We start from the raw sequence: 72,089 nt of genomic DNA on the forward strand, positions 1-72,089 counted from the left end.
CACTATCCCTAACTCCCTCAACCCCTCATCATCAACTCCAAACACTACATCTTCCTTAGTGACCTCAATTTCCACCTGGACGACCTCAACGACACCAACACAGCCAACCTCCTGGAAAGTATGAGCAAAATCGGCCTCACCCAACTGGTAACCAAACCCACACATAGCGCAGAACCTATGCTCACTCCCATCTTCCTGCCAGTGACAGAATCAAGTACAGTTGTGTCACTGAACGCACCAGAATCGATCATGCCATCTTCCAGTTCACCATCACAGGATCCCCTGTCACCACCCCAAGCATCCCATCTCCTCCCACTACAGTTGGAGCAAAATATCAGAGAACCTGTGGACTGAAGGCCTCCATATCACCCAGCCTTAGCCATCACCAATGTCAAATAGGCTGTCAAGAATCTCTCCAGGATCACCAACTGTGCCAAGTCACCCCTATCAAACTGTCCACACTCAGGAGATCCACCATACAGGCAAGCTGGTATACTCTAGATCTCAGACCATTGAAACGCAAATGTACACATCTGGAAAGGAGATGGCACACCAACAAGGACCCTACAGACTGAGCCACCCTCAAGATATTCCTCAACAATTACCACCAACCTCATGAAGGACACAAAAATATGCACACTGGCTCACCGCATTGAAACCCGCGCCACTCACAGGAAAGACCTCTTCAACATCGTTAGAGAGTTCTCCAGCCCGTCTGCCACTGAGAGCACCATCACCCCATCCCAAGAACTCTGCCACACCCTGGGGAACTTCTTCCACAATAAGATATCCACTATCAACAAAAACTTCTAGCCCCAACCTACCGACCTCCACAGCCTCCTCCCTTCCATTACTGCCATTTCTGACCACCAGCTCACCACATGGGAACGGCTCACCACTCAAAACACCAAGGCCACCTACTGGAACACCCAAAAACACCTAGCCCCATCAGTTCTCCAACCTTGGAAGCGAGAAAATATCTCAACGTATCTATTACCATGGCCACCTTCCCCAAAGAATGGAAATAGGCAGAAGTCAAACTCCTCTTCAAGAAACCCTCTGCTGACCTCAGCGAGCCCAACGACTACTGCCCCATCTCTCTGCTCCTCTTTCCCCACATTGTCTTTGAGAAGGCCATCAATGCATGTTGGACAGGCCTCGTGAAGGGGCCGCTCCCTCCCTGCCTAATAAAGACCGAACACCGGCTCTCCCGGTGTCACCAGAAGAACCACCCCGGCAACCCACAGAAGCAACCCGCAACCCGTCCCCAACGGGACGCCTGCTCCCGAACACACCGACATCGGCCGGCCCGGGCCACCGTCAGCAGCATTGCCCCGGCCCAGCCGCCATCTTGGACACTGCACCACGAGGCCGCGTGGCCGCAGCTCGATCCCAACCCTGGGCCTGGCCAGGCCCCGACATCGAGGCACCACCATCCACCCAGGAGGTGAAGAGACCACTTGGCAGGTCAATGGGAGAGAGGAGTGTCGATGGCTCTCCCCCGCCAGGTGCCGATCGCCCCCAGCCTCCCCGGGCGCTGGCTCCACCCCCCTGCTGGGTGTCTGGACTCCCTCATCCCGGACCTCCCGACCTCCAAGAGCGAGGGCCCGGACATCAAGAGAGGCCAGACCTATAACTGGGGCAGCTCCAGAGCAGGAAGGCAGTTGTATCCTGGAGTCGAGAGACACCTTGAAGAACTCATCCTTGACGGACTGCTGGCGCTGCCACAGCCCTGCCTTGTGAATCATCGTTCCTGCCTGCTGGCGCTGCCGCGGCCCTATGCAACCTACCTCGTCGTCGGGACCTGCTGGCGCTGCCGCGGCCCATCCTTGTGAAACATCGTTCCTGCCTGCTGGCGCTGCCGCGGCCCTCTGCAACCTACATCGTCGTCGGGACCTGCTGGCGCTGCCGCGGCCCATCCTTGTGAACCATCGCTCCTGCCTGCTGGCGCTGCCGCGGCCCTTCTCAAACGAGACTTACCATCCTAGCCTGCCGGCGCTGCCGCGGCCCGACCTTCCAGAACTCCGAGCTCGAGAATTGTGAGCTACCCATCTTGCCACCCCGTATCAGACCGGTACCAAGACTGTCCCGCTACCTTTTCCCCCTCAGAGACTAGAAGTGAGAGGACCCTCGTGTCCCGACCTCACTGTACCGTTGATAACCTTGCTTCAAGAATCGTATATAAAGAGTGTTGACCTCATCCTTGTGTGGTGTCCATCTGTGGGGGGGGGAAGTTACTTGTCTGTACGATCGCTGGAGACGGTCCTCACCGGAGGCCTCTCCCCCTGTCCTCAGCCGACCCTTCGGGTCCCCGTCTAACATTGGTGGCCAGCGGCGCGATCCGAACCAACGCGTAATCGTACAGAGAGTAACTCACCCCACGACTCAACCACAATGACAACAAAAGAGAGCGGATCCACAGAAAAATTCCAGATGGAGAAACTAGAAGAGTACAACCACAGAGAGCTAAAACAATTTTGCATAGAACTAGGCATTGCTACCACAGGACTGAGCACGAAAGAAGACTTCAAAAAGGCCCTAGAATCTTGGGCAGAGACGGGTACGACCGTACCCCAAACCAAAACCTCGAGGCGCCAGAAACGAGCACCACTCCGACAGAAGGAAGGAGATCGGGTCTCTCCCCGGAGGAGATCCGAGAACGAGAGAAAAGCAGACTCCATGAATTAGAGCTGGCACGACTTCGGTTAGACGGAGAACTGAAGTTGGCGGAACAAAAGATAACATTGGAACACTTGCGGCTCCGAGAGGAGCGGGAAGAGAAGCAAAAACAGAGGGAGTTCGAAGAGAAAAAACTGGCCTACGGAAATGAGCGCAATCTAGCAGAAATAGAGCCCCGGAAACAGAATAAAGATCTCGGCGTGCCCGAGCGCCCGAACACTCCTGGCACCACAGACCCTAAAGTCCACATCCCCAAGGATGTCGTCAGAGAATATTATCGGAACGACGATATCCAGGTTCAAAGCCTACGAGATAGCCATGACCTCCCACCGGATTGCTCGAAGTGACTGGGGAGCCGGGTTATGGGGGAGGTTCGTCAACGAAGGGCGCGACGCCCTGCTGCAACTCCCGGACCATCAGATGACCTCCTACGACCACATGAAGGCTGCCCTCCTCACTCGATACGGCCTCACGCCCGAGATGTACCGCCAGCGGTTCCGCGACTGCAAACGGATCCCGGGTACAACTTCGGTGGAGTACGTGAACTTTTTCAGCAGAGCATTCGAGGGGTGGATCAAGGGCAGCCAGGTAACCACCTACGAACAACTCTTTAACCTCATTGTGTGGGAGCACCTCTCCAACAATTGCTTCGTCGAGCTCAGGCAGCACCTCCTCGACAGTAAACTGACTGAACCTCGGCAACTCGCCGCCGAAGCTGACCGATGGGAAAGCACTCGAGTTGCCCGAAGCGGGCCCAGCGAGCCAAACAGAACCAACCAAGGTCCCCATCGCCCCGAGGAGGAGGAGGCCAGGGTCGGGGCAGAGACGCCGTCCCGGCGGCTCCCGCCAGCAACACCCCGCCCCCGGCCGGCAGGGGAAACCCCCCGATGCGTCCAGGGTTCCGAGCCAACGTTACTTGCCACCGGTGCCAGTGGACCGGCCACTATGCAAACGACCCTAATTGCCCGAAGAGCCAGAGTCCTATACCCCGCCAGGTCGCTGCCGCCGCCCTGGGAGAAGAGCAAGCCCCAGAGGATTATGAAGAATACGAACAGGAACAGCCCGAGTGGGAACCAGCCGCCATGTCCCTGGTTTGCCTCGGGGAAAGAGACATGATTCCGCGGGCTCCCCTACCCGCCAACACGAGAAAATACAGCCAGTGGGTAAACATAAATGGGCGCAAGGCTGAAGCCCTACGCGACACCGGGGCCAGTGTGACGGCAGTCCGCCGTCATCTGGTAACCACGGAGCAGATCTTGCCAAACGTTCTTTGCCCCGTCCGATCAGCCGACAACTCCGAGAGCCTGTGTCGGATGGCCTGCGTCCCCTTCGAGTGGGGAGGAGTGTCCGGTATGCTGAAGGTGACTGTCCGCGATGATGCCCCAGTGGACTGCCTCCTGGGAAACGACCTCGAAAGTTCCCCCTGGGCAGCCGTTGAAAGAAGAGAGCACCTGGGGATGCTGGGCCTCCCTGAATGGGCCTGCGTAACGACCCGGTCCATGGCCGCCCGCGCCATCTCCAGTCCCGAAGAACCCGAGTGGCCAGAACCTCCTCCCCCGATCGTCCCGGAGGGAGCCGCCCTAAGCACCAATCCCCCAGAACGAAACGACGAAGGTCCCGTTCAACTCCAGGACCTTCCCGAACTGGCCCAGTGGCGTCAAGAGGGTGGTCCCACCCAGGAACAATTCCGACAGGAACAGAAGACCTGTCCCTCCCTCGAGGGACTCCGGCAGCAAGCCCTCGCCCAGAGCGCAGGAGACACCGCAGGGGCCCACTGGATTTATTGGGACAATGACCTGCTCTACAGCGAACAAATAATTGCTGAGCTGGGGGCCAGTCGGGTGCTGGTGGTGCCCCTCCGCTTCAGAGACTTCCTTTTGAACTTAGCGCACGATGTCCCCCTTGCTGGACACTTGGGACAAGACAAAACATACAACCGCCTGGTAACACACTTTTACTGGCCCAAAATGCGAAATGATGTCTCCAACCACTGCCGGGCCTGCCCCACCTGCCAGGCCAGCGGGAAGAGCGGCCGAAAGATCAAAGCACCCTTGCAACCCTTTCCCGTCGTCACCACCCCGTTCGAACGGGTGGGAATAGACATTGTGGGGCCCCTAGACCCCTGAACGGCCCAGGGGCACCGGTTCATCCTAGTCCTGGTGGACCACGCCACCCGGTATCCCGAGGCCATTCCTCTTCGGGCCGTGACAGCCCCCGTTGTAGGCCGAGCCCTAATGGGGGTCTTCTCTCGAGTGGGCTTCCCCCGGGAGGTCGTCAGCGACAGGGGCACGAACTTTATCTCAAAGTACATGAGGTCTCTCTGGCAGCAGTGCGGGGTCACCTACCGGTTCACAACCCCTTATCACCCGCAAGGAAACGGACTGGTCGAGCGGTTTAACCGCACTCTCAAGGGGATGATCATGGGCCTGGAAGAACCCCTACGCCGCCAATGGGACGTGCTGCTCCCGTGCCTCCTCTTCGCCTATCGAGAAGTTCCCCAGAAATCCCTCGGCTTCAGCCCCTTCGAGCTCCTGTACGGACACCCCGTCCGGGGCCCCCTCAGCCTGGTCAAGGAAGGATGGGAGATGGCCCCCCAAAAGACCCCTCCGGACGTCTATAAGTACCTCCTGACCCTCCGCAACCAGACCCGGCGATTCAGGGAACTCGCCAAAGCCAACCTTGAGGCCAGTCAGGAGGACATGAAGAAATGGTATGATCAACATGCCTCCTCCATCGAGTTCGAACCAGGCCAGCAAGTATGGGTGATGTCTCCAGTCGAACCTTGTGCCCTGCAGGACAAATGGACCCTTCAAGGTGATAGAGCGCAAGAGCCCTGTCACCTACCTAATAGACATGGAATCCCCCCGGAACCCACTCCGAGTCCTCCACGCCAACAGACTCAAACCCCACTTCGTACGCTCGGAGCTCAGCCTACTAATGGCAACAGATAGTGGAACAGAAGAAGACTCCGAGCCCCTCCCTGACCTGCTGAGGACCCGTGAGAAAGATGGCTCAGTGGAAGGGGTCAGACTCTCCGAGGCCTTGTCCCCGGAACAACGCCAAGACTGTCGGGCTCTCCTGCTACAATTTGCGAACCTGTTGTCCCTCATCCCCGGGGTCACCCCCTGGTGCCTTCACGACGTGGACACTGGGGATAGTCCACCTATTCGACACAGGGCATACCGAGTGCCAGATCGGGTGCGCACCTGCATCCAGGACGAAGTCTCTAAAATGCTGGCCCTAGGAGTGATCGAGCCATCCGACAGCCCCTGGGCCAGCCCAGTCATACTGGTCCCCAAGGCTGCCGCCTCGGGCGTCGCTCCCGAGCTCCGGTTCTGTGTAGACTATCGGGGCCTGAACGCTGTTACCCGAACCGACGCTCACCCCATCCCCCGGGCGGATGAGCTGGTTGACCGCATGGGGGCTGCCCGCTATCTGAGCATCTTCGATCTAACAGCAGGCTACTGGCAGATCGGCCTCACCCCCAGGGCCCAAGAACGATCCGCCTTCTCTACCCCGGATGGCCACTACCACTTCAAAGTGATGCCATTCGGCATGAAAAACGCTCCAGCGACCTTCCAACGCCTCGTGAACCAGGTACTGGCGGGCCTTGAAGAATTCAGCGCCGCCTACCTGGACGATATCGCTGTGTACAGTCGTCACTGGGCAGACCACCTTCACAACCTCCGAGAAGTCCTGCACGCCCTCCAGCAGGCCGGCCTCACCATCAAAGCCAGCAAATGTCAGGTTGGCCAGGGGTCTGTGACCTATCTCGGACACCAAGTGGGGAGCGGACTGGTGCCCCCCCTTCAGCTCAAGATCGCTGCCATCCAGTCCTGGCAACCTCCTGTCACCCAAATCGAGGTCCGAGCCTTCCTAGGGCTCACCGGATACTACCGGCGGTTTGTAAAAGACTATGGCAGCATTGTGGGGCCCCTCACGGAGCTCACATCCAAGAAAAACCCCAAAACCGTCAACTGGACTCCGGACTGTCAAGCGGCCTTCGAGAAGTTGAAGGCCGCCATGTGCACCGCCCCCGTGCTCCAGGCCCCCGACTACAGCTGAGAATTCATCGTCCAGACGGACGCCTCGGATCATGGCGTTGGGGCAGTACTCTCTCAACTCAACGCCGAGGGAGTCGATCAACCAGTGGCCTTCATCAGCCGACAGTATGAATAAGACTATCCCTTGGCTCAGTTAGATAGTTATTGAAGCCCAAATACTAGTCTTGGACACAAGCAGCTACAAGTAAAATCATAAACATAGCAACAATATTTGTATGAAAATATAAAATATATTTTATTAAAACAATTGACAATCCAGGTTTGTATAAGCGCAATACTTGATAAAAATAGAGTTAAACAACTATATGCAGAAATGATAAAAACAACATCACATAAATGTATTAAAAAGCATCAATGAAACATGTATATGCAAAATTACTAACCAATTAATTGAAAAACAGACCTATTCAAGTTGTATAAAGACGTATAGGACAGACATTTGGTGGGAGAGAAAATAAAAAACACAGACAGTCACAATTTGTCATTGAAGTATGCACATTAACTATCCAATCTAACTCAAACCAAAACCCGACTTCTTCTCGATGTTTTTGGGGCGAGTTTGGTAGTTTAATTATGCACTAGTATGCGTCGACGCGTTTCGATGGCCTTTTTAGATGATTGCCATCTTTATCAAGACTTGTAATCTTGTTTATGACTCTCCTACAATGGCACTGGATGGTTGCCTTTATGTATGGATCCTGTTGGTAAATACATTTCAGTAAGTATATGGCATAGAGTAACATATTATTGTCACTGTAAAGATTGCTTTAGGCATAATCAGCTTACGTTGGACACAAATCGAGGTCCGAGCCTTCCTAGGGCTCACCGGATACTACCGGCGGTTTGTAAAAGACTATGGCAGCATTGTGGGGCCCCTCACGGAGCTCACATCCAAGAAAAACCCCAAAACCGTCAACTGGACTCTGGACTGTCAAGCGGCCTTCGAGAAGTTGAAGGCCGCCATGTGCACCGCCCCCGTGCTCCAGGCCCCCGACTACAGCCGAGAATTCATCGTCCAGACGGACGCCTCGGATCATGGCGTTGGGGCAGTACTCTCTCAACTCAACGCCGAGGGAGTCGATCAACCAGTGGCCTTCATCAGCCGACGCCTGCTGGCCCGAGAGCAGCGCTGGAGCACCATCGAACGGGAGGCCTTCGCAGTGGTATGGGCCCTCAAGAAACTCCGGCCCTACCTCTTCGGTACCCATTTCAGGATACAAACAGACCACAGACCCCTGCAATGGCTGATGCAGATGCGGGGGGAGAACCCAAAACTGTTGCGATGGTCCATCTCCTTGCAGGGGATGGACTTCACTGTGGAGCATCGCCCTGACCAAGACCACGCCAACGCGGACGGCCTGTCACGCTTTTTCCGCCTCGGCGAAGAGAGTACCCAAGAAGATGGGTGACTCTCCCTGCCTTCAGCTGGGGGGGACGCATGTTGGACAGGCCTCGTGAAGGGGCCGCTCCCTCCCTGCCTAATAAAGACCGAACACCGGCTCTCCCGGTGTCACCAGAAGAACCACCCCGGCAACCCACAGAAGAAACCCGCAACCCGTCACCAACGGGACGCCTGCTCCCGAACACACCAACATCGGCCGGCCCGGGCCACCGTCAGCAGCATTGCCCCGGCCCAGCCGCCATCTTGGACACTGCACCACGAGGCCGCGTGGCCGCAGCTCGACCCCAACCCTGGGCCTGGCCAGGCCCCGACATCGAGGCACCACCATCCACCCAGGAGGTGAAGAGACCACTTGGCAGGTCAATGGGAGAGAGGAGTGTCGATGGCTCTCCCCCGCCAGGTGCCGATCGCCCCCAGCCTCCCCGGGCGCTGGCTCCACCCCCCTGCTGGGTGTCTGGACTCCCTCATCCCGGACCTCCCGACCTCCAAGAGCGAGGGCCCGGACATCAAAGGAGGCCAGACCTATAACTGGGGCAGCTCCAGAGCAGGAAGGCAGTTGTATCCTGGAGTCGAGAGACACCTTGAAGAACTCATCCTTGACGGACTGCTGGGGCTGCCACAGCCCTGCCTTGTGAATCATCGTTCCTGCCTGCTGGCGCTGTCGCGGCCCTCTGCAACCTACCTCGTCGTCGGGACCTGCTGGCGCTGCCGCGGCCCATCCTTGTGAAACATCGTTCCTGCCTGCTGGCGCTGCCGCGGCCCTCTGCAACCTACATCGTCGTCGGGACCTGCTGGCGCTGCCGCGGCCCATCCTTGTGAACCATCGCTCCTGCCTGCTGGCGCTGCCGCGGCCCTCTGCGACCTACATCGTCGTCGGGATCTGCTGGCGCTGCCGCGGCCCATCCTTGTGTGAACCATCGCCTTGCCTGCTGGCGCTGCCGCGGCCCTTCTCAAAGGAGACTTACCATCCTAGCCTGCCGGCGCTGCCGCGGCCCGACCTTCCAGAACTCCGAGCTCGAGGATTGTGAGCTACCCATCTTGCCACCCCCGTACCAGACCGGTACCAAGACTGTCCCGCTACCTTTTCCCCCTCAGAGACTAGAAGTGAGAGGACCCTCGTGTCCCGACCTCACTGTACCGTTGATAACCTAGCTTCAAGAATCGTATATAAAGAGTGTTGACCTCATCCTTGTGTGGTGTCCATCTGTGGGGGGGGGAAGTTACTTGTCTGTACGATCGCTGGAGACGGTCCTCACCGGAGGCCTCTCCCCCTGTCCTCGGCCGACCCTTCGGGTCCCCGTCTAACAATGCACAACTCACAGAACACCTGAAGAAAAACGAGTTGCTAGGCACCTCCCAATAGGGCTTCCATGCCAACCACAGCACAGAAACCACCATGGTTGCTGCTACTAATGACTTCAGAACAATCCTCGACCGGGGAGAAACAGCGGCTGATCCTCCTCGATCTCTCAGCAGCATTCAACACCATATCCTACCACACCCTGATCAGGAGGCTTCATCAAATTTGGATCCAGGGAGATGCCTTCAAATGGATCGCTCTTTCCTCACAGGAAAAACTCAGAGAATCCTTCTTTCACCTTTCACCTCAGAACTGAAGGGCATCATCTGCGGCATCCCTAAATGCTCATCCCTCAGCCCAAACCTGTTCAACATCTACAGCCCACAGCCTCAACATTAAATCATGTTTAGACGACACTCAGCTCATCTTCTCACTCTCAGATGACCCATCTACAACCCAAACCAATTTCCAGAACTGCATGAAGAGAGCCGTTGACTGGATGAAGAATAGCCAATTAAAGCTCATCACAGATAAAACAGAAGTGCTTATTTTCCGGAACAACACTTCACCTTGGAGCGACTCCTGGTGGCCACTGAACTCGGATACTCAGCCACACCGACTGACCACACCTGCAACCTTTGCATCATCCTGAACAGCAAACACATCATGAAAAGACAGATCATTGCAGTCTCTTCCACCTTCTTCCTCATGCTCTGGATGGTTAAGTAGGATTTTTAATAACTATTTTGAAAATGGCACTTTTAGAATGTAGGTGTTTTCCTGCTTAAGCCAAATGTGCCTTTTTGCCAGTGTTCAGTGTCACCTGTCAATTAATGAAACTCCTAGGGTGAGATCCCTATTGCTCCCAGATAGTGCACTAAGGGCTTGGATTGGGAAGAGGCTTTTCCACCTGACAGGATGGCCATCTCAGGTGCACCCAGGAAGTTAATTAACCTTCAAAAGGTGCCTATTCTGTCACAAGCAGATGTAACTCACACCTAGGCCTGCCCCTTAATTGTACTCATAGCCAGCTGGGCAACATTCCCAATGGTAGACGGCTGCCTGCTGAATCTGTTTAGAGTGACCACAGAGGAGGGCTCGCCCATTATACTAACTACATCTCTGGATGTGCCCAGGGAGCTCGGCACAAGGGGAGAAAGTGTCTGAAATATTGGTTTTTGGTAAAGAGGGGCACTATGGGTTACTGCAAAGCACACATGAAGTGGTGCAAAAGTGGCCAGGGGAACCCCTGGGAACATTTACCCCATTGGTCAGGGAGTGACCAGGAGTTTCCCTCACCCACAGGCTGTCACTGGGCATAAAAGTGGCCTTCTCAATACACTTTCCAGATTACCTCTAGACCTGTGAAAGACCGATGAAGGACTGCACATGCTGTTGTACCACGGAGAGAAACCCCGAGGGCTTGCCCTGCTCTCCGCTTGCAGCCAGGACAGAAGTGTGGACTGAAACAGCTAGTTGACTAGCCTCCTGTTCAGCCCCAGGAAAACATAAGCAGCAAGAATCGCAAAACTCTGCTGGGTCAAGCTGACCATTTCCAACTAGATTTAACCTGTACCCTGCTAGAGCCTTCTGGGAGATTGAGTTCTAACATTCAAGTTGTGCCCTAATGTTCTGGACTCTTAGCTGGAATTCGCGTGCACCCCCCCCTTTCAAAAATTTTAATATTGGACACTTACAATTTTTTACACAACTTTTAGCGAAAATACCCAGAGGGTAATACCAGACTGCTGACAGATATCGATCTGCCGAACGGATTCAACTTGCTGGCTACTCACTGTACCTGTAAATATGTTGAATTTATTGACGTGGCAATTAACTAGAGATTGTTTCTTCAGAATATGTTTACTTATGCAGGCTGTTCCCTGTTCATTTCAACACTGGTGCTAAAATCCATAATTGCTGAGGCAAAACAATTTAGCGCTGGAGTTAACATAAATGGAGCGACAATCCCCAATGGGGAATAAGTTGTGAAATCGAAAGCAATTACGCTAGCAGTAGTTTTTAAGTTAGCGCGTATACTTGAAATGAAAACGCGAGTGTTTTACATACTGGCGCTGTTTAGCGTCCACAGGGTCTGCGACTTTCATACTGCAGCGCAAACTCTAATATAGCTAATGTTGGGAAATGAATGCGTCAGTCCAAACACAATATGTTATTGTAATCTGGCCCTAGCGGTATATTTCGAGGGTGAAATGCTACATTGTAAATGTTTAGCACTTTAAATTGCAAAGAAGTGACGGCGTAGGGAGTCGAATACCTAACCTTTTTTGTAATAATGGTTTTCAATAGGTATTAGTCATCTGTAACAAGAATACTGCTTAAGGAAAATGTAATATTCTGAATTTAAAATTGTTTTCATTAGCATTAATATTCTTGGCTGGGAATTCCTGACTGAGGTAACCTTATTGTTCTGAAACTGATAACTGGAAAATACCGGCGAAGACAAGGAAAGGAGATTTGGGAATTGGCAAGCTGGGTTTTGCCAAGGCTAAATTTAGATTTACCTAGAAATCATTAACAATGTTATGTCTGTTGCTTTGGCTGAAAGCTACAAGAATTAGTAAACTGGGAATTAAAAACGACAGGGTTGAGGCAATTTCCCGCCAGGAAGCTCAAATGTCCCTTTCTTGGTGAATTCGATAATCTCTGGAGGCAGCTGTCCAGAGAATTAACGTGGACAGATGTTGTACTTTCCCACCGAGGGATGCTGGTTTTTTATTCAAAGTTGCTGCTTAAAAAAGTTTGAGCTAATGAGCAAATAACTGGGGGACACCAGGAAAAAGCATGAATGGGGCCTGACAGAGTAGCCCACATTCAAATTCATAGATACGATTTAAAGTTCATTTTCTATCACTGTTTCATTTTATGATAATTGGTGATAATTTATTGAATGAATGAATCGCTGATTGGATGAAAGCATGAATGAATGAATGAATGGTGAAATGAATGAGATATTGAATTTTCCAGGATAATTTTTCCTTTCCGGAGAAGTTTAGAAGCTCCAGTGCTTCCAGGTTTGGTTTGAACCCTTCGCAGGATGACTCCCATCTCCTCCTGTTTAAACCGGCTAAACTTGATGAGCTACAAACCTTGATGTATTCTATCAAATCTAGCTCTCCTATCGATGTGGCCGCTCCTGCTATGGTGGAGTTGGGAGCTGAGGAGCTTCTCCTTGCGTTGGGAAATCTGATTAATATCTCTCTGGACTCTGCATAGGTTCCCACCCGCTGGAAACTTGCCTCAGTGGTGTCGCTTTTGAAGAAGCCTTCGCTGGATTCTTCTAAGCCTGAGAACTTCAGGCAGATTTCATTGCTACCTTTTACAATGAAAGTTGCTAAAATCAATATGTTAACCGCCAACTTTCAATGTCTGTGGAGACCAGGGACCTTTTGTACCATGTACAGTCTGGTTTCCGCCCTCGGTACAGTACGGAGTCTCCTCTGTTGCTGGCTTCTGAATCCATGCGACAGATTCTGGACAGAGGTGACACAGCAGCCTTACTGCTGCTTGATCTGAGCGCGTCCTTCTACACTCTGTTCCACAGCCTTCTGCTGGAGCGGTTGTGGAGCTACAGTGTTGGTTGTAAGGCCTTGTGGTGGCTTCCGTCCTTTCTGCAGAGTAGCACCTTTCAGGTCCTGCAGAAATCTTTTCATTCTGAGGTCTTGCCACTGCTGCAGGGGGTACTACAGGGATCATCTTTGAGCCCTATTTTATTCAATCCTTATATGCGCCACCTGGAGGACATCATCGAGTGGCATGGTTTTGACATCATATCATACGCCGATGATACTCAAATCAATGTCACCCTGCCTCAGAACACACTGTAGCCGCGTCCTCTCAGAGGACTTTCCTGTCCGAGGTGGCCCACTGGATGGACCTCAACTGCTTAAAATTAAATGCTGGCAAGACTGAGATCCTCATTCTGGGATTTGAGGATTCTATTTGGACTCCCGACTAGTGGCCATAATCGCCAGGCTCCCTTCTGGAGCCAAAGCTCGTTGTCAAGAACTTGGGCCTCCTGTTTGATGCATGTCTGACGTTGGACAGCCAGATTATGGCCTCAGCCAGCTAGCGTATTGGTATGTTAAAATCTCTCAAAAAGATTATTGGGCTTCTATCTGAAGCCAGGAGGAAAACAGTAACCCAGGCCTTAATAATTTTACAGCTGAATTACTGTAATGCCATATATTTGGGTGTCTCCCAGTCATGCCTTTGGAGACTACATCGTGTAAAGAACTCTATTGCTGAACCTTCCCAGATGGGCAACGATGGGCTCTGTCCTGCCTAAATTGCACTGGCTTCCAGCTAAGACGTACTTGTATTTTAAGGCTTTCTGCTAGTTCTACAGGGCCTTTAATGAAGCTGGTGCTAACTATCTCCATCGTGTTATCAAACCCTTCCTTCCTTCAAGGTGTTTGAGGTCCGCAGGTTCTTTGCTACCAAAGGTTCCTGCTTTCAGGAAAGTCCGAATTGAGGGCTGTTCTTTCAGTTTTCTTGCCTCCGAGTTGTGGAACTCTCTTCCACTGGATCTCCAGCAGGGTAAGACAGAGCTTTGCTTTCGGAAAAATCTCAAAACCTGCCACTTCAGGTAGTTCCAGTTTTCTCTTTAAGTCCTCCGCTCACCTTGGTAGCTAGACCATGTTAGCACTGGGACACTCCTGTCGTAGTAGCCCTGTGATTTACAAATTGTTTTATAATTATTGTTTTATTGAATGAATGAATGAAAAGTATACACAAGATTGTCATTGATAATCAGCTCGGAACTATAAATTCATAATCTCATTTCTTTATTTTACTGCCCCTCAGGACTCAATCTTTTAGTGGACTGTTTATTCTGGATAGGAATTTGCCACTGATACTGGCCACAACCAGAAACCTTCAGTATTTACAATACATCCAGAAGTAACTAGATGGATACCAGAAAAACACCATATATCTCAAAGTTCAGAAAAGTGTACCAGTTCCATACAGTAATGGCTTGTATATTTGTTGATTGGGGCCTCTTGAGTAAAATGCTAAGAAGTAGAACTAGAGATAGTACCAGACGATGTGCATAAGGCTAATGTGAGGCAGGTCAAGGCATAATACATTTGTGTTCCCTACACATCACATAGAGGAACCATGTTACAAAAGTTGGACACTCTGTTGTCACTCTGCTGTACTGATAGGTGCTCTGTATACCCTAACAAATAAGGAAGAGGCCTATACCAGCTTTGCCGGTGGATGCTTGCCTCCTAAAATTAGAAGCTTGGAGCCCACATGAGGACAATATCCATCCTGATGCCCGTCCAATTGTGCCCTTCAATGGCACAGTGCAAGGGGCCCCTAGTGCAGAATTAGCTAAGATAAGTAACTTCTTTTGCTTCCCCAGACATGTGCTGTTTTCCCATCCCAGAAAAGTGGACCAAAACAAGAACCACTTTCTGGGAGTTCGACTTTCCGCCACCCTGTCATGGAGCTTGTTACCATGGGACATTTCCCATATGGAAAGGAGGATTCCCTTGCTTGAATTCAGGGGCATATTTATGAGTTTGTGGCACAGGGCAAGAGCAGCAATACACTGTACTTTAAAGAATATATTGCATTCCTTTCCTTGTCCCTGTTCTGGCTCTGTTTTGGCTGCAAGGATGCCTGTGTTGCATGCAGAATTGTTTTTGTGCAGGAAGGAGCATCTTCCTGACACAAAACATTCTGATAGGCATATTCCTCTCTCTACGTGTGCTGCAGAATGAATGGTGCAAGAGTGACACAACTCCTCTAATATATATGTCCCTCAATTTAGATAATGCTGGTCTATACAGAAGAGATTTTCGTGAGTGGAAAAGTGGAAGCGAAGAAAATGTCATATTCCGCCGTTTTGTATTCCCACTGCATTTCTCTCAATTCATGGTGCTCCTATTATGAGATATGCACCATATGTACATATTGGACTCTGAGCACTCTACTCCTGCTGACAAGTGGTAAAGTGATTGTGATCTCCGTCTGAAAATCGTAAAAGTGGTATAACTCTGGTTGGTCCATTAGATTTACCTATACGTCCCTAGTATATGGCACCCAGGGCCTTTGAATTAAATGCTACAAGTGGGCTGCAGCACTCATTATGCCACCCACTGAAGCAGAACTGTAAAACATGTCTCAGGTCTGTCACTAAAGCCTTCAGGGCAATTTTAAACTGCCATTTTGACCTGGCAAAATACATTTTTTGCCAGGCCCAAACCTTCCTTTTTAATACATATATTGACCCCTAAGGTAGGCCCTAACCGCTGATTGGGCAGGGTGCATGTTATTTCAAAAGTAGTACACATGTCCTTAAGTTTTAGATATCCTGACAGGGAAAACTCCTAGATTTGTTTTTTCACTGTAGTAAGGCTACCTCATTAACTAACACTGTGTTACCTTATTACTCTTAATAAGTGAGGACTTTAGTTTGTGGGCAGATAAATAAATACTTCATCCACTTAGTTGAATTGTAATTTACAATCCTCTTTAATGGTAAACTCATATTTTAAAGTTGGCATTTTTCTCCTGATGTTGTCTTGTTTTGTTTTTTGTATTTTAGATTAGGGCACTAGATTCTTGGTGGTATATATGATTGTACTGTTTGCATTTGGAGGTATGTTTATGTGAACCTGTTCTTTATTTGACTCAAGGGAACCTTTGAAACTTTGGGTTGTAATAACCCCATTTCCCTTGTCCTGATGCCAAATGTGTCTTTCTGCCAGTGTTCAGAGTCATGTGACTGTGAATTGCCTCTTCAATGGTGTGTTTTGTATTCCTTCCAGACATGGGGACAAAAGGCCTTGGGTGTAGTGCATGCAGGTCCTCTCCTTAAAAGGATGGTTTGGAGGTGTTCACTGCCTTTCCTGAGCTTGAAATGGTAGCCTGAAGGCTGTGACATTCCTTTTGACTTCTGAGGCTGCCTGCCCCGGTACTGAAAAGTGCAACTAACCCCTAGGTCTACCTACCTTTGTTCCTTTAGACAGTATTAGGTTAAACCCAGTACAGGGCAAAAGTCAGCCTAAGGGAGCACTCCCTACACAAGACTGCCTCTGGGTATAGGAATGGCACCCTAGGAACTTCTCATCAGCACACTCTTGGACCAGTAGAACATTCAGAAGGACTGCCTTGCTGTCCAAAGAAGGAAGACTGGACCTGCTTGTCTTGAACCCAGTATTCCTATAAGTGACTCCAAGGCTGACCTCCTGTGTGAGGTACAGGCACACATCAAGCTGACAGAGACCTTCCCTGCAACTGCCTAGCTGACCAGCACCAACTGGATATGCCTTAACCTTGTTGCTAGCACCTGCTAGAGTAAGTATTGATCTGAAATTGGTGCCTAACCAGGCCCTGGACCCTTCGCTGAAATCAAAGTGTGCTCCTGCTGCTGTAAAACGACTGAACTGCAGGTAAAAATCCATACGTTTTGTGCTCTTCGCATCCATGAGCAGGCTCTTTGCGTCACCAGCTATTTCCACGTCTCCAGCTACCACACAATTCTGACAGCTACCTGTTTTTGGTGCCACAGCAACCACCCCTGTCTCCTACCAGTGCCAAAGTCCAGCGGCTGCCTGCTCCTCGCACTGACAATAATATCCTTGCGGCTGCCAACAACATGAAGCTCTGCCTGAGACTCCTCAAGTGAACATGGACTGAGAGAAGTTTAACTCTTCACCGGGCCGAACCCTGTCACTGTATCCAATCCTCTCTCCATTGCAGTCAACCTGAACCTGTCACTTTGACCCAGTCCATCACGTCCAGATGACCACGAGTGATGCTTTGTGATTTTTGCCATTTTTGACCTGCACATTTTAAATTCATAACTTTGGTTCTACTTACTGAATTTTTGTTATTTAGGTTTTGTTCATTAAACTTTATTATTCTAAATTGTTTTGGGTTTTACGTGTGCTGTATTTCACTTAATACGGTTTCATTGCTGTATAAGTACTTTCCACTTTGCCTTTTAAGTTAAGCCTGACTGCTTTTGTGCTGAGGTACTAGAGTGTTACGGAAAGGTTTAGTCAGTGACTTTTGTGGTTCACAATGCTAAAGATTTTATTTATTTCTTGAGTGGGACTTTTCCTCCTCTCAACTAATAACCCAATATCTTACAGAACTTGTATATTGCATCAACCGTGATATATTAAATGACATATTTGACGACATTACTGATGACATCATGCCATCATTGTGATACCATACTATAGGGTATGTGGACTTGAAGTAATTTGACATGCTACACCTATCGGCAGTTATTTATTCATCTTAATCGGAGTACATAGAATGTGTCTATAAAACAGCATTACAACTATTTATTATGGGCATATGACCAGAAATGCAATAATGGTGGATAATCAATTGTCAACATTGTTAACCCAATATAAGGGCTGTGTAAAATGACACATTTACTTGCCATTATACGGTGGGAAAATTGAACTTAGGGCTTACCTCACAATCAAAATTCACAAAAGATAACAGAAGTAAAAATGAAGGAGGAAATGAATTCTGCAGGACATTTTCTGCTTGAATCAGACACTTGCAGCAAACAAGTATCAGACTCGTTATGCCCATGAAATCTTGTGAAATTCCTATAATTTTTAAAATTGTAAAACCTGTGAATTTCTCAGAGATATTCCATAAGCATAAAACCTTTCACCTGGGCTGCCCAAAATACAACAGTTGGGATATCCCTATGTTGTCAAACGTTTACTGAGATCAGAATCATTCAAAGACTATTTATTCAAGCTAGAATAATAAGTTTATAATGCTTTTATAGGATGCCAAAAGAGGCTACTCGCGGAACACATTGTCTTCAACTCAAAAACCTGGCTTGTTTGCTACTAAATTAGGTCTATTGTGTTACAAATAAACAAGATCAAAAATACAATATGGGGAAATCGTTAAACCAAAGCCAAGATTTCAATGTGAGTATTATGCTCCAATTAGATTGTTTAAATACAGACCAAAGTACCCGGGCTGTGTACTAAGTGATAATGTCATAGATGAACCCCTTTGCATAGGTTGGATGTTTGATGTTACTGGGGTAATCAGACAGGGCCGGCATTAGGGCAGTGCGACTGGTGCCACAGCACCAGACGCCAACCTCGTCGTGGCTCCAAATGTACTAATAAATCAGCACTGTTGCATTATCCAAAAGCTTGCAGTAGGCGCCGTTGGCACTCTTTCATTTGCATAACTTGGGTCTTCATGGAAATAAAAGATGGAAAGCTTCTCGGGGCAAGATGGCCGCTGACCGGCCGTAAGGAGAAGTCGCACTCCCCTTCTCTCCCTACAGAAACTTTTTGTGTGCTGCTGCCACATCGAGGACACCCGGTTGTTGTCCCTGGTCTCGGGGGAACTGATGCGGAGTTCCTTCCTGGAGTAATAGTGGACTACTACTGGAGCAGGAGTGGAGTGATTAATGTTCTAAACGAAAGGCAGCGGATTATGCTTTGGGCGATTGAAGTCTTCGAGCGGGTGCTACAGATACCTCGCCTTATCATTGCGGAAACTTCATTGGGCTCACCCGGTCTCTCTGCCCCGATAGAAGCGAGGCTGTCTTGTATTTTGCGGCTTCTGGAGGCAATAAACGGCGGGTGTAAGCAGTGCTGGTTTAAATTGAGGCACGCAATGGCTCCAAAAACACAGAAAACAGTTAAGGAGATAAAGGATCAAAAAGAACAAAGAGAGGAGAAGGAGAAAGCAGCCTCAAGTGATTCAGGCGCCCCAGCAGACAACCTGAGGGCCAAAACGCACTCCCACCGATTGAAGGAGAGAACTGCGTTAAAGGACACCTCGAGGGATGTTGACAGCCTAAAACGTCGGGGCAGCATCAGAAAAGCAAAGGAGAGGGAGAAGGAGAGGAAGCATAACCAAAGGGAGAAAGGTGCTGGGAGCAAAAAGAAGAATGCGATCTCATGAAATAATGAACAGGCAGCTTTAAGGCAGCCTACCTTGCTGGAGGCTTTCTCCCCTGCAGGCGCTCTGACAACAGCGGTACGGCTTCCCCTCCCGCCTTCAGTTTCAGGATCAGCCGCTCGAGAGGGAAGTGGTGACGGCATCGGTTCCAGAGGCCCCGTTGGTCGAGTTACGGGAGCACAGGGGATGGTGGAAAACATCAAACCACAGATCACAGAGGCCCCAACGCAGGTTACAGAGGCTACGGAGGCAGGTAGCATTTACGTGCAAGCGGCGCAGCAGCTTACAACAGAAGGGGAGTTTCAAATTCCTGCATTAACGCGTGAGTTTCCGTTGTCGGCACAAATAATACAAACAATACAAACAGTACAAGCACAGCAGTTAGTGCAAGCCGAAAAATCTATCGCTGTACAACAGTCAGGGGCGGGGAATTTGGATGTGGTATCAACTCCTTATACAGCAGCTGATAAAGAAGGCTCTGAGGATGGGGGCGATGGAGCAATGGGGGCAACAGAGACTGATCCAGAAACACAGAACACAACTGCTGTATTGATTAATGCCCTGAATGTAAGAGAGCAGGCTGCTCGGGGGGGAAGTTTGGAGACACGGGATGTGTTACATAATACTGGGACTGCTCCGGAAAATTCACCTGAAATCTATGATAATCTTATAGTCCCTTGCTCACCCAGCGATGACTGCTTTTTTTCACTTAATGAAGGTGAGGGTGAGGAGGAAAGGGAAGAAGGGGGCTCTGAAACAGGCTCAATATCGGCAGATGCTGAAAGTGATTTGGCGTAATCTGGACTAGACTCAGATATCTCAGAGGTGTCCTCAGAGGTGGAAGGGGATACAGTCCACAAACTCTCACCCCGGCGAAAGTCAAGACATCCCATGAATAGGTTGCGAAGTAGATCGAAAGCCACCGTAAGGCTCGCCCAACCAGAGGTGGTAAAGAGACTGGATTGGGACTACTCAGCGACTTCACAGTTATACCAAGAGGGGGCAGGGATAAATACATCACAAGTGCAGTCACAGAGTCAAGGGCAGGCCTCGGGGTTCGACTTGATGTTTTCAACTCTGAAGCAGATGCAGGGCGAGGCCAGGTCTGAGAGCCGTAGAGTAAGGCAAGAAAGTAAAAAGATACAGGGGTCCCTGCGGAGAATGAATAAGTTGTATACAGATTTAGTGGGCAGGGTTTCAGAAGTGGAGGAAAGAACTGGTAAGCTGGAGGACGAAGCCGGGAAATGGCAGGAGTTTAAGCAGGATCAAGAAAAAACGACATCAGATGTTCTCTGGAATCTCGAAGATTTCGAGAATCGTCAAAGGAGGAACAATATAAGACTCTTGGGTGTGGCAGAAGGGAAGGATGGGCAGGATATCCGGGCTTATGTCATTGAGCTACTCAGAGGAGCACTGCCAGAGATTGTAGGGTGGGATTGGGAAGCTGAAGTTCAGCGTGCTCATAGATTCCCTTTCGCTCAAAGAAAAGGCAACCCTACAGATAAGCCAAAGGCAATACTGATTTATGCGGGAAATTTTCTGCTAAGAGAAGAAATTATGGCAAAAGCTAAGCCACAGGCCAAACGTTGTTTCAAAGATGTAGAGTTTTTTGTAAGGCCTGATTTCTGCCACACCACAGTGGAAAGAAGATGGCGAATGAGGGAGCTAATAACTCCATTCCGCAATGTAGGGTGTGAGGCATACTTAATGTTCCCCAGTCGCCTTAAAGTGGTCAGGAATGGTCAGTTTAAGCTGCTTTACTCAGAGATCAAGGCTCAAGAATATTTGGCGTGGCTAAAGGAGAATATAGCCCAGCCTGGTACGATGGTGTCGCTAATGCAAGGAAATCGAAAGATACAACAATAGGAGGTGATTTGTTATCCCTGATGAGAAGGGGCCAGATAAAGGCTTAGGATTCTTCTAATAGGAATATGGTGGGGCAGCATTGTAAAGAGGGAGGAATAAGGAGAGCGAGAGGAGCGGGGAGCGATAAATCCGGGGTCACAGCTGTCACACATAGGTCTGCATGGACCTATTTGCCAGTAGGGGGCAGGATCCCAGGGGAGGGGGAGGGGAAAGGGGGAGGGTACGGGGCACAGCACAGGCGCTAAACATATGAAACACATAAAAGAACAAACTGAGGTAGGTAGGAAGCAAGTTAAGAGTGCACACCCTATTCTGAATCTTCTGAGCGCAAACTCTAGCTTGAAGTGGTTAGGTCAGTCACCAGATGTACCTTAATGGGTATCCGCATCCTGACTTGGAATGTTTGTGGCTTAAACGATAGACAGAAGAGACAAAAAGTCTCCATTCTATTAAAGAAGATGAGGGTCGACTTTCTGCTTCTCCAGGAGATGCACATTATGGCAACAGAAGATTTATTTATTGGAGCAGTTGGGGTTTACAGTTTTAGCTTCCTCAAAAGAAGGCGCTAGAAACAGGGGCGTGGCTATGCTATCCAGAGGCAGGGATACTGTCATTAGGAAAAAGCTAGAGGATACATGGGGTAGGTGAGCCCTTTGTAGAGTGTTTAGTGGGCGGGGAATGGATTACTCTTGGCTCAGCCTACGGATCAACGGGGGATGACCCGGAGAACTTTGAATTCTTAGATGTCGAGTTAGCCACATGGGCCCCTCTTATTGTTCTGGCAGGGGATTTTAATATCAATGGGGCTGATGGGTTAGGCTTGGGGATAGGATCATGTTCTATTTATCAAGGTAGGAAAAGGAGGGTTTGTCAAGCAGTCCGTACTCTTGCAAGAAATAATGCATTATTAGACATGTGGGATAGCTTGAAACCGGGGGAAAAGGGATATACATACTACTCAGCACCGCATAGGGTGAGTGTTCGATTAGATTATTTTTTGATTTCTAGTGCTTCTCTGTCTGCATCTGACATCGAGAGGTTACCACGTTTACTCTCCGACCATAACTCCTTAATTCTAAGTTTATCGTTGGCAACAACCAACAGCGGGGTGAGAGCATGGACTTTCGAGAGAGGACTCTTGGAAGAGGAGAATTATATTCAGCACATGACGCAGTGGATTGAAGGATTCTTGGAGATAAATAGGGGTAGTGCTGCAGTGAGCATGGTTTGGGATAGCTTCATGGTGGGAGTGCGGGGGGGGAAACCTTGAGTTACAGTGTTAATAAGCGAAATCAAGAACTGCGGAGACACTTGGTATTAAACAAAACATTGCTACAAGCGGAGGGTGAGATGAGTGAGTGTGCTGCAGCAGGTAGATCATTGGAGCAGGCTCTCACTAAATTAGCGAAGGCAAAAATGTATGCAGAAGAGGACATAGCAGTTAAAGCTGCGAAGATATACATGCAAACAGAGAAAAATGTCATGAGGCTAGTGAAACGGTGGGGCGCACATTAGCGGCACGGGCCAGACAAAAAGCTGCAATAGGGGAGGTAAGGGAAATTAAGGATAGATCAGGGAACTTAATCACGGATACCCAGGGGGTCAGGAAAGTATTTAGGCAATTTTATGCAGATTTATATGATGAACAGCAAGGGAATGATCTTGGGGCAATAGCTGTATATTTACAGAATATTCCCCTGGTGACCTTAGGCGAGCATGAGCGACAGAAGTTGGATACCCCTCTAGAACCAGAGGAGATAAAAGAGGCTATGATGAGTCTCCCATGTGGAAAGGCAGCGGGACCAGACCAAATGCCACTAGAATTTTTTAAGGTATTTTGGGACGTACTGGGGAAAGATTTAATAAGCACAATACAACAAGCACAGATGGGGGCATCTATACCAGGCTCATGGGCCGGGGCAGATATACTTATCACACTAAAGAAGGGGAAACCATCTAATGAACCAGGCTCGTACAGACCAATAACGCTAATGAATGCCGATACAAAGGTTTATTCAAAAGCGCTGGCAATCAGATTTGCAAGGGTCATAGGTACATTAGTCAGTAGTAATCAACACGGCTTCATACCAGGGAGGGGAACTACTCACCATACACGGAAGCTGATAACTTTATTTGACACCATGGAAGTCACAGGGGGCCCGATGGCGGCATTGATTTTAGATGCTGAAAAAGCATTTGATGAGCTCTCCTGGGACTATCTATGGTTTGTTTTAACTAGAGCAGTGTTTGGGGAGAGTTTAGTTAAGGCGATAAGAGCACTCTATAGAGCCCCGGTAGCAGCTATTAGGGTAAATACAGGAGTAACTTTGCCAGTGCAAATCAAGCGGGGAACAAGGCAGGGATGCCCGTGGTCCCCCTTGTTGTTCGCCATGTATCTGGACCCTTTGATTCGTAGAATGGCAATGAATGAGAACATCGCTCCATTAATCACACATATGGGGGAGTGTAAGATACTTGCATATGCTGATGATGTGGCGGTCCTTACACCAAACCCCACGGAGGCTATAACATATGTTGAATTAGAGGCACAGAACTTTGGCAGGGTGACAGGCTATTCCCTAAACACTACCAAGACACAAATTATTAAAAATAAAAAGGTGGTGTGCCAGGATCATCGGGTGGTGCAATCGGTCACATACTTAGGGATTACAATCACTTCAGATCTAGATGACTTGGTAGAATTAAATATAACCCCTATAATTGCTAAAGTGAAAAGGGATTCAGACAGGCTACATAACCTGCATTTATCCATAGTAGGTCGAACTAATATTATAAAAATTATGGTTTTGCCAAAATCTTTGTATATATTTAGGGCAATCCTGTTGTTCTTTAAAAATAGTTGGTTTAAGAATTTAGGGCTAGATGTAGGTAATTTAGATTTACCGATTCTAAAATACTGAATTTTACCGATTCGGTATTTTAGAATCGGTAAATCTGATGTGGGTAATAATTCGGTATTTTTTACAGAATCGGTAAGATTGGGTATTTACCGATTCGGTAAATACCGAATCGGTATTTGCTATTGAATCCTATGGGCCTTGAAGCCCATAGGATTCAATAGCAAATACCGATTCGGTATTTACCGAATCTGTAAAAATACTGAATTGCAAAGGGGGACAGGGTGTCACTTTGACACCCTGTTGCACCCCTGTAACTGGCTTGTGCGCCATGTGGCACACATACATGCCCTTAGGGCATGTCTGTGTGCCACATGGCACAGGTGTACATGCACAGATGTGCATGTACACAAGAATTCGTTATTTACCATGCAATTGTATTACATGGTAAATAACGAATTCTAAAGGCCCTGTAGCACTGTTAGAAGTGCTACTTACATAGGAAAATCCAGATTTGGTAATTTTACTGATCGGTAATTTTACCGAATCGGTAAAATTTACTGATTCTGTAATTTTACAGAATCAGTAATTTTACCGATTTGGTAAAATTACCGATTCGGTAAAATTACCGAATCTGTATGTTTTCAGTGCCCCTACATACCAATGTCAAAATACCTGTCGGAAACGGACGAAAATTGGTATTTTCGGCCGATTCCGACCGGTATATTGACACCTACATCTGGCCCTTAGAATCTATGATCAACAGATTTATTTGGTCTAAAGGAAAATCTAGAAGGGCATACGATTTATGGCACTTACAAGAGATGTACATGTATTTATGTAGCGCAAATCACCGACCCGGTATCTAAGCGCTTGCTTAGGGAACCCGTCCTGGTATTCCCCTGTGAGATAACCCCGGCAGGGTATCCACAAGGTGAAAGCCAGGCATCCCACTGCGAGGGGCCGTTGTGGAAATTAAGCAAGCTATTGCCCAGAGTCGAAGAGTGTGAACCCGTGAATCGAGTAGGCACCGGAGCAAGAGTTGTCGAGTCCGTGGACATTTTAGGTCTCAAGGGAATCGAACCCTGGTCCCGGGCTGACCTCTGCTTCCAGGTCTGCCTCCTCTAACCTTCTCCATAGGGGTGGCTATGCACTACCAGATCTAAAATTATACTATTGGGCGGCTGCCCTGCAGTATATGGTGGGCCTGATAGATGGTGCGGAGGCAGAAGGGGAGCATGATTTAGGAACTATAGCAATATACGCTCTGTCGCTGGGAGGAGAGGTGGAAAATGTGCTGTTGAAGCAGACTGATTCGAGCTATTTCAAGAGAACATGCTTTAAAACGTTTATAGCAGCACATAATATTTGGAAGGCTTTTTGCAAGAGATATGGGATAGGGAAGTATAACAGATACACGAGAATGATCAGTAATCCAGCATTCCCACAAGATATTTTTTGTCGGATGCAGTTTTCTAAGAGTGGGGCAGAAAGAGAATTTTGAAGATTGGAGATGTTATGGATACGCAGGGATGGATGCAATTTTCTGAGATTCAGTTAAAATATGGAGTCGATCCAAGACAGTTCTTTAAATACCTGCAAGTAAGAAGCTTTTTAGCAAATAAAACAAGTGGGCCCGCGGGATTCGCTAAAAATTCAATAATGGAGGTGGCACAGGGAGGGGTAAATTGTACAATCAAGAGGTTCTACTGCAAATTAATAGAAACTAAGCAGGACGATTTGGAGAAATGAGGGGACACCTGGGCAAACAAGTTAGGGGCAGAAAAAGGTTGTTTTAAAATTTCACTAGAGATGTTTTGTGCTCTGCAGCTCTCCAGGCGCAACATTATAAAACATTATACCGGCTGTACTATACTCCGGCAGAAATAGCGCTATGGGGGGCTTGACGGGTATTAATTGCCCAAGATGTGGAAGTCTGCAGGCTGGTAGTGTGCACGTATTTGCAACATGTCCGCACCTGGGCACTCTACTGAAGGGGATTGAGACATTTGTACAAGGGGCATTAGGAATACCGATTACCCTAACACCTTCAATAATAATGCTGGATGTGAATGCGGACGGCAGTCAGACGGGAAGCGGGCACTTTGTTTTTGTGGCTCTGGCAGTATTGAGATTATGTATTGCTACAGTATGGTTGGACCCAATGGCACCGACATATCAGCAGTGGTTAACAAGAATACTCAGGATATATAATTTGGAAAAGGCAATATACGCAAGAAAAGGAAAGAATGGGAGGAAGCTGGGACTAAAAATCTGGGAACCGATAACTAGATGGAAGGATGAGAATAATGATGATGTTTAGTCTTTTTTATTCGTACTATACGGTGTGAGAACATGTACTTGAATTACAGTAGGTAAAATGTGAATGCACAATGAGATGTATCATATATTGTTTGGTTTTGTTTTACTTTTTATTTGATTGAATTGATGATGTGCTGTGCTTTATACCCATAAATGGGGAAAAAATGGTTAATAAAAAAAAAAAAAAAGGAAATAAAAGATGGACACCTGTGTTCACATAATCGTTACTGCCAGTCTACGCGCCGCACTGGATTGTATTCTCAGAACACCTGCTTAATTGGAGCCGTCCGGTAGACAAAGAAAAGTTGTGTTCCTTGCGCGGATTAGCAGTGGCACACAAAGTGAGCTGCGTTCCCGGTAGTGCATGGAAGGTCAGTTTGGTGACATTAATTGTCCCATCAGAGTGTTTTATGTGACATCCACCTGTTTCATTTGAAAAATTCGCAATTGAAAGTCAGCTCGAAAAAAGCTACATCAAAGTAACATTTTACTTGGTGCAGTACTTAAAAGCTATATAGAAAGTAACATTTACTTGGTGTAGTGTTTGAAATTTGGTGTATGCTGTAAAAGGTCACACCTGTGAATTAAAGCCACGTAGAACAGGAAGATTGCAATTGCATACTTAAACTAAAATACAGTAACTTTTCTGTCTTGATAAATGGGCGTAACTGTGGTATCAAGTATTTCCCTCCTTACGTCCAAAAACATTAAAGGAGACCTCCCAATCGCCAATAAAAGTTTGCCTCCTAAAACTCATTTTTGCTAGCCTCAAGACAGGAGACTATACCTGCTGCAAAGAACTGTATAATGCAGAATTACTGAACTGTATTTAGGGTGCATAGCTCAGTTGGTTACTGCTTTTGTCACTGATCATTTTCTTACTTGCAGTTCATACCTTACAATCCTAAAATAGCACAGTGACCAATGAACTGTCCTCAAACAGTTGCATGGTGTAGGTTAGAACATTGCCCCCCCCAGTCTTTCATTATCCTATCTATGTATATAAAAATGAAAGTATGTTCGTTTGTCCTTTATGCATTACTACACCATTCATCCGATCGGCATGAAACTTTAGGAAGTTGTTGAGTACACTCCCGCGAAGGTTTCTGGCACATAAAAAAAAAAATAATAATAAATAAATAAATAGGTAAAAGTTGTTGAGTACACTCCCACGAAGGTTTCTGGCAAAAAAAATAGAAATTTGTTAAATATCGCCCCCCCGGACCACCAGGGCCCTCATAATCTTTCCAATACTGAACGTTTACAGTTTCCGGTGCGACTCGCTTTTGCAATGACAAAGCACAAGGACAATCGCTGCAAGTGCGTGGACTAGATTTGGAGAATCCGTGCTTCTCACATGGATAACTGTATGTGGCAAGCTCACGCGTCAGAAAACCTGATTTATTTGTGTACGCACCATTCGGAAAAACAAAAAATACTGTGTATACACAAGCACTCGATTATGCATTACTACACCATTCATCCGATCGGCATGAAACTTTGGGAAGTTGTTGAGTACACTCCCGCAAAGGTTTCTGGCCAAAAAGAAAAAAAAGAAAAATGTGTTAAATATCGCCCCCGCAGGGCCCTCATAATCTTTCTAATACTGAACGTTTACAGTTTCCGGTATGACACGCTTTTGCAATGACCATCAACAAAGCACAAGGACAATCGCTGCAAGTGTGTGGACTAGATTTGGAGAATCCGTGCTTCTCACATAGACAGCTGTATGTGGCCAGCTCACGCGTCTGAAAACCTTCTGATTTATTCGTGTACGCACCACACGGAAAAACAAAAAATACCGTGTATCCACAAGCACTCGAATAAATAAACAGAATTAAAACAACACTTTAAAATGTTTTCCATATTAAAATGAATAAGTTTCAATAAAAAGGACACAATGTAAATTGAATATTATCATAACAAGTTTCCTTAAATTTCCTTTCTTCTGAGATCGCAGCAACGCACGACGGGTAAGCTAGTTGTTACTAAAAAGAGTTTGTTTATTCTTATTAGTAAAGCCAACCCCAACCGCGGTGGTACATTTTAAATCCTGGATTTGTGCTTCTCCAGACCAAACTATCCTAACATATACTTTTTTCTGGCATTCATGACATGATTCCTACATCTTTTAATCCTCATTGTGCTATGTAACGTTTCCTGTAGACTTAGCTACACAAGCACGGCTCTATATAATGGTGTGTGATGTAAAGTGCTCTGGAACTCTACCCTGGTATGAGTAGTGCTATAAAAACAAGTAAAATGTATGTGGAAAAAGGGCTATGGAGAAATGAAGGGCCCTGTTGGAGGGTGGTAGTGAGGGAATCAGTGGTGCAGGAGGTCATGGGGGCGGGGCACCAAAAAGACTGTGGCACCAGGCACCACCAGTGCTGAAGCCTGCCCTGAGTGTACCTGATAAGTTAAATGCTCTGTTCTGCCGAACACATTTAACTTTATTGGTGACAGATACCAGTCTTTGAGTAAGTGGAGACACCAGCCCCAGTTTGTACTGGAAGAGAATTTGATGACTTTCACACACTGGCAGATCATGCGCCTTGTGATAAGCAATGCCAAATTCTAAAGAAAGTTGCAACATGTTGTCAAGATCACTATGATATAGTTGTCACTCTTATAATGAGGTGAGGGTAGAGACAGAACAGCTTGTGAATGAAGGATTCATGATTTTTTTATGCCTAAATATGGCAAGAAAGTTCCCATCATTATGCAAACGCGAATACATCTAGCAGTAAGTTGGATACAGTTCTGCATTTGGTACGGTATGCGTAACACACTCATTGTAGCCTACTCAAAACCTTCCAACCTGTTTTGTGTTGAATTAAACATTAATAGATTTGGAATTTAATTTCCACGGTGTATGCGAAACCCCATATTGTGGGTGTAGACATTACTGCTTCTGCATTTTTGACGCATTTTGGAAAATTCACTTTCTCCTCACTGGACAAGACTGCAATTTACCTCTTTGCTTTTTGTCAGTTTAATACCAAGGGCAAATCGCACATTTATGTGACAGCATATTTTGCTGTTGCACATTTTTCCTGAATTTACCCAACAAAACATATCATCATCTTCTGTTTTGTGCAGGTTGTACAGAATTCCACTCAGGCTCTAATAACAGCTCACATTAAATGTATCTGAAGCAAAAGCTGTAGGAATGTAATAGTTAAAAGTCTAGTAAGAAAAGAAAACACTTCAAAAATAGAAGGAAAAACAAGACACTTACCAGAAGCTTTAGGGATGTTTGTACATTACTCTTTCATTAGTTAATATTAGGAATCTACTTGGCTTACAAACGTGAACAGATGTTTTCAAATGTCCAGGATAGTTCTTCTGAATAGATGAGCCAGACCCTGACTTTCTTTTTAATTACTAATATTTCTTTACCGAAAAGGATGTGTCATGGTCACTATATTTTGAAGATACCATGTATATACATAATTGTTATATTCGAATTCCAGTCTGTGCTTCCATTTTGAAGTTTCTCTGGCACAAAATAAGCCAGGCGTTACCTACACAAATCCTCATATTAAAGTGTCAAGCATCCTAGTTCTCAAGATATCCTACAGTATAAAGCACATTCTTTCTGTGGGACACCGCACACACAAACATTTGTATATGTGAACATGTGCATATGTGAATGTATTGAGCCCCAAGTTGAGTGGCCTTGATGGAGCAAATTGCACATCCAGTAATATTTGGCATTTACTCAAAGTGCAATTTGCACTGATTCCCCTTCGTGCACCTCAGAATGGAGGATATAGATCTATTAGAACATTGGAATATTGAGTGCTCCATTGAAGACAATGGAGTTCTCCAGGTTTCTAATGGCTAGTAGAACCCCGGAACATAAACATTCCAATGTTTGTTCACAACTTTTGCTGTGAAAAAAGGCCTCACAGGGCCAGAGGGACTTCAACCCCCCTCGGGCTCTATGAGGCCTTTGCTTTACAAATTAGTAAATTCTGCCCTCTAGGGGCAGAATGTTCTAACAGCCTTAGAGCCCTCCATAGCAGCCTCTACCGGCCATTAAAGGCCTGCTCCCTCGTTACATGGAGCGGGCCTTTAATGGAAGTAGAGCCCACAAAGTCAGGCTATAAGACTATAATATCACCTCTTACCACCTTTAAAAGGTGTGCGCACTGCACTTGTGGGCTGTTTGTCTGCCCAGGTTTGACCAGCAAACAGTTGGCTGGACAAAAACCCACGATATGCACAATTTGCACTTGGGTAATACCTGGTTGGGTACAAATGGGATTTTACAGCTGACTCTGTATTACCTCTGTATTCGGGACAGGGGATATTTTCCATTTAGTTACCATTTTTATACTGGCAGTAGTTTTACCTCTAGTTTTAATCTATGTTTTCATTTATTCACATTTCCAGGAAAAGATTTGTGAACATTTCTTCATGGAACAAACACCGACAAACTCTCTATGCCGCTGTTTGCCCTTCAGTGATTGCTGTTTTTTTGAGGGGATCCCTTACCCTATGCACAAGCTGCCATTCCCACCTTGCCCATGGGCTTTTTGCCACCTAAAACTGCGCTACTTTCCACATACATCTAAAGGAGAATGTTAGGCTCCTTATAAATATCTCAAAGTCAATGTATTGCCTTTCTGAAAGAAAGTTTGTAAAAGACATTTTTAGGCTTATGGTTGGCTGCAAAATGTATGTTTTATTGAGGTTTCCCTTATGATTCCTTAGCTGTTTTATTCTCTGCACTTTTGTGCTACAAGTGGGCCTGCAGCACACATTTTGCCACCTACTTAAGTAGGCCCTTAAACATGTCCCAGGGCTGCCATTGCAGCCAGTATGTGCAGTTTTGAAATGCCATTTCAACCTGGCAAGATACAGTTCTTGCCAGGCCCAAACCTCCCTTTTTAATACATGTAAACCACCCCTAGGATAAGCCCTACACAGCCCAGAGGGCAGGGTGCTGTGAATTTTAAAAGTTGGACGTGTACTTTTAAGTTTTACGTGTCCTGGTAAACTCCTAAATTTGTTTTTCACTACTATGAGGCCTACCTCTCCAATAAGATAGTATTAGCTTAACTTACTAAATGTGATAAGTGATAACTTTCAATTGGGAGCAGATGGGAATATCATGTTTGTCGTCTAAGAAATTGTAATTACATATTTACTTTAAGGAATAGGTATGCCTGAATAAGTCATAAATTGGCAGCATGGATGGGGTGAAGTTGGGTACAGACCCTCGTGCAACTGAATAGGCTGTGCCGTACCTTCACACAAAGGGCATTGCTCATGCAACCAGCCTGACACCAGGGCAGGGAGGCATGACCAGATAACGGGAAGTGGCGCTTTGTCCTTTAAATCACTTTATTAACCTGAAATCGTTTAAATTGCACGTCTCCTGCTCTACTAATTCAATTTTTGTCATTTTGGTGTTGAATAATGTATTAAATTGTACTCTACTTTTCTAAATTGCTATGGGATTTTTCTTGTGCTGTGTTTTCACATTATTACTGTTTGAAATACTGCATACATACTTTACACCTTGCTTCTAAGTTAAGCCTGACTAAATTTGTGCCAAGCTACCAGAGGGTCAGCACAGGTTAATGTGCACTTTGCTTGTGTTTCACACTGACAGGAATTGTGTTTGCTGCTAGGGAAGGGTTTCAACCCCCTGAACCTAATTTCCTACAGGTCTGTAACTGGCAGATGTATATCGGAACAACGTAAGCCATTAAAACAAATAGCTTTACAATACTGTTTTTACATTGAAAATGCCATTGCAAGGAAAGTCATTACAACTAACGTTTTTACAGCAGATATGCCTTACTCTGCCAAGAAAATCTCCACAAACAGAATGATTTATGAAGTGCTGAGCTGTAACAAATGCAGGGGTTCATAGCTGTGACTCTAAAAGGTGCATCACATGCGAATACCTTTTAAAAACATAATCAGTAACTAGTTCTGTTACGAGAAGGACCTATGGAATAAAACAGCATCTTAAATGTCGATCAACATACATTATTTGGGGGGCGTGGATAGCAGCCGATCATGGCGGCAGCATAAGGGACAGGCTCCGCGGCTAAAGCGGCCTCTTCGACTATCCGGCTCATAATCCGCCACAATATTCAAGCCCTACAGGAGGGAACCGGAGCCTAGGACCGGGCGGAACAAGTAGCAGGAAGCGGCGTTCAAATCCGACGCCTGGGGACCGAGCTCCGTCGAAACTGCAGTCCGGCCTACTTCGACCACTCGAACCGGGACCTTCCCTGATCGACTAGCCTGGCAAGAAGTGCAGTGGTTCCGGAGGACCTGAGCCGGAAGTGCCCGCATGCCGTACGAGACGGCCGAGACCCGCAACTACTCAACCAGACTGGGCACTGCCTACGATCGAAGGAAGAGTGCATGCACTACTGCACTGTGTCCGACACCTCCGGCCCTGCTCGCAGAATGACCGACGGCCACAGGTGGAGGGGGGCCTTGGATGGTGAAGGACGGCCGCCATTTTCTAAGCGGAGAAAGACACTGCGCACTTATAGACCGTTAACATTCCTCACCCTACAGTTGCCCGGCTGGTGAGCCAAAACACACGCAGCAGACCACACCCGATTCGGAAGCACAATACGATCCCCCGGGGGCCCGGGGGGGGGACAGCTCATTGGGGCCGGCGGACATCTGAGAGGCTCCCTGGCCGCGCTCACGTGTGGACGAGAACACCAACGCTCAGTGGCCGAGGTGGGTGAACCGCTCCGAACAAGCTGGAGCGGAGGGGCCCGAAGGCCACGAAACCCAAAGGCATGGCAGGGAAAGGACCGAAGGGCGGCGCCACGCAGACCCGCATTGAATGGTACACGTCCGACAAGACAACTACCTTCCCTGTGACGGGGAAGGACACGGGAGGCAAAACTGCGGATGCCCCGGGAGGAAAGAAGGCAACGTTAGAGGACGTGATGCAGGCTTTGGCTCATCTACAAACAACGGTGGGCTCCATCTCCACGGATGTCACTTTGCTTAGAGCCGACCTCCACAAAATGTCGGAGAAAGTCAAAGACATGGAAGTGGTCACAAAATCCCTAGTGGAAGATGCCTCAGAACTTCAGCAGGCAATGGGGAAGATGGCACAGGACAATAAACTGCTGCGTGAGAAGCTTGATAAGCAAGAGGGGCGTTCTAGGCGGAACAACATCCGCATTATTGGGGTACCGGAGTCGGAAGGCACGAGAGCCATGGATTTGTATGTGGAGAGCCTAATTACAGACGAACTTAAGCCAAAGGGTTTGTCCGCTTTCTTCTCCGTAGAGAGGGCCCACCGCGTACCAGGCGGTCAACCGAAGCCGGGGGCGAATCCGCGGCCTATTGTTGCCCGCCTATTTAATTTCCGGGACCGGGACGCCATCTTACAGGCGGCCAGGACGTCCCCTCCTATCAGGCTCCAAAACTCCACCATAGCCTTCTTCCCCGACTATACGGTGGACGTCGCACGCAGGCGAAGGACCTTTTTTGAGGTTAAAAAAGAACTAAGGACACGTGAAATCCCATACTCCATGCTCTTCCCCGCGAGGCTCAGGGTAGTAGCAGAAACTAGAACTTGGTTCTTTGACACCCCTGAAGCGGTGCAGGACTGGCTGGAGGGATGGAGACCGGGCCACCACCCTCGGCGTACCAACCGGCCCCCAAAGGGCCGAAATGCAGGAAGACATCCGGACTCCCAGGCGTCGGGAGGGGGCCCAGAGAGCAGCTCGCCCTTAAGAGAAGAAGGCGGTCAGGAGGAGAACGAGGAACTGTAATCTCCCGGTTTCCATACTTTATTTGACTTATTGTGCTGCGCCCACGCTACCCGCCATTGAACACTGGGTGATGGACCTCTGGGGGTGTGAGTGAGAGACCGCTGGCAGCGGAGAGTCCCTCACCACGACGCGCAAGTGCACTGTTTTGGGGTTGGGGTATGCACTCTGCTCAGTTGGGGGGGCGGGCAGTTTTGAGTCTGTGTAGCAGGGGGGCAGGGAGGGGGGTAGGTTGGGGTACAGGGACTAAGTATGGGCGGAAAATCCGTTCCGCTCGCGGATTTTGCGGATTTTCGGTAAATTCGCAATCCGCGAGATTCGCGAATTTCCCGCGAAATCCGCAAATCTGCGAGCAGCGGATTTTATGGCTTGCTCGCACTGTTCGCGTGAGTTCGCGGCTTCCCAGTTCAACTTCGCGCCCCGCGAATAAGCGCTAAATTGCAGAAATACGATCTTAGCAAAACTGAAACTACTTACCAGGTTCAAAAGTTCAAGCTCATCATTAGTAGCCATTTCCTGTAGTGTTTCCTGAGGGGCCCCTCCAGAGTTCAGTTGCCTGCTTGCAACTATTATGTGACCCTGCTCTGACCCTCAGAATAGTTACACATATGCCACAAAGGTCCTGAATTACAGCTAAGGGAGACAAGCAGGAGCCAGGCTGGAAGTTCAAATCCAACAGTGACACATTAATCAGCCCCTAATTCATTATTGTCAGTTGGGGCAGGGCAGGTGTTGTAACTAATTTTGCAACAATGAAAGCACTTAGCAAGTGCAAAAGATCACTAATCAGGAAGCACTAAGGAAGCAGGTGCCAGCTAAAAAAATATTCTGTGACACATTAATCAGCCCCAAATTAATTCAGGTCACTTGAGGCAGGGAAGATGTGCTTTGCTTTGCCACAATAATGTACACTGGACAACCAGAGGGTGCTGTGATGAAACAGAGGGTGGCATGGGTGGGCCAGAGGGTGGCATGAGTAGTCAGAGAGTGGCAGTGGTGACAGAGGGTGGCAGTGATGAAGAAGAGTGTCCCAAACAGGCTGGACACGTAGAAACAACAAGTTCGCAAAACTTGCGACCCGACAGGTAAGTTCGCGTTGGCGAAATTGTACAAAACCCTCGCGAACTGGCAGAAACCCGCACGAACACAAAAAAAAAAAACCGCAAATTTGCGAGAATTCGCGGATTTTTGCGGATTGCGAGTTCGCAAATCCGCAAAATTCGCGAACGCGAGATTCGCAAAATTCGCCCATGCTTAACAGGGACGGTTAAAGTTTGGGACCACTTGGTCCTGCAAGTTCTGGTTTTGCACACACACATGTTACTTGGTATGACTCAGTATTTGGAAAGCACCGTGGGTCACTGGGAGAGACCGATGGCGGGAGGTACAGTAGAGTCGCACCTGCCTCGCGCATGTCCCCATACAGCACATCACTCAGGGCGAGAAGGCCTCGCGGCCTATAGTGATCCCTCCATACGACTAGAGAGGGACTGCACCATACGGGCTCCTTCGGGCCCAAACCCTAGCAATTCCTATGGCCAGGATAGATAGACACACTCCTCCAGCCCCGCTGCAAATCATGTCGTGGAACGTCAGAGGCCTGGGCGACAAGATCAAACAGGGCCTGGTGCTGCAAGGAATTAAGAGACAGGGGCCCACCCTAGTTCTTCAACAGGAAACACATTTGATGGGGACGGCCACACGAGCTCTGGACAGGAGGGGGTACCATATGATAGTGCACGCAGACTTTACCTCAGGGTCACGTGGCACAGGCATATTGCTGCGAAAGTCTTCCCAGTACATAGTGAAATCCACAAAAGTAGATGATCAAGGCCGCTTTGCAGCGGTGCATGGCCAGTGGGAGGGTAGACTACTAAACGTGGTCTCCGTTTATATCCCGCCAGCGCTGCAAGCAGTAGCTCTGCCGGATTTCGGTAGGCTCCTGCTGGAACTCCCTGAAGGGGATTTATTTATTGGTGGAGACTTTAACATGACGCTCACGAACACCCTAGATCGGTTCCCCACACGAACACACACAGATGGCCCGAGCAAGCTCCAGAACTTTCTAGAAGCGCAGGGTTTGGTGGATGTGTGGCGTACGCTACACCCAGATCAACAACAATACACCTATTATTCAGCGACCCACAATAGCCTTTCAAGGATAGACTACTTTTTTACATTGGGTAACGGTCTCCTCTACATCAGCGAAGCAAGGATACAACCAAGGGGCATCTCGGATCATTCGCCAGTCACTCTGACCGTGGCTAGTACAGGCACCAAACGTAAGAGGATATATCCGATCTTTCCAGGGTATCTCAAAGTCCCACAGATCAGTAAAGACCTGAAGAAAGCGACCCAGCTATATTTTGAGGAGAATCAGTCCTCAGTAGACTCCCCCTTAATACTGTGGGAAGCCTACAAAACAGTGTTCAGGGGTCAGGCTATTGCGGCGATAACGAGTCACAAGAGAGCACAAAGGAGGGAAGCACTGGAACTGGAGTTGGGCCTCGAGAGGGCCAACACTGCCCATATGGCAGACCCATCAGAAGACACACTTCATGACCTACAGGTACATCAACGCCGCCTCAATGACCATCTGAGGCGTGTGACCGTGGCGGACATCGCCGCGACTAAACACAGAATTTATGACATTGGGGACAAAGCTAGTAAACTCCTAGCGTGGCTGGACAAGAAACAAGGGGGAGGTAGGAACATACTGCAAATTACGGACTCGTGTGGCACTGTACACACTCAGCCGGAGGAAATAGTAGAAGCACTGGCTGATCATTTCAGTGAAGTGTATACTCCGACAACAGTGGTGGCGGAGGACGAGGCCCGAGATGCCCTCGACTGTGTGCCTCTGCCAATGCTGACGGAAGAGGCGGCGAAGGACATCGACGCCTCCTTAACGGCCGATGAGATTCAGTCGGCCATTAACTCCCTCCACTCGGGTAAGGCTCTGGGCCCCAACGGGGTGCCCATTGAGTGGTTTAAAACCATGTCTGAGTCCCTGAGTAAGCCCCTTCTCCAATTCTCCAAATGTATGAAGAGATTAGGATAAAGGGAACATTGCCCCCAGATCAACGGATGACAACTATAGTCGCCATCCCGAAACCGGGTAAACCGCCCAGCGACTGCAAATCCTATAGACCTATTTCCCTCCTGAACCCGGAGGCCAAAATAATAGCGAAAGTGCTGGCGAACAGGCTTATGCCATGCCTAAGTCAGTTGATTCATCCGGACCAGTCCGGCTTTATGCCGCATAGAAGCACGGCCTTAAACCTTCACAGAGTACACGGAGTGGTGGCGCAACTCTCAATGTTGCGGGAACCAGCAGCGATATTATCACTGGACGCCAAAATGGCGTTTGACTTGGTGGAGTGGAACTATCTCTTCGCGGTGCTCACTCACATGGGCTTTGGACCTGTCTTTATTTCCTGGATAAGGATGCTTTACAAGGATCCCATGGCCAGGATAGTAGTGAATGGACACACGTCACGGGCCATACGTCTAGGACGTGGTACGCGACAGGGGTGCCCACTATCGCCCCTCCTATTTGCACTGGTCCTAGAACTGCTGGCGGTCACTATCCGCAATACACAACTTCTGAAGGGGATTAGATGGGATCCACAGTGGGAAGACAGAGTGTCCCTATACGCGGACGACATGTTGATATACCTCACAGACTTAGAAAACAGCCTTCCAAACCTCCTAGCAATCTGCAACTCACATGGGCGAGTGTCAGGCTATACTATCAATTGGTCGAAGTCGATACTCTTTGAGCTCAAAGGGCCCCTTCCGCCCCTGCCAGACTCCTGTCCGCTGGAGATAGCTCCTTCTTCCTTTAAATATCTGGGAATCCATATCACTCGAGATGAAGCTGAGTTTCCCCCCCGCTCCATCTGCAGCCCCCTTTGATTCGGCTCCGTAACGATGTGCAACACTGGAAAGAACTCCCACTAACATTGCTGGGCAGGGCAGCATTGTTTAAAATTATGGCACTGCCGCGCTTTCTATACGTCCTCGAAAACGCCCCACACTTGGTACCAGCCAACTTCCTCCAGAGAGTAACAGCACAGATTTCGAGTCTGCTCTGGGGAAACCAGCCAGCCCGAATTTCCCACAAGAAGCTTAATAGGAGCTGGTATGATGGAGGAATTGCACTGCCTAATATGCAATTATATTATTGGGCGACCCAACTCAAGATCCTCAACCAGTGGGTGCATGCTCCACAGGACGACCCGGCATTCAAAGCAGACAGGACACAATTAGGAACAAATAGCTTGCTAGCGCCTCTGTACCACCGGGGCACGGCGGCGAAACTTATAGGACCTACCAAACACACCGTACAACTATGGTACAGGGCGCAGGCGAAGCTGCACTGGGATGGGACCATCACAAAGCTCACACCACTGTGGGACACCAAGGCACTGGGACACCTACGACACACTAAGGGCTTCACCCAGTGGGATAACATTGGGATATCGACTGTGGGAGACATGTGGACTAGGGAGGGAGTGATTCCGTTTGCGACCCTTCAGGAACAGTACGAACTGGGGGACAGCGAGCTGTATAGATATATACAGATCAGACACGCCCTTCAAGTGGCGATCCCACCAGACACGACTCCACCAGAGTCCTCCCCGCTAGAGGACCGTCTGCTCACAGATTTCATGCAAGAAGGCGCGACCTGATTAACATATCGTAAATTAATCAACAACTTACCTGACCCGCTGGGGAGGCTAAAAGACAAATGGGTGGACGACGTCGGAGACCTAGACGAATCCGACTGGAACGCCGCCATGGCATCACCACGTGAGGCTGGCATATCGTCTAAATTCCGCCTGATACAACTAAAAATCTTACACAGGATATATTACACGAGAACTACACTACACAAACTGCAGCGAGCTGAGCATCCATACTGTCTCAGGGGTTACGGGGAAGAGGGCACGTTCATACATACACTCTGGGGCTGCACATGTATTGTCAGCTACTGGCAGCGGGTACTCCGCACTATCACTCAAACAGTTCACACCACACTCACACTAGACCCACGGGTGTGCTTATTGAATGTATGGGGGCCTACGGATCTTACATTTTATGAGAGGGTGTGGACTACGATAGGACTTATGACAGCCAAACGAGACATTGCACAAAAATGGGGGACGGCGGATCTCCCCACATTGGCACAGTGGAGCAGGAACATGGATATGCTCATGTTGGCAGAAAGGGCAGTTTACAAACTGAGAGATAACCCACGCAAATGGAATGGGGTTTGGCAGCCGTGGAACACTTATAGGGGGGATATTTGTGAGCCGTTGTCGGTGGAGGATCTTGAAGGCTCTGAGGATGAGGAGGACACTGACTAGGGGTCGAGACCAACGGTAGGCAGCACATGGGAAAGTAACGGGGCTGGACACACTCCAGTGGGGCTTGGCAGAGGGGGGGTGTGCGGGCGGGATGTGAAATTGGGAGACTTGCACGATTGTTCTCTCACAGGGCAGCTTCGATGCCAGATAATACACCACATATAAATTACTGTCGTACTGACTCATGTGTGAAGTTTATTAGTTAAGTTTGAAAAATGAAAACAAAAAACATAAAATGCATATTTTTTCTTCGCTGTAAATTTTATTCGTTCCGCTTGACTGCATATCCTGAGTACTCAATACTGCTTAAACAACCAGAAAAGGCTATAAGGAGTTCGTTCAGATCAGCGTTCCAGCAAAATGCAAGCCGGCCTCCGGGTTTTAGGCGCATATATGTAATGTGATGGAAATTCTATATAATTTTGCAATAAAAAAATATTTACAAAAAAAAACATACATTATTTGTGTGATTTAGTGTCACCACCAAAGCTGTAAAAAACAATATGAAGGCCAAAGAGTGAATGACCTCGGTAAACGATTCATGAACCACAAATCAGCAATCATTTGAAACTTGACCAGCCTATAGTCAATCATTTTCATCTTGTGGATCATTTACTTTCAGATTTAAATATTTTCCCTGTGGAACAAGTCTTAAAGGAAGAGCTACTGGACTCTGGAGAAAAAATCTGGATGTACCATTTAAAATCATTGCATCCAGATGGACTGAACAACATTGACAATACCACCTATTTTACTGCATATCCCAAGAGATCTCAGGACTCTGTAACTTTGAACCCGAGACAGCCTTGCGAAATATGGGGGGTGGGCCACAGAATCCATATTGGCATGACTGGCAATTACGAGTCCCTAATTGGAGAGACTGGTGACTTGTAAATGAAATCTTTTTTAAAGAACATAGGTGTTGCTGGTAAAAGGATTTAGATTACACACACAGACTGTCCAAAGAAATTAAGGAAAGTCAAAACTGTGTGCAGTGTTGCAGCAGACTGCATTAGAACTATGGTCTAAGAACTCATGCTGACACCCCTCAGTGACAATACTGATTAGATCTTAAAAGGATGGCCCCTTTTATATTACTGAGCGAATCTAGCAATAATCAAAAGGTTGATAACTATTGGACTTTGAGTACCAGAATGCCTATAGTGGATATAAGACTTTTGAGTGCATGGTGTAATTTACAAACAGACTCAGCTACCATGAACAAGACTGCAATAGTTGAAATGTGTTGGCATTTTTGGGAAGTTGCGAATGCCAATTAAAATCTACATGATTTTGATGCCCCCTGGGAGTGCAGCATCGTTATTTTTTGCTTGGAAATATATATTTATTCACTTAAAAAACCAAAGGTTATAGGGACATCATAACTAGGAAATAACATTTTAAAAAACATAGAAATTCACAGAAACAAACAATGGTTTCAGGGAAGTTATAGTTAGGCTCAGAATTCACTTGTACAAAACCAGTGAAATTCAGCCGTTATAGTTACCTGAGCAAACTATAACTTAAGCCACCACAATGCATTGCTTATGACCTCACATATTGCATCCTTCATGACATGTTGAGTGACATCATTGATGACATCACTGATGACATTACAAATGGCATCACTGATGACATCATTCAATTAGTGTAACTGTTTTTAAGAGTTTATTGGTGTTAAACAAATGTACTAACATACTACAAAAGTTAGATTAGTAAACTAGTTGTGCTACAAATGAGTGATACTGTCTGTAACGTGATCTGAGCGGGTGTGTGACTGTCTGTATCAGTGTGTGTGAGGTTATGTGCAGGTGGCTATATGAGTGTGTGAGTGTATGCATGAGGTGGACCATTCTGAGCATCGTCCTGATCCTGAGGATTCAAACATTGACAACAACAACCTAGATGAACGATTACTTGCAGTAGCAGTTACTTACTTACTTACTAACTTAACTAGTTCACTTTGTCATAGTTGTCTGACCTGACTATAGATGAAGCAATAACAGGGAAGGCCATGATGCTCCCTGGAGTGACCGCTGCATTTTTTAAATACTATTACACATACATTATACAAGGCATCACAACTTCACAAGTGAGGTCCCACTTATACCCATGCAAGCACCAACTGTAGGATTAATAAGAAAGATTATCCATCGCAGTCAACTAAATGGAAATAAGAAAACTAGGGGCCCGATGTAGGTTGGTCGGTAACGGCCGAAAATCGGTATTTTTGGCCGTTACCGATCGGTAAACAGGTGAATGGCATGTAGTGGGCATTATTTTACCGGATCGGTAAAATTACCGATTCTGTAATTTTACCAATTCGGCAAAATAAAAAATCGGTAAATTTACTGATTCGGAGCCACCCATATGTAGGTGGGACTCTTCAGAGTCCCAGAAGCCTTAATGAATCGGTATTTTACCATCAAATCCAATTTGATGGTAAAATACTGATTCCGGTGTGCATGCACAAGTGTGCATGCACACCTATGCCATGTGACAGGCAGACCTGCCCTTAGGGCAGGTATGCCTGCCACATGGCACCCGTGCCTGTTTTGGGGGTGTCAGAGGGTGTCAAAATGACACCCCCTGCACCCTTGTGAAATTCGGTATTTTCCGATTCGGTAAATACCGAATCGGTAATGCCCATTCATTCCTATGGGCTTCAAAGCCCATAGGAATGAATGGGAATTACCGATTCGGTATTTACCGAATCGGTAAATACCGAATTCATCCGATTCGGTATTCCAGCACATCTGGAATACCTACATGTCAAACCCATTGATTTACCGATTTTAAATTACCGAATCGGTAAAATTCGGTAATTTAAATTCGGTAAATCGTTCCTACCTACATCTGGCCTTAAGTTATTGGGTTATATCAAACCTTTACAAAGAATTGTGCCAAGACTACTAAATTATGACACAACAACAAATTCCTGATAGTGATAAAATAACAAAAACATAACAGTAGTAGTAATTTGAGCAATAATGAGCTACTAAAGTTACAAAATCTTCAAGTCATAAAAAATAGCCTCAAAGTCTGGAGTGGATAATCTTAGGTTAGACATTTACAGTTCCACAACACAAGGCCTGAATGATGATGCTGGTGACTGATGTTTTTCATTCTAAATATAAATGTATGCGCTGTTGGGTAAATGGGGCCTGTGTGGGTTATTGCGTAGAAGATTATGCAGTGAGTTGGGGTTGCTTCCTCCACATCTTCCCCACCAAGTGTGTGATCCATTGATTGTGTATATTAGGCCACACCTCAATAAATCACACACCAGGGGGGAGAGGGCCAGGGGATTGAGGACTGGATGGGATGGAAAAGGGAATTTGAAGAAAGGTTTGACAAAGATAAACACTACACAAGGACAACATTCATCTGGGCAATGAGCAGCAGATCATCATCATCATCATTAGGTTGTGGAAGAAAACTAAGAAATGAGCATCACACAGTACAGTTAATGCATTGCAAACAGTCCTTCTGCCCCGAGACCCAAGTTATCAGATATCTAAATGTTCTGTCTTTTTGGGGATTGGAAAAAATAACATTTTGGAGGAGAGAAGCCACCCACCCAGTATTCCAAATATGATTGCTAAAAGAAAAATGATACTATATTAGTGCCTGTATGGACTGAACCAGTAGGCAAGCAGGAGTGCTGAGCTCAGCCTTTGCCTTTTGTTCGTGCAGGAGACTAGAATGCCTGCAGACTGCAAAACAGAATCTGTAATTTAGAGTAAAGGAGGAGGGCAGAAGAAAGGTAAACTTCATGAGGAGTATACCAGGAAGAATCAGAGGCAGAGTAAAAAAAAATAGGGGGACTTAGAGTTTCACTTTTGCCACCAGTGCAACACACACACACACACACAGCAGCATATCACAAATCAACGTACCTCTCTCCATTCCACATAGCTGAGTACTAAACCTCAGAGTCATGTTTTCCCTTTGAACTTGATAACTTCTTGCTTCTAGCTGTTTATGAGGTAGTCCCGTCCTGAGTTCTTCCATCCTCCTGACTCCAAGTAACCCGTCCTAGTCATCACCCGAGCAAGATAGAATTGAAGTGCACTGCTGTTGAAGAACAAGTGGAGAAAAAGAATTGCAGTATTTTTGTATAGTTTATTATTGGTTAACTAAAGTGAGTCTTTTGGTCTCTGAAGGACCAGTAAAAGGGAGAGGGCCCTACAAGTAAATCTGGCTCAGTGTGAAAGAGCCACTCGCCAAAAATAAATGATCCCCCAACATTCATCCCCAAAACATTGCAAATCAACTCAAGCCAGTTCCCAAATTAAAGTTCAACACCCTTCCTCACTATCTAGCACCACATGAATCATCAATCATCACTCACAATCACGTAATAATCACTAGTTGGTGCAATGGTTACCTGTTCCAATCCAAGCACAATGGTAGATACACTATCTCCCCTTTAATGCAAGCAACAGATTGGAATTGGGCAGTCTTGTAAGTTAAATATTCATCTGATCAGCCCTCCTAGGTGATAAAAAAACAAAAGGATCACAAGAGTGGACCATAAAGGTTAATTTTCCCTAAGTAAGTTTTTTAAAGGCCAATCACCTCCAGGAAAAAACGATCGCTCGTCATTCCGGCCCCAAACATTGCAAATCATCTAAAGCAAGTTCCCAAATGATAGTTCAATACCCCCCACACTTTTTGCCACCACATGAATCATCACTCACAATCACTCAATAATCAATTGTTGGTGCAATGGTCACATGTTCCAGTACAAGCATGGTGCTAAGTACAATATCTCCCCTTTGATGCAAGCAAAAGATTGGAATTTGGCAGTCTTGTAAATCAAATGATCATCTGGGGCAGCCTTACTTGGTGATGAAAAAACAGAAGGATCATAGGAGTGGACTGTGTAGCTTAATTTTTGTTCAGTAAGGTTGTAAAGGCCAATCACCTACAGGAAAGTATGATCCTCCATCATTCGGGCCCCAAGCATTGCAAATCATCTCAAACAAGTTCCCAAATTTCAGTTCAACACCATTCCTCACTGTCTGCCACCACATGAATCACCAATTATCACTCACAGTCACTCGCTCACCATTGCAATATTTGTAGGTATCTCTTTCAAACCAAGCACAAGTAGGTTAGGTAGTAGGTATACAATTCTTCTTTGATGCAGGCAACACATTGAAATTTGTTATTGGCCCTCTTGTAAATCAACAATCTTCAGGGGCAGCTTTGATAAGGGATGCAAAAAAGTATAGACATGCAAGGGAGGCAGGCATTGTCTCCAATGTCATGAAGGAATTGTGGCGGATTCTTCAATGCACACTGGTCCAACGGTACTCTAGAAATATATATATGGCTAAAAAATGGTGAAGCAGCATAAATCTGACATACAAATAATAATGTTCCACTACTTACTTTTTTGGGGGGCAAAGATAGAAGTTCAATAAGAAATAATTAAAAAGTGATATGGGGGCAGAGAAGTGGAGTTCGTACTCAGACCCAGGAGGTTCACCCAAAAGTTGGTCAGCTTATACACTTGTGTCTGACCAATCCTCCTCCTCCTCTGCTGCTTCAGGAAAGGTGTAATTGTATGGTATGAAATGTTGGTTCATTTTGATCATAGTCATCTTCATCAAATAATCTTTATTTGGTCAAAAAGAGCATAAAAGTACAAGGTAAAAAACTGATTACAAACAGATCATACACTATAAAATCATCTAGATAAAATACTAAGTTGCACAAGGTCATTGCCTTTCTATGATGTCATAACTGAGTCACAATGCAAACTTTTTCCTTAAAGTTCTCGCCTGAGTAATACAATTCAATACTGCATAACAGATTGTTGGAGATTCATAGCGTTGTAAAAACAGTAAACCTTCTTGATGTGTTTGAAAACATTTCCCTGATAAAATTGGGCATAAAAAACAGATTCTAAAAGCTGAATATAAAATGCAGACTACCATACTAAGTGGACTGTATGGACACTGTATCACATGGGCAGCAGAGTAATGAAGCAAACCAAGTTCCAGTAAATGGAAAGGCAACCAGGAAGTTAATCATACTTATTTGAAGGTGGGTAAAGTAAAATCTATGTTCTAATGCCTTTATCCATAATAGATAAGGCTTCATACCTTGACAACTTGACAAAAGGACATACACATGGACGTTCCCATGTCCAGAGCTTTCTTGAGTCTCGTCTCTATGGGTATGGTATGGGTCCTTTACCAAAGCCTTCATACGTGTGCCAATCTCACTAGTATTGTCAAAACACTAGTTAATCCCAAACCAAGAAGGGTATTTTTTATGTACTTTATCCATGGGATGTCTCGCACATTTGTCTGTTTCAGACAACCCTCTAATATTCCCCGAGTGAAGTTTACCTCTGGAGTGGACCACATTTTACTCTACTAGAAGATAGTTGCCAAGCCCACCTTGTCTTCTATAAAATCAAAGCACAATTCTTTATGAGTAATAAAATCTGGATCTGGGAATTCCTAAGAGCCTCGCTAAAGTCCCTAGACTCCAGCAAAATATGTACTCACTGACAGACATTTATTTCTGTATAGCATTATCAGTTCTTTGGGGAAATTGTTTCGTAAATTGTTTACAAATCTAAACAGCGATTCACCGGCCGCCTCTATCAACTGGGATTTTTGAAGAATCAGATGGTCCCATTTCAAGTTGGTGCTAACTGGAATGCTCGGTAACTAAATTCGTTGTTTTCTTTATCGGTGTATGGCCGCTAAAAAACAACATTGAGCGGGTGGTCTTTGGTCCACATGTTAAAATATAGAATTTATCAATATCTACCTAGAGGTTTACCCCCTGCATAAAACTATAAAACCCATCTAAAAGAACTTGCAGACCTTTTCAGGTATGGCTAAGGTCATAGATCATAGTCAATCTCTCCAAGTTTAGAGGCAAGAGACTAGTCCTCTTCACTATAAAAACCGCATCAGCTGCACTGAATGCATGCTCAGCAGACAGAAGGTGCATCTTCCCATACCAATACATCAATGGGTTTTGATCCACTTAGACCTCTTTTGGATCATCCAGATACTCCTGGAACATCATTGGGATGGCCATTGGTACTGCCAATTGCTCAACCGCTTTTATCATCACCTCTGCACAGGACTTAAGCCTTGCCGATTGAAACCAATACAATGCAGAGGTTGGGTCCAGTATTTCTGTTGCTGTTGTTGCCGGTGTTCTGGTTGATGGTTGTGTTGGCTGCTGTGAGACAAAACTGCCCTCTCTGGAAGTTGAAGGTAGTACCCCAGAACTGCAGGGTGGGACTCTAAGTTCCAGCCATTCTTCTTCCAGGTCTCCGTCTTGCTCAACAATACATCTGTGAAAGTGGGCAGTATTGTTTTGGACTGAGGATCAAGTACTGTGGCTCAGATACACTGTTTGGCTGACATGATGTCATGATGCTGCTTTGTATTCAAAGCCAAGCAGAGGATTAAGCTCACAACCAGGCATGCACTTCTGTGTTTTCATTCACCCCTGTGAGGTCAAACATTTCAGACACCTTCTTTATCTGGTCCTGAAGCAGATGCAACAACGGGATAGCTTGATCCATTGTACTGTCCTCCTTGCTAACTTCCAGCATGAAAACCTCAAAAGGGAGTAGCATCTGTGCTAGGCATTTGACTAGGACCCATATGTCCGCATTCATGGTCATAGCTTTCCCAATTGCATCCCCTCCTCTTTTTATCTGTTTGTACATTCCAAAAGGTCGAGTTCCAAAATGTTGGCACCTCCTGCATCAGGGCTTCAACTGGTACACAGTTAGCACGCTGAATAATCTGCAACTGCTTCCGGGCTTTAAAAGAATGCCTGAAGTTATGGCAGATTCTTCTGCAGGTAGTCAGTATGTTGCTGACTATGCCTTATTTTTTCAGAAAGTCTTCCACCACCAGGTTGTGCAATAGGCCAACCGCCGGACCCTGAAATAGCCACTGTCTCACATGGCCTTGCCAACAAATTCAATTCTGAGACCTCTGGGCACAGCCATTTATACACCTTGCTGTTAAATTAGTCCAAGATGTTTGGAGCTGTATGTGATTTCTCCATGGTGAACATGGCCACTATTGCATGCCATGACGCTCTTAAAACTTTCTTCAGGGTGAAGACTTGTAGATATATTTTGCTTTACCCCCACAAAAGAGATCCATTGTGCAGTGATTAACATGTAATCAGTCGCCTGACAACAGGTCCACATATCTGTCCTCTACTTGATAGTGAGAACAACACTTTGCTGCAAAGCTTGTCCAAACAATTGCAGCACATGATGATGCAGTGCTGGAACAACAACGCTGGTAAAATAGGTCAGACGTAGAACATTCCATTTTGGGCAGATGGCTGCCACAAATTCTTAGAATCCCACCCCTTCCACAAAAGAAAGTGGGAAGAGGTACAGTGCTAAGATTTTTGCCTGATTCCCATTGTACAACCGTGCCATTGGGTGGTTGTGGTCATGGGGCTCTGCCTGCCTGAACATGCCCATGATGGTAGCATTTATTTTTTTCTTCTTTTCTGGGCCACTGACACAGGCGACTATTGAGGAGTAGGAAGTGGTAGTCTCAGTGCACCTAGTAGTGGGGCAGTCACTGTATGCCGTGGTGGCTCCAGCTGAGTCTGACTCTTGTGTCATTATGAAGTCACTGAGGTGGGTTACTGCTGGGGACAGGGCTGCTTTGTGTGAGGATGTCACCCTCTTCTTCCTCATCATCATCACCTCCCACCATGATTGCACTTGTTGCTGATCCCCGGCTCTCCTCCTCACCTTCACCATCATGACCACGTTCTGAATTCCTTTTAAGGTGCACCTTCATCTTCATTGCATGATGTTTTTTCACATGGCCTCCACTACCATAATGTTTACCAGACTTATCTCGATGAACATTTGTGTGTCAAATAGTGCATACTGCAATGTGCTTCCCTTCTATGCTAACTGCAAAAGAGTCGCTAATTGGGGAAAATAACATTTTTACATGTGCCACTGCCAAAGCCTGAATAAGAATTGGAGGTAGGCGGGTGTATCGTTGATTGCCTCTCTGCAGTGCATACATCTACTGAGGTAGCGTTTACTAGTGCACGTCTCTTCTGGAGCTTTGCAAATATGGGAGCTGGTGGTACAACCTGTACCACATCCCTTGGAGCAGGTTGAATAGCAATGTTGGACTCCTCTGTGTCACCTTCCACAATGACTGTCTCGTCGTCCTCATCCTCCTCATCATCCCCTTCCATAAGTCTAAGGCTTTCAGGAACTTTTTATTTCCCTTGCCTCTCCTGGACTCTGCCAGGTCCACTTCATGTCTCTATCATCATCATCAGAAGTGGTGCTTGGAGAAGATGGTGAAGTAGTACCCTTCCTTCTCCTTGTTGGAGATCTTGGAGCCAATGATTCTAAAAGAGGAAGTTATTGCTCGGAAGGAAGCTCAATCTCCTGTTCTGCTCCAACATCAGGAAGATATACTATTGCTCGCTGCGGCTGCACTTTGCTCTTCTTCCTGAAGTGATTGGGTGCTACTTTGGGAAGGGGCATATCAAATTCAGTGTCACAGCTCGTTGGCATCGCCAGGAATGGAATGGTTACCACACGGACAGACATGGCCTTGGACTTAGGTTGGGGAGCTGCTTTTGATGCTGGAGTGCTGATCTCAGTACGCTCCCCAGAGGCTGGTGCAGCGGACACACCTATGGAGGTCCAAAAAAGGTTTGGGGCGACATACCACTGGTGGGAAGCTGCTTCTTCTCACTGACCACTTTCTTGAAAGTATCTTTCTTTGAGGCCATCTTAAAGCCCTCAGTTGGCAGTTGTACTAAGCTGCAAAAGCGGAAGAGATTTGAGAAGTGAGGTGACTGCACAGGCCTTCTATTTGGCAGTACTTCAAGGGATGTCTCTTCTCGTGTGCACCTAAAAGTAAACAAGCAAGGAAAACATTTAGTGTGAAATGTGGAATTGTGTGCAGTTTCAACTAGTACAGACAAAGGTGATATAAGTGTGGTGGTTTACTTAGGAAATAATAAGCACTTTAAAGTCAAACCATACTACCATACCGTAAAATGTAATTTTGATTTATGTAAATTGTAATTCCCCATCAGAATAACACACAGCATACAGCTCTTTCCTTTATGTCCAAATTTTCTCAAGGGGACACCCGTGGCACTCAGGAAACTGCACAGGTAAATGGAATATTAATCTTTAAAAAAATTGAAGGTAGTGTATGCCTACTGTAGGCAATGTGCTCTGGGGGAAATCTAATAATCATCATTACACAAATAAATGCTTCTGATGTGTCTAATGTGCACTCCAGCCAGATTGTCCAGGAGTAAAAGGAATGTAATACCTTAAAAACTGAATGCTGTTGCCCGGCTGTGCGTTTATGGTGGATGGATGGATCGACAGAGGCAATATGAAAAAAAAAATGAAAATATTGCAAGACAAAATAACATTAGAAACTAAATTTAAATGTAAAAAATGTTTTAATTATAAACTAACATTGAAAAAGTGAAATTAAAAAGATATATAAAAAATAAAGAAATAAAAACCAATAAATTAAAAAAATGTATAATAAAGAAATGAGTAACTGCAGATGTTTGTATGGGCGGATGAGAAGAAACTTAATGGAGGTGCAAAATAAAAACATGCATATAACATATATAAGCACCGTTCATCAAAATCATTTTCGTAATATACATACTACAATGATCCTCAAGCATATTATTAAAGTGATATCTAATCCATCCATGTAAGCCTATGGCAAAGGCACACTGGCTGGACGAACAAAATGCTGCCAACCAGTGCCACATTGTCAAACAAAGACACTGAGCAAGGAGGCATGGCCACAACAAAGAAGAAATGCAGGCCTATGGCAAAAGCACGCTGGCTGGCTACGCAAAATGCCCACCAGCCAGATGGTCACAGCAACAACCAGCAAGGAGGCATGGCCACAACAAAGAAGGCATGGAGGCTTATGGCAAAAGCACACTGGTGTCTTACACAAAATGGCCACCAGCCACATGTTCAAACAACAAGCAGGAGGCATTGAAAACATAGAACACATACAGGCCCCTAGCCACATGGCAAGGAGAACAAAGACAAATGGTGGCCTATGGCAAACTCACTCACACACTGGCCAGACAAAGAAAGGAGCCTGAACCCGTCGCTCGGCATGCAGGAGAGCGACTTTGTCTACTTTCAGGAGGCAACCTGACATTCTCCGAAAAAGAACACAGGGCCTAGAGTCCCCACATCTTGTGGAACATGCCGACATCTAAATTTTGAGTCGCAGATGCCCTAATCAGATGGAATCCACACCATCAGCGGACCCATGCTGAGCCTGCCGTGGAGTATTAAAATGGTGCCGACTCCCGGCATTAACTGAATCACAACTGCATAAGCTGTGGCCCTTTGACGATCTGACCGGACTGGCCACTACACACAAATCCGGCGTTTCTTTAAGGTGGGTGCCTCACCGTTGCAGAAAATTTGATAGTAATGCTCACCTCAGCCCCACGAAGAGGAGCTGCTTGGCCCAGCAATGACGCCGGCTGAGGGGAAAATGACGCTGTGAGTAATGCTGCCTCACTAAACGCAGGGGAGAGCCCTCTAAATTTATCCTCTTCATACGCCCTCGCTGGGCACAAGAGTTAAGTAATCTGCATATCCCCCGCCAGCACCGAGGAGCAACGTTATGCTCCATCAAGTCACCTGTTCTGCTTCGCGCTGCCTGACTCGCTGATGGTGGCGGATAAAGGCGAGTGAACAATGTGATCACTGCGCGCCAAATCTCAGGTCCTGTACGGCTCTCCGGACCCACCACTGAGTGGGGGCTACTTTGGAGTTAGACAAATCGGGCCGTGCGGAAGAATCACCCAACACCCGACAACGAGCTGCCGACCCCAGTCAGGATGAGAGCAATTTGAAAGCTGAGGGTGAGTCTTCAGACAACAAGCTGTGATCTGGTAGGGATTCCCTCTCATGCGTCCGTGCAGCGATATATCTCGCTAAAGCCCTACCCAGCGAACTGGTGCATGTTACAACTCCTAATGCCTGCAAAGATGGCGCACTAACCCTCCGGTCCTGCTCTGCGACTCTGCGACTCTGCGGCTCCAAGGTATCCTATCACAGCCCTTCCTCTGCACCTTGCCCCACTGCAACCATCTGTGAGCGCCTGCTAAATCAGACTTGTGCTGGTCAACCTTTAAAGTGCTCGCAACAGGGTGTGCCCTACAATTACACACCGCCAACATGCTATACGACAAAATGGCTGCACGCTGATCCTTCTTCCAACCAACAGCTCTCTCACAGGACAATCCTCAAGTGCGGCGACTTCCTTCCTACCTATCAGCACCAACACCAGACCCAGCGTACTCTCTCTCTTAATAGTCCGGTGCTGTACCTACTGTACTGCTGCTCTGCTGCACTCCCCTACAGCACAGTAAGCCTCACTGTCTCTTCCCTTGCAACCTGGTAAACAAAAGCCATCCACAAGACAAGAAAAGACAAAGTGCAGAGAAGAACAAGAGTGATCTGTAGAGGGATTACCAACAAGACCTCTTAGAATAAAGTTTGTCTTGCCTGCTAAAAATGGCAGACAGGGACAGTAGGACCAACAATAAAAAAGTAAGACCTGAGCCAACAATGTCGGAATCTCCAATCAAAGCCAAATCAGATCTGACCAGCACGATGGATATGATCCTTAAGAAACTGGCTGAAGTCCATGATTTAGCCACATCGACGAAATGCAATACTGATACCATGCAACTGGAACTCACAGCAATCAGGGTGGACATAAGCTCTATGAACAAAAGCATCTGTGAGGCCGAACAACGTATAAGCGATGTAGAGGACAGAACCTCGCAATCCTCCAAAATCATAAAACATCTTCAGAATGCTACAACTGATCTCAAGCGGCAAAATGCTGAATTAGAGGATTGCAATAGAATAGGAAATGTACGTTTTTTTGTGTTCAGGGAGAATCAGAAAAGGATGCGGATTCCTGTGTAGCCTTCCTTAAAGCTAGGATTCCGATGGTCACAGGGATCAAATTCCAACACGGCCTAAAACTGGACAGGGCGCACAGAATACCAACATTCTATGCCCAAGGGAAGAAAGGCCCTCGCCCCTTGATTGCAAACCACTCCACTACCAACATACTGAGGCCATCTTACAATACGCCAGGAAAAACCACCACATCACCTGGGAAGGTCATCGCATAATCTTCACTCAAGATTACTCCAAAGAGACTATCGAAACGAGGAAAGGTTTCCTGGCTCTAAGAGATAAACCGAAGGCTAAAGACATTCAAAGACATTCAATTTTCCTTTGCTGTCCCTGTCAAAGTTTAAGATCATCGAACATGGCAGGCCACAGGTCTTCTCAAATCCTCAGGATCTTGCTCGTCTTCTGGAAGTCTCGCCACCACAGACCATGGACTTATTTAGCGGCTCATCCAACAAGCGGAAAATGTACACTCACAACGCTACTATCCACTGAACTGCCGAACCCTCAACATGCAACACTCAAGACAAATATGGGAGATTGTTAATCACACACCTAATGAGAGATGAGGACCCATTCACGTAGTAAACATTTACGGGCCGAAATCAGACCATCCTGACTTCTGGGAATCTGTTTCAACCTCCATTGAGGGCATTCCTCAAGAAGAATTCTTGATAGTAGGCGGGGACTTTAATCTCCCTCTAGACCCTCCTCTAGATCGCCAATCCAAATGCACATATCATTCTCATGAAATACCCAATCGTATCTGCTCCAAATTTACCTTAAGGGACTCCTGGTGACTACAACACCCTGACGGAAGAGATTATACATTTTACTCGGCACCCCATTATTCCTACTCCAGAATTGACTACATCCTAATCTCCAGCCCTTTCACACACCTCATAGAAGAAACGGACATAGCACTCAAACTAGTTTCAGATCATTCCTGTATCAACACTAAACTCGCAGGTTCACGCTCTCTCCTACCCCCGAAACGCTGGCGCTTCAATGGTGACATCCTCGCAGACCCAGAGACCAAACAACTAATAGAGAACGCCATTAGAAAACACATTGCACTGAATGATCTCCCGGGTACCGACACCTCTATTGTTTGGGATGCACTCAAAGCCACAATTAGGGGTGTCATTATAGGTATCAGGGCACAGTCCAACAAAAAACTAAACTCAGAACTCATCGCACTTGAGAAAGATATAAAGTCACTAGAAATCTCCCACTCAGCCGACTTAGACAATAAGCCCGCTCTACATCTGCTTATTAAAAAGAAATATGAGTACAACACAATTGTGAGCAGACGCGCTGGAGTGTGGATAAATACATTTAAAGCACTCAAATTATGCGAGGTCAATAAGGCAGGGAAATTGCTCGTGTCTTACCTTAAGCATAGACAAAAGCAATTTAATATTACGTCGATTAAAGACCCCGCCCACAACATCCATACCAAACAAAATAAAATTCTAGACACCTTCCATTCTTTTTACGAAGACCTTTACAAAAACAAGATGGCGTTTGACCCAGAGTCATGCTCCAATTACTTACGATCGCTAAAGCTCCCCAGACTTTCTGAAGATGATAGCTCCAAATTGAGATCCCCTTTCACTGACAAGGAACTCTCTTCCTCCATTAAATCACTCAAGAGTAACAAGCCACCGGGCCCAACAGCTTTTTGGCCAGTTTCTATAAAGCTTTTGAAAAAGCCCTCAGCCTTTCCCTATTAAAATTATTCCATTCCTTTGCCATAAAAGGTGGTGTCTCTAAATCAATGGGTGAGGCCACCATAATAGTCATCCTGAAAGAAGGTAAAGACCCCCTTTTAACAAAAAACTACTGTCCAATCTAGCTCATCAATCTGGATTGCAAGATATATGTACAAATCCTAGCCAACAGACTCAATACAATCCTCCCGAAATTGATTAGCAACTTTAAAGTGGGGTTTCTTAAATACCGGTTGTCCAACGATAATACCAGACTATTCTGCCATGTCTTGGAAAAAGACAGAATAACAGCCTTCCCCTCTGTTGCCATCACCCTGGATGCGAAAAAAGTGTTTGACAGGGTGTCGTGGTCCTTTTTGGAACAATGCATGTTATCTTTTAACCTGGGGAAAAATTATATAGACATGGTAATGGCCCTCTACTCCTCTTCGTCCGCCCGGATCGTCATCAACGGCTCCCTATCAGAGTCATTCTGCTTAGAACAGGGCACCAGACAGGGCTGCCCTCTCTCACCAGCTCTATTCCTTCTGGCCCTTGAACCCCTCATCGCTGATATAAAACGGAATGACGATATAATAGGAGTGGAATTCTGTGAGACGCAAGTAAAATTGGCCGCATATGATGATGACATTCTGTTGGTTACAGAACATCCAGATTCCTCCATCCAGGCTCTTATGACAACCATAGAAAGATATTCTGCTCACTCTGTCTACAAATTGAACCGTGACAAGTCACATATTAAACCCCTGAACATATACGGCACCAGAGATATGCTGGGAAATTCTGGCCTGTCTTGGCAGACCGGCTTCATTAAATACCTCGGGATTGAATTTGGTAGCACCCTCCTTGAAACCCTCCAGCGCAACAAGAAAACCACCCTTGATCAAATTAAATCGCAACTAGATGGATGGTCCCCTCGCTTTATAACATGGAGGGGGAGGGTTGAGACCATCAAGATGATGATCTCTCCTCTAGTGAACTACCTCATCACAATGCTGCCCCTCACTTTGTCTCAGAAATTCCACCACAAATTAGATGCCCTACTCACTAAATTTCTCTGGAAAGGGAAAAGAGCAAGCATTAGCATAAAGAAACTCCGTCTGGACAAGTATCTAGGTCGGGTCAATCTAGCGGATTTCAAGCTGTACCAAACAGCTTTCCTCACCAAACAAGGATCTTATTCGTTGGCTCCTCCTGCCGATTACACCCCCATTTGGCCAGATATTGAAAAACCCCTTTTCAGAAATCTTGCCCCAGCTGCCGGTTTGACCGCAAGACTTAACACGACCACTTGCTCGAAGCCCATTTTACAGAACACAAAAATCGCTCTTCTGAAAATTGATAAACTCCTAGACAACAGCATTCAACGCTCTAGATGGGAATCGATCTGGCATAACTGCATCGTGTTGTATAAAGGCAAACCACTACATATTGACCTTTGGACTAAAAAAATTATTTTTTCCCACACCAGTTATACAAGGGTTCTTACCCTCCCTCCTGCAGGGAACTCCAGACTAGATACAACCTTGCTCCACTTGAATTCTATAACTTCCTGAAGGTAAAGTCGGCGAACACTAGGGCAAAACTCTCTGCAAGCCCTCCCTCCCTCCTGGACTACTTTTCAAGACTAAATAGACTATGCCACCAGGTGTCCTGGATTTACAAACTCAAATTTCTCACTAACGTTTTCTCTTTCTCCTCCCCCAGAGAAATATCCTCCCTGGTCTTTGGCTTCCTCAATGCAATGTCCCTTACTGACAATGATAGGGCCTTACTAGATCTTTTCCTCATGGCTGCAGTAAAAGTAATTCACAATAACTGGAAAGACACCCGCAAAGCCTCCTTTGCCTGCTGGTTAAATTGGGTAATTAACCTGAGAGAAGCTGACAACATATCACTACAAAACTCACCATGGCGTCCTCCTCAGAGACGAATGTGGGCCACTCTTGACAATTATTTAAGCGCTCGCAATCCACCATGAACCGCTTACACAGCACTTTCGCTCCCAGTTACCTTAACTCCATCTTAGCTTTGCTTAAGCTCTCCACGACATTTAGCTGGCTACCCATACTGTCTCGACAGCAGATAAAATCACCTGTGGGCCAAGGCACTGATACTACTGTTCCTACTTATGCGACATGTAAGTCCACTCATATGATTTTTTATTATGTTATGTTAAGTTATGTTCCCGATTCTCTGATGCTTAATGTCACCCATCCAATTATCACCCTCACAGCCATTATTTTAAGCTAATGTACCTCCACTGTATGATTCCCCTTGTATGTTTATAATGTCTGTAATGTTTTTTTCATTTCTTGCTTATGTGGAAACCACCAATAAAAAACCTTTGAACAGGAATTTACCGCTCTGTGTGTCCGTCCTACCAGGAGACACACCTATGTCAGGGCACACACATGAGATGTGCATTTGTCTACAACAACTAAAATAAACATTAGGTATCCAGACAATAGTACAGTTGGGCACTCAGGGTAGGGGTACATGTCCATTACCATGCAGAAGGTGTTCTGTCCCAAAAACTAGGGACTTATAAGTAAATTAAATAGACCAATAAGGTGCATACCAATTTTAACATGTTTAAAATGGAGAGCAGAATCACTATACCACTGGTTGGCAAGATTAAAGTGTGCAGAGTCCTAAAAGCCAACAAAAACAGGTTCTGCAAACGAAGGCAAAAATCTGAGGTGACCATGCAGAAAGGGCTCCTCCAACAGAGTGCCTCAGTGCACCACTCACCGACAAGGGGAGAACATGATGTGAGCTGCTCATCTTCAGAGCATAGAAGACGTTGTGTGACTTCTGAACTATGCTGAGGGCTCCAACTGAGTAAGACATGAGTAGTGATATAGGCCCTTTGGGAGATTTGCTTAAGGTCTATGGAAAAAGGTGAAATTTTCAAGGCCAAAGTCAGATTATGATGTGAATCACTAGTGTACTCAGCACCTTTAGGGTCACCTGGAAAGTTCTACCACAGACATGCTGGTTAGTGTGGAGGAGGAGGAGGGGAAAAGGACCCCCAGGGGAATACAGTCTAAGGTGCTATCCTTAAGAGACATTCTCTTATAAGTGCGCTGTGTTTACATATAGAATATATTCTGCTTTTCTTACCGAAACAAGTTCACCCCAGCAGATCCTCCACCATCTATCCCTTCAATACGCTTCCTGCTCAAGACCATACACTTTAAACTATAATCTCAAAATGGTCAACCCAATGTGGCACCAGTTTAGTGGACTATGATCACAAAAATACCTAAAGCTGTCATCTTACTGACATAAACTGTGTGCCTATCTTTCACACTTCTTCATCAATCATGCTGCTATGCACTGCACAACACAATAAATACACCTCAGTGGTCTTCACTCATGATATGGAAACAATTCCAACAAGAAAGAGGGGTGCAGTTCCCTAAGTGGAGAGGGGGAAGATGGGGGAGAAAATGAGCATTCATGGATGGAAAAATGATCAGAAGGATCAGGGATCTCGGTGATGAGATCTGAACTCCCTCAAGCACGAAGAAGCATGTCATGCTTCATCATAGGGCGTTCCTCGTAGAGCTGGTGCTGCAATGCTTGATGGCCCCTCAGTGGGGGCTCTTTAACAGAGATTTTTTGTTCTAGCCGTATGGTGAATACAAGTGAGAGGGTGTAGGTGTAGAGTTGTGCTCAAGTGGTTAAAAGAGGCTAAGGGAGACCAAAGAAGGTTTTAATATGACATTCCCCTTGACACAGTAAAAACAGTGGGGCTATCTGTCGCAATAATGTACTAAGATAGCTAAAATGTCAACATGTTTCATGCCTAGGTGCCAGGAGGATTGTTTTATTTCGTCAGAACCAGGTAACTGTACCTACCCTACCATGGATTGGAACCAGAGGATACTTGCAGGTATCCAATCCAGAACAGTTCACCTGCACCTGCTGCGGTGCAGTATCCAACCTGTGACGGGGGAGAGGTGGTGAAATAGCCATAAGAACAATGCCGAAGTTGGCAGACATTGAAGAACAAGGATCAGAGGAACTGGCACATAACTGCCCATTGGTACAGTAAGTGCCCGAATTGGCGCTCACTTCAAAGTGTGCAAAGGATGTAAAACACACACATAGAGATTATATAACCATTCATCTGTGGTATATGACACGTGAGAATTTGATTAAAAAAGAAACTTGAAAAGCAGTAATGTGCAGTGAGCATGCCAATAACTGCAATTCCAGAAGCACCCCATATTCTAGAATGCTTTTAAACAGGGTAATGTAACATCAAGGCAAGTCAAAGGGTAAAACTCACCCTTCAGTACAGTTAAAGATGCCACCTATGTAAGGCAGAGGGCTTTGCCTTGCGGGAATTAGACAACTGATACAAAGCAACAATAAATAGTAATTAAATTGCCCAGGAGTAATAAGTGTACAAAGTATTGCCAGGGCGCTGAGTCCTGAATTGCTCAAATGAACCTTGCGGTGTATTAGCTGGGACCTACCCTCCTCTGCTAACCTGTAGGTAGGGAGTGAAATCTAGATCCCGTTTATAAAGAGTTTGGAAGTATCCTAAGTAAGGGGCCGATTATGATTGTGGTTTTTCGGCATCCTCCGGGCCGGCGGAAGCCACTGCCGGCCCGGAGGATGCGGAAAAACAGCTGCGGAGCCTCCAAAGGCCCACCGCCATTTTAGGATGGCTAGTGGGTCTTGAATTCCGTCCGCCGCTTTTCCGACGCGGTCGCAATACGACTGCGGCGGAAAATCCCTAATATGGTGGCGGTGTCTAACAGACACCGCCAGCCATATTAGGATGGTGGAAAGGACATGCTTTTCCGCGGCGGATTTTCCGCCGTGGAAAAGCATACGGACTTTCACTTCGGGGGCCCGTTGCGGGCCCCCTGGGTGAAGGGGGTGGGGGGTGCACATGGGGGTTACCTATGGTACCCCCTGCATTTGCGTGCACAAAGCAGCAGGCACTGCGCTGTGCCTGCCGCTTTGGGCATGCAAATGCGATGCATGCATTTTTAGCCTTGCGGCGGGTGCAGCTTGAAGCTGCACCCGCCGCAATGTTAAAGATAGAGGATGTGACCGCCAACCTGGTGGTCACATTCTAATCTGCTTGGAGGGAACGCCGCAGCCCCTGCGGATGGTCCCTCCTCCTCAGGGGTCGCGGACGGACTCAAGTCCGTCCGCGATCATAATCGGGCCCTAGTCGCCAGGTGGTTACAGCCCAGTAGAGGTGCGGGTGACTCAGTTGCAATCAGCTGTGTGAGTAAGGATGGCTGAGTGGGTCATAAGTGTGCAGTTGGACGCACTACAAAGGAGCGTTTGGTAATGGTAGCCATCTTGGAATGGGTAGCAATTGCGAGAATGGCTCTCTTCTTGCGATCACATCCTGAAACCACTCACAACTCAATAATATTTGTGGGGTGGAGGGAACGTCTAGGGTTCAAAAAGAGCCTCAGGTCAAAAGGTCCAGAGGGACTCTGTGGACAGGATTCTCCATACAGGGCTATTCCTATACTATAAAGATATTCTTCAATAAAGTTGAATCTGTGAGGTGAAACACTTCTCACATAGGATCAGAACCCAGACAACCCCTTTCTAATCACACATCCTCTTTTTTTTGCTTTTGTATTTGTTTATTTGCATTTTCCAAAGAAACAACATAAAGAAGAGAAATCAGAAAAGGAATAAAGAAACAGTCGGCCAGAATCATAGCGTACATAGTCTGTGGTAGCACAAGGAACACATATCAATCAATAGGAATATCCCCAGTAGCTAGTAGTTTGTCTAACAGGTAACCCAGGTATGCAGTCATATCTACACTGCTGGTTTCAACCGTACAACAATTGTCATAAACATTCAGTGATTACCATCATGCACAGTGGTTCTGTACAACATAGTTAATATCAGGATGCAGCACTAATTATGTCCTTTGGCCCTACGATACCTGTGGTGTCTGTGGAGGTGTATTGTTAAACTCCTGTAACTGCTGTAGGTATGCTAACAAGGGTTGTCAAAAGTCCACCGGTCTAGAGGCGGGCAGCTGCAATTGAGCATATGTATCGCTGGTGGTGTTGCAATGTGTCATGCTGTGCAACCATGTGTGAAGTGTAGTACCACCCACTTAAGGGCCACCTCGCGTTTGGCTAGCAGAAGCGCCATCGCTACAAAACGACGCCAGGACTTGGAGAAGTCATGGACATACACCAATAAGGCAAGGAGAGGTGATGGTGCTATGTCCAATTCAACCATCCTTTATATCCCACTGAAAATCGATGTCCAATAAACCTACAACCTGGGAAATGTCCATGTCATGTGGGCAAAGTCCGCATGCGGGTCTTTACATTTCAGACAGGCATCAGACCGCGCTGGGTCAATGCAGTGTAGTTTACGGGTGGTGAGATATACACACTGCAGAAACTTGAAATGCAACAGTTTATGACGGTGGTTCACGACACTTTCCGCGTTTGCTCACAGCAACGCCGCCATTGAAGGTCAATTAAGGGATGTCCAAGATCACCCTCCCAGGCAGCCCTCACCGCCGTGTCTCTACTCGGGAGCGGTCCTATCGACCTCTTGTATAGTCTTGCAACCAAGTGATTCCCATCTCCTCCCCTAATGCCCCAGTCAGAAGAGGAAATGCAGTGGGCGCCAATGGGTAGATCTCAATGCAGGCATGGAGTGCCTTCTGTACACGCATGAGCACAAATTGGTCTAAAATCGTGGCCTCCTGGAGTCGAGGGTCCTCCGTGCGCAAGATTGTATGCCCCCCAGGGAACAAGTCCTCAAAGATATGTAGTCAAAATTCAGATAGTGTACGTTTGACTAGCGCCTCCTGCACAATAGGTATCCAACTGTTACCGGCCAAGGGTAGTACGTGAGAGTACAGGGCACTCATGCCAGTCACCTTTGCCAGCTTGCGCCAAACCCAGTTCGTGGTGGATAGCGTTTGAATATCACGTGGATCCCAAGGGAAGCCGCGCAGCAGCAATGTGTGAAGCGGATAAGGGAGTGCTAAGTCTGCCTCAGGCCGATAAAATGGGATCAGAGTATTCGTGTTATACCAGTGCCAAGCAAAACTGGCCTGGGCAACCAAATAGTAAATGTGCAAGTTCGGTACGCAACATCCACCTCTCTCATATAGTAGCACCAAGGTGTCCCATCCAACTCATGGATGTCTCCCACCCCACACCAACCTCCCAAGTAAAGTGTGCATTCTGTAAAAAAAACTGTTATAGAGAGGGATTGGGATGTTCGTAAAAAAATACAGAAACTGCTGCAACAGTACCATTTTTATTATGGCTATTTGGCCTTCCATGGACAGGGGTGTCACAACCACTGTTTTTCATTGCTTTCGAGCCTCTCGACTGCCGGGCCATAGTTCAGCTGCAAGACACTGTCCTGGTCCCTATGGATATGGACACCTAGATACTTAACCGAGTCGTCGCACCAAGTTAAAGCATAGTCCCCCGTTCTGGTGAAAACCGCATCGGTCAGCGGGAGCACCTCTGATTTACCCCAGTTGATGTGTAAACCTGACAAGGTTATCTAGTATCGTCGCCAAGCAGTGGTGGTACATTTTCATCAGGGCGCCGCACATATAATATGATATCGTCGGCATAGAGTGTGAGCATCAGCGGTCCCGTCTTGAATTGTAATCCACGGTGGCTGTGCTTACCCTGTTAATGCAGCACCAACAGTACTAGTGCCAGTACTAGTGCCAGTATGAAAAGGAGGGGAGACATTCCCTCTTACCTGTGGTACGTGGCATCCCTGCCACGTACCACAAGTAAGAGGGAATGCCCTAGTCCGTGTGCCATTGAGGCAAATGGAGGCCATTGGCTGGGTGTACAACAGTCTGACCACCGCCAAAAACTGTTCAGGGATCTCCAGGGCGCGCATGGTGGCATATAGGAATGGCCATTCCAGTGAATCGAACGCCTTTTCGGCGTCCAACAGCACCGCTGCAGCTGGTAAAGTCAGTTCAAGTCCATTGAGGGTGGTGAACAGTGTGCGTGTGTTCAGGGCCATGGATTTGTGCTGAATAAAGCCAGACTGCGCATGGGAGATGTGTTGCTCAGTAATCAATGCAAGCCTGATGGCAATTGCTTTAGCAAAGATTTTATTGACAAAGTTCAATAGTGACAAGGGCCCGTATGAGGAGCATTTCAAATGGGCTTTACCGGGTTTGGGTTTAAAATTATGACTGCTTCCCTTAGAGTGGGCAGAAGTATCCCCTTATCTACTGCCTCCTGGAAAACGTCAATATGATGGGGGACTAACAGATCTTTATTCTTTTTATAGAAACAGCCCGTAAAACCGTCCAATCCACACGCTTTGGTGCCATCAAGAGCGTCAATGGCGTCCGAAATCTCCCCCTCCGTGAAGGGTTTAGCCAGAAACTCCTGATGTACCCTGCCCAACCATTAGAGGGAAACCTCGTCAAGGTACTCCTGGCAGTCCTCTAGGGTTGAATCAGTCCTAGAGGTGTATAGTTCCATATAATATTTCAGCACCTCACGCAACACTCCCACATTCCCTGTTATCCGCTCTCCAGAGTCCCCAGTCAATGTAGCTATGTAGGTAGGTTTACGAATGTATGGCATCGGTTGTGCCAGTGTCCTGCCGGGCCGTTCTCCCTCCCCATACCTACGAGCTATGGTGTTTTTACCCAGAAAGTTGGCTTCTCTGTCCGCAGCTTCATTGAACTCAGCCTGCAGAGAAGCGCGCCTAAGCATATCAGGGGAGTCCGGTGCATGTGAGCTACTGTCGAGGTCCCGAAGTTTGGGTTCTACCTGCGCAAGCGTGGGGTGAAGCGACTGGAGCACACCAGCATGTTTGGAAATGCAGATACCCCTAGCATATGCCTTAAATGCCTCCCAGAGGGTGGCCTTGGATTCAACAGTACTCACTTTCAATTGAAAGTATTCCACAATAGATTCTCCCAGTTCAGTTGCAAAAACGTCTCGTAGGGCCATGTCTGGGAACCGCCAAGTGCGCTCCACCCCCCCAGCCCTTGGAATCCGTAATTGTACCAGCACCGGGAATGGTCGGACAATGTACGTGGCAAATGCTTAACATCCTTGAGCCAAAGTAATACAGCCGCCGAAAGGCACCAATAGTCAAGGCGTGCCCAAGTGTTATGGGGTGCAGAGTGGTGCATGCATCCTAAGTCACTGCCAGAATGGTGGCACAAGTAATCTACCAGATCCAATTGTTCTAGGATACCCCACATGGCGCTCCGCACACTTGGTTTAGTGACTGTGGTGCGTGAAGTACTATCTAGCTCTGGGTTAAGTGTCAAGTTAAAATCACCTCCCCAATATACATACTCAGCCCCCATCCGAAGAATATGTGAACAAACATCGTTAAAAAACTCAGGGTCCTCTACCTTCGGGGCATAAACGTTGACAAAAAGCATAGAGTGCTCCAGCATGCAACCTTTAACCAACATATATCTCCCGCTCTCATCCCTGTACACCTCCTCCTCATGAAAGGACAGTCTCTTGTGGATGAGCACAGCCACTCCTCGGGCATGGGCGCTATAACCAGCAAAATATCTATGTGACCCCCGCAGCAGCAACTAATGGGGTGGCATTTTTAGTCAGGTGGGTCTCCTGCAGGAAGGCGACATCTTCCTGGTGGCGCTGTAAATAATTTGTCACTTGCTTACGTTTGTGGACTTTATTAAGACCTTGAACATTCCAAGATATCAGAGACACATCAGCCTCTGCCAGAACTTTACTAGCCATAGTCCAAGGCAAAGAGAATAATTGACACTCCTATTCGCACAATAGTTGTGCTAAACCACGAAGTGTACACAAGACCACTTATATCACGCAAATTTGACCAACTGTTCCAAACTCCACCAGCGTCCCACACATATGCCCCACCAAATGTGGGTGGAAAGACCCCATCCCACATCACAACTCCAAGATGTGACTGCAAACTGAAAACCAAAGCAATGAACCCCCAAGAAAAAAAATAGATGTGGATCCGCACGTGGGAATTGGCAACACCCCATCATAACCACATACCATGTCATAACAGAATAACATATTCGCACATCCGTGGTGGCACAACTTGGGGTGCCATCAAGGCGTTACTATGAGGAGCTTCAACAAAACTATAACTTGGTGAGCAATGTCTACAACTACAATAGAGGATCACAACATACGGAGCTAACCGGTACCAAACAGTTCCGCACTCGCTCCCAAATTCGGAATACCCTGAGAGTGCGATGGAGATGCGCCACAGTTCTTCTTCGCAGCGTTGGAATATTGTTGGCAAAACTCCTGAGCTTCATGGAGGGTGTAGAAAACCCGGGACCATCCATCCATATCCATCTTTAGACGCGCAGGGTACAGTATTCTGTAGCGCAGACAAAGCTTCCACAGTGCAGCCTTAACCCTGCATATTTCCGGCGTGCCTCCTGCACCATCGCTGTGAAATCAGGAAAGAGGGAAATGGTGGAACCCTGCCAGTTCAGTTGCCCCTTCTCTCTAGCCAACCACAGAGCAGCCTCCCTGTCCCTGAAATTCAAAAGGCGTGCTATAATCGAGCATGGAGGACACCCCGGATTCGGTCGAGGCCCCTGGATGCGGTGCGCACGTTCCACAACAAAAGTATCGGTGAAAGAGTCCCAGCCGAAGAGTTCTGTGAGGATTTTCTCAACAAAAAGGTCCAACCTACCCGTGTTGGTCGACTCAGCCACTCCCATAAGGCGGATATTATTCCTGCACCCCAGGGTCTCCAAATCCTCATTCTTCATCGCTACCGTTTTAAGGAGCCTCTCCATCCTCTCATACTTTTTGACCATTTGGGTCGCACCATCCTCCACGTCTGAGATTTTACTTTCTGCTACTGTCAGACGCTCCTCATGTTTGTCCAACCGGGACCCCAACGCATCCAGGCGCTGGTCAAGGGCATCAAATCTGGTGTCCAGGCCTTGAATCCTGCCCGCAGCTCAGCCAGGAGGCCGAAGGTTTGAAAGGAAGTGTGCTCTGTCGGGGGTCCTTACGCCCCATAACCCCTGCACTGGTCGCAGTGCAACAAGAGAGTCACCACAGGTATCCACTGGTCATAGCAGTCTCAAATACGTAGAAGTTAAGGGCGAGGCAGGGTTGCAGCCCCCGGGGCAACTAGCACAGTGTCAGGCACCCCTGCAGCACCCAGAGCAACCATCGGCAGGGGGTACAGAGGTCCGAGTCGTGTGACACCAGCAAGCAGTACCCCCGAAAAAACACAGTCCCCACAAGCAAGCAATGATGCAGTACCAGAAAAGAAGGCGCAGGGCATTCAAGCAGGCCAAACACAGGGCGAGGCACCTGTAATCTTAGCTCTAGGCAGCAGTGGAGGAGGGCGTCAATGGGGGCCTCGGTGGGGGGTCTCACAGGGTATATTCATGTGGCAGACGGGGAAGCAGCAGTTTGAAGCCATGGATGCAACTCAGGGGCAGTGGGGGGGGGGGCACCCCGGGCACAGCCGTGGGGCAGGGCTCCAGCCGGGCGCCTGTCGGCCGACACGCCCGTGGCTCCAGGCACTGCGAGGCCTCTGTGGAAGCCCGCAAACAGTCTTGATGTTTTGGGAACTGCTGACCCCCCGCAGCTGCTTACCGCCCCATCCGCCAATGTCACAGCAAGTTCTCTGTTGTGGCACCGCTAACGTTGAGGCCTGGCCCACAGCAGCAAGCAAGGCACCGGCTTCAGGTTCAGTCCTAGGCCCAACCATGCAGCATATCTCCTCACACAGTGCCGTTCCGATCCACAAGCAACGATCGGTCCGAAGCTGCAGCTGCTGCTACCCCCTGACCTCACTTGCCTCCGGGTCATTTTTGCGGCGAAATCACCATCAGAGCCGCCACAGATGTAGCTGGAAAGAAGGGCTACGGCGGAACTATCAGCCTACGCAGCCTTCACAGTCGGTGGCTAGGCCACGCCCCTATTCACACATCCCCCATGGTGTAGCATGCTACCCATGGATACAAGTGTTGCAGTGACTCACATAGGATAAGTAAGTGCTATATAAATGTTACAATACAATGCAATATGATACAATTGCAGGGTGAAGTTTAATGGCTTCATCAAAAATTACCCCTACCTTTGGGTCTCTTTTTCTGGTTCAACCCACTGACAACTTCATTTTTAATAATATCTGAATGATGCATTTTCTCTTCTACTTTTCAGTAGGTAGGCTTCTGATCTCTTCAAAACATTTGAGCATATTGCCCGTCTCATCTTTCTTTTTAGCTTGGAGCCCAAGAGAAGACATATCTTCTTGTGAGCCACATGGCTCAAGCTATGCCTCACTGATGAAGCTCAAGGAGGTCAATGATTGTCTGGAGTTGCCTGTGCTCTTACCTGAAGAGGACATAGTTGGCACTGTGGACTAGACTGTTCCATTTTGAGCTGAGAGGGATTTGCACATGGCTGGTCTCTGTCAACAAAATGAACAGAAATGATGAAAAACTATGGCATGAAATGCAGCCCTGAGGAAAAGCAAGTGGCTGAGAATAATTCAAGATTATCTTCCATCACTTTGTTATTTTTTGCAGTAGACACCCTAAGTGCGATGGATATGCCAGAACATGGGTTCTGTGGTCGCTGTATTACAGGACTAGGGGTCATATGTATAAACTCATTTTCCCATAGACACAGAATGGGTAAAACCCTTTGGTACATCTGGCCCTGAATCTATAATTCAAGGATGAGGCCTAAGTAGAGCGAAAGTGGTCTGAGTTTGCTTGTGATGCTGTCAGGAGAGGTCCTGGCCTAGTATTTCAGGCTGAACGGTCCCTTTTGGCCTAAGGCCATGACTAATTTGCAGTCTCTGTTTAGAGTGGCACAGTGGGTTAAAACAATGGTTTGCACTATGTCTGCCAAGTGATCTCTACTGAGTGAAATTAATTCCTCCCATCACTTTATAAGTTGTTTCAGAGGAAGCCCTAAGGGCACCGTCTATGACCAAATGTCAATCCTGTGCTCACTGTACAACAAGACTCAAGGTATATCTGGTATATCATAAATATAGCCCTGGGCGTAGTGTGCGTAGTGGGGATTCGCGGAGCTACGCGAAGTGGGCGAGAAACTACGCCCACCTCCGCACTCCGCGTAGCCCCACTACGCAAACACCACTGGCCGCCAGCCCCGCCACCCGCCTTCCTCCCGCCCTCCCTAAATACTTTCAATTAAAGGAGTAAAATAATTAAAACGCACTTACCTTGCCCGCTGCGTCCCCGGGGCTCGCTATCTTCCGTCTTCCGTCTTGTTTACTAATGCGCATGCGCGGGCGGCCGCGCATGCGCATTTCTCACGAGAAAATGCGCATGCGCGGCCGCCCGCGCATGCGCATTAGTAAACAAGACGGAAGACGGAAGATAGCGAGCCCCGGGGACGCGGCGGGCAGCGGCGGGCAAGGTAAGTGCGTTTTAATTATTTTACTCCTTTAATTGAAAGTATTTAGGGAGGGCGGGAGGGAGGCGGGTGGCGGCCAGCTACGCTCCGTCTGCGGAGCGTGCGTAGTGCCGCCTGGCTACGCCCGCTCCCCACTGGAAAGCAACTACCTGGCAGGTTGGGCTAGACTACTCCTATTGGTGCAGGACAAAGGCTGTTTTGCATACAGTTGGTCTCTATCTAGAATGGCACGTGGGCAAAAAAAATGTACTGTAATGTGCTACTGTCTTAGAATAATTCTTGCATTCCTTCACACTTTGTTACTTGCTGCAGATCTTCCTGTGCAGTCCTGACACTGGGGCTAAATGCAGCACCACTTTAAGAATAAAAGTAGCTCTCACATGCGTCTGAACTGTATTTATTTTGCTGAAATGCTACCATGTGGTCTGTTAATTTGAAGAGATCCCAACTCTGACTCACCAGTTTTAAAGAAATCCTGGCATGATAAAAGTTGGAAGACTGAGTAAACACTTTCTCTGCATCTGGACCCAACCGGATAGAAATGAAACTCTCATTAAGGTCCCCAGGCTGAACATTTTGTATGTAGTACGTTCTAGATTACACATGTCCCCTGCCAACATTTCTAGTTAAAAAATGTAAAATGCATCATCTCCTCGGCCTTGGCCCTCCCTGGGGAGATTTTAATGAAGAAAGGCTCCCTGCCCTTTTTAAAATGTTCTTTTTTGCAGATTTCTGGTGGTACTCTTGAAGGATCATGTGAGAGGCTGGCTTAGTATATGGTGCTCACAAGTGTAGCACCCTGCACTAATCCAGACAACCCTTATGGGGATTTTATTGGTCTTAGACAACATTAGAAAGCTCTCTAAGTAGTAGCTGTGGAGAGCAGCCTTCGGGTTTAGTCCAGAAGGAGTGTAAAGTAGCTTGTTTTATCAATACTTAATATTTTGGTATAGGTTAAGTGAAAAAGAATCACACAGTATAGCTGTAAAAATAGGCATTTTATTCCAAACACTCACTAACACCTTGTATTATCTCCTACCCAAAGATGCAAACACAATACACACAATACTTAGGAAATGGAACACTTAAGTAGCACAAATACACAGTGGTCTACAGGGGGAGACCAAACCAAATAGTAAAATAGTCAAAGGCAAACCACTCAAAACAAGAATGGACCCAGAAGATGTAGAAGAGCTGGGGACCCTAGGAATCAGCCTAGGTGAGTAGCTAGGAACCCCACAGAGACCGTGTGTTTAGTGGGAACATGACTGTAGACCACAATGGAGGACTTTAGGAGAGATGCTGCTGGAGAAGAAGACAAAGGAGTCTGGTGGAACCCAAAGGCGGATTCAAGGTGAGAAGTACCAGCAAGCAGAAGGGACAGAGTCTATGCCACTCATGAGTGACCAGGAGTCACAAAAGACGAATGCCCATCACGGTCGGGGATGCAGAAGAGTTTGACGGTGCCCTTGAAGTTGTAGCTTTGCGGACCAGGTGATGCTGTGCAAGACCCGGAGCCGTTTATGAGCTGTCCCACATTGGGTGTCGAGAGGCAGGGGGGCAGTGTCCAGCAGGGGGACAAACAAGCCTTGGCAGCGGCAAACAACATAGTCGATGAAAAAGGTTAAAATGTCAGGACCAGCAAGAACCAAGTGACTCACCACGAGTAGGTACATCAGAGCAGGACCCAAACAAGCAGGGGAGCCACTGGAGCTAAAGAAGACCCTCAGGAGGACCCATGGGCTGGAGGCACAGGAGTCGCAAGGGGACCTCGAGCAGCTCACCAAAATATGAAGGCCCACTGTACAGAGGAAGCGATGCAGGTGAAGATCTTGGCTGCAGAAGATACTTGAGGTAGGAGCTTCTTGGAGCCCCAAGATCTCTGGAGGTGAGAATCAACAAGCCGTGGCAACAGCAAGTTTGCACAGTGCACAGGGGTTTTGTTCCAGTGGTTCTAACGAAGGATACTGGCCTCAAACTCGGTGAGAAGACATTGTAGGTCTTGAGGGAGTTGCAGAAGCAACACCTGTGTTGCTGAGCCTTTTGGAGTATGTTGGACCACAGGATCAGCAGACCGGTCAACTGCGTTGCAGTGCCTGCAGATGCAGGGGAGGAACTCCTTCACTCTAAAGGAGATTCTTCGGGTGTCTTGGATGTCCACAGGCCCTGTGAAGAACCTGTATGGAGCACAGGCACAGACTTTGGAGCAGACTTGTTGGACAACAAGAACAGGAGCAGCAGGAGTCTTCCCATTTGCTGTCTCGGTTCCCTGTGTAAAGTCCAGCGAGGTCCAGAATGCCCAGACGGTCGAAATTGAGGTGGTATGTGATAAGAATCTTGTCCCATGATGAATCTACAGACCCACCCATAGGTAAGCCCTTAAGTACCTTTAGGAAAGGGTTGGTATGAATCACGGGTCCCTCCCAGAGGAGGGGTCGGTCATTGGGGAGGATATTCCAATGTCCTTTGTCCAGTTTTAAACCAGAGCGGGAGCCAACAGCTTACTGAACTGGTTTGAACTGGAGTTTGCAAGGAGGGTACCAAATGTGCCCTTCAAGCAGTTTCTGTTGCTCTGGCAAGCGCCCCCACCCTGCCCTAATACACTAAACTCTGGCTGGGAGGTGGTCATACCTCCCTGTGACAGGTATGACCACCATTGTTCTGCCTTCCCCTGCTCAAGGTTGGCTCAGCAGCAGGAGGGCAGAAACATATGTCTGGCCGACAGCAGCCCTAGCTTGCTGTGTGGTTCTGGAAGACTGGTATTGCGAGCACTGAGGGCCTTCCAGAGAAGCTTTACAGTGCATGGACTCATATCTCCCACAGCGTTTATGGTGTGGAGGTACGATTATAACATGTTTGATACCAAGCATGACAGGGTTTGTTACAGCTAGTTTAGAGATGGTCATCTCATAATGACGCATGGCCACTCTATATATCATAATGGCTGATGCACTTACAACCAGGGAGAATAGACTCCAAAGGTTGTAGGGTGCCCCACTCATGCAGGGGTCACCCTCACACTTATAACCGATCACCCTGCCTTCAGGATTGAAAGGCCTGCCTCAGGGGTGACTTATGGGTTTTACGTGTAGTGACCTTAGATAGAAGGAAACTTATGTCTGTCATAAGTGGTGCTAGCACCAGATTACACTGGCTGCAATGGCAGGCCTGAAGTCACAATTTGAGTGGTCTTTCATGGGTGGCATAATACATGCTTCAGCCCATGGGAGACCCCTGGTGTACCTATGCCCAGGGCACCTTAGTACCATACAGTAGGGACTTGTCAGGTTACCCCAGTAGCCAATCTGGAGTGTACCTAAGTCCTCAACATGTCCAATTTAGGGAAGAAGCACAGAGACTAGGGTCCTGATTAGCAGGATCCCAGTCGACTAGTCAGAAAAACATATTGACACCAGCAAAAAGTGGGAACTTCCCCCCACCCCACTTCCAACAAGGGCTAGGAGGTCAGGGTATCCTTACCCTGCCCCCTTATGTGCCTTTCGAAAATGTTTTCAGGACAGGGGGCCTAAAAATGTTTCCGCCGCCTGTAATGGCGGCTGAAACATTTCTGTTCAAGTTGCTGCTATCCAATAAGAACATTCATTCTCAAAAAGAACCCTTAGCCAATCAGAAGGCTTGAAGTTTTACATTTCAGCCCAACTGTTAATACATCTATAAATGTTAGTTTTTTGTTTACCATATTTCAACATCTAACTCTAATGTCACTTTAACCTGTATTTCTAGCTTTTTTATTGTAAAGAAAGCTCATATTATAACACCTAGCTATAAAGTATCTTTGACCTTTGTTTTTTTCACAGAATGTATTTTTTAACTCAATCACTCAATCCACCTGCGAACAAGCTGCCGCTTCACATGGCCTTTCACTTTTTGCATAGACCAGATGCCCATAGACCGTTTGGCAAACCCCTGTGGGTGGCCAACACTGGCCGTGCACAACAGGGGTTTGGCTGTCATACAGCCTGGACCTGTGTAGAACCCCTCCACCGCCCTATGGTGTAAAGCCTGAGTAAACTTCGAACTTTGCCAAATATGGTGTAATTGTAATCAGCCATTTTTTTCTGGAATGGAAACCAAACAATCCCATGGGAATCAATGTTTTTCAACTCCCCCTTTTTCTTGGCTCCTGCTTGACGGATCGCAGCAAAACTCCAGGAAGGAAGTCAAGTGTATGAACTTTTTTTTAGAAAGCTTCATGCATATTTGTCAAATGGTGGCAAAGTTATTAGTGACACAAAAAACTATTTTCATATTGAAAACTCTGACCTAATATTATAACCACACAGTAGCATCGCTAAAACATCTACTCATTGAGCTTACCAAACAGGTTTAACCAGACACAATAAATCCTGTCCCTCTAATAC

The sequence above is a fragment of the Lissotriton vulgaris genome, chromosome 8 (genome assembly GCF_964263255.1).
Source record: "Lissotriton vulgaris chromosome 8, aLisVul1.2, whole genome shotgun sequence".
In the NCBI taxonomy this organism is placed as follows: domain Eukaryota; kingdom Metazoa; phylum Chordata; class Amphibia; order Caudata; family Salamandridae; genus Lissotriton; species Lissotriton vulgaris.